This window comes from Oncorhynchus masou, unplaced genomic scaffold, assembly GCF_036934945.1.
Source record: "Oncorhynchus masou masou isolate Uvic2021 unplaced genomic scaffold, UVic_Omas_1.1 unplaced_scaffold_1682, whole genome shotgun sequence".
Taxonomy (NCBI): Eukaryota; Metazoa; Chordata; class Actinopteri; order Salmoniformes; family Salmonidae; genus Oncorhynchus; species Oncorhynchus masou.
The window spans coordinates 895-72,189 of NW_027006961.1; the positions used below are offsets into that span (position 1 = coordinate 895).

At 44.9% G+C, this 71,295-nt stretch overlaps 1 protein-coding gene and 1 pseudogene across 2 annotated transcripts; both read left to right on the plus strand.

Moving 5' to 3' along the window:
- Positions 1-2,869: 2,869 nt before the first annotated feature.
- LOC135531959 (uncharacterized) lies at positions 2,870-4,867 on the plus strand (annotated as a pseudogene).
- Positions 4,868-5,146: 279 nt separating this feature from the next.
- On the plus strand, positions 5,147-60,239 carry LOC135531962 (ABC transporter G family member 20-like). Of its 2 annotated transcripts, none has more exons than XM_064959649.1 (19): positions 5,147-5,249; positions 8,639-8,790; positions 14,705-14,864; positions 16,474-16,628; positions 24,457-24,564; positions 25,126-25,219; positions 33,961-34,035; positions 40,194-40,374; positions 40,680-40,776; positions 41,055-41,223; positions 42,717-42,817; positions 45,586-45,656; positions 46,788-46,837; positions 49,090-49,146; positions 49,604-49,674; positions 50,138-50,226; positions 51,512-51,615; positions 58,217-58,376; positions 60,051-60,239. In XM_064959649.1, exons 1-19 carry the CDS (start codon positions 5,172-5,174, stop codon positions 60,182-60,184), a joined length of 2,106 nt encoding a protein of 701 aa, XP_064815721.1. In that variant the 5' UTR covers positions 5,147-5,171; the 3' UTR covers positions 60,185-60,239. The 2 variants fall into 2 exon arrangements, with proteins under 2 accessions (XP_064815721.1, XP_064815722.1); XM_064959650.1 differs by lacking the exon at positions 5,147-5,249 and adding an exon at positions 5,601-6,329 and having other exon boundaries at positions 60,051-60,234.
- Positions 60,240-71,295: the final 11,056 nt, after the last annotated feature.

Sequence of the window (71,295 nt, forward strand, 5' to 3'; positions counted from 1 at the left end):
CCTTCTGTAATGACCTACCTTCTGTAATGACCAACATGACCTTCTGTAATGACCAACATTACCTTCTGTGATGACCAACATGACCTTCTGTGATGACCAACATTACCTTCTGTAATTGCCTACCTTCTGTAATGACCAACATTACCTTCTGTGATGATCAACATTACCTTTTGTGATGACCAACATGACCTTCTGTATTGACCGACATTACCAACATGACCTTCTGTAATGACCAACATGACCTTCTGTAATGACCTACCTTCTGTAATGACCAACATGACCTTCTGTAATGACCAACATTACCTTCTGTGATGACCAACATTACCAACTGTAATGACCAACAGGAGACTGCTTCACATTTAGTTTGGTATTGCTCTTATACCAGGAAGCTGTGGCAAGATATCTGGAGATTGTTTTCGATCATAAACATTTTCCCTTCTACTAGAAAATGTGATATTTGGTTTTAAAAGTATAGCAAAATCTTTCTTCTTAAATCAACCTCATTGGTATTTTATCTCAATTCTATATTCATAAATGTAAATGACAAAAACCTCTTTACTATTTTTGGAATGAAATTGAACAATATATAAAGAACATTTCTTCTTCTGATAACACACACAACCAAAAGGTTGAATGTAGTAACAAGGTGTTGACATAATGTATGGGCTGCATTACTCTGACTGTTTGTTATGTTTGGATACTCTGTTGATAACAAACACAAACCAAAAGGTTGAATGTAGTAACAAGGTGTTGACATAATGTATGGGCTGCATTACTCTGACTGTTTGTTATGTTTGGATACTCTGTTGTGTACTCTGTTTGTTTTTATATATTGTTTTTTTTTTACAATAAAATTAAAAAGACAACTAGGCATATCAGACTACAAATAAGCAGTTTGTTGTCATGGCAACTGGGAAGAAGTGGACTGATATAAGAAGCATGGAGAATAACAGTAATGTTATTAGTGATGTTATGTGGTTTAGTGTAGGTTGGAGCCAGAAATATGGACTGGAGCCTGGATTTGGACCTATTTAAAATATTGTTAATTGAGATACGTTAAATACACACAAAAACGTGTATTTTTGGAGGAAGCTAAACACTTACTTTTGGTTGTGTATGTGGACATCTGGTCATCGAACATCTCATTCCACCCAATAGTTACAGGGAAGATGAATGAGCCAATTGGAAGCTGGGGATGATTAGGTGTCCATGATGGTATGAGGGCCAGATGGGGAATTTAGCCAGGACACCAGGGTTATCACCCCTACTCTTACAATAAATGCCATTGAATCTTTATTGACCAATTTGTTAGACCAGAGGAAAGAGTGCCTCCTACTGGCCCTCCGACACCACTTCCAGCAGCATCTGTTCTCCCATCCAGGGACTGACCCTGCAAACAGCAGTGGGATACAGGGTGGCATGCTGCTGGCCTCTGCTGCACGACAGTGAGTAAACAAACAGCAGTGGGCTACAGGGTGGCATGCTGCTGGCCTCTGCTGCACGACAGTGAGTAAACAAACAGCAGTGGGATACAGGGTGGCATGCTGCTGGCCTCTGCTGCACGACAGTGAGTAAACAAACAGCAGTGGGATACAGGGTGGCATGCTGCTGGCCTCTGCTGCACGACAGTGAGTAAACAAACAGCAGTGGGCTACAGGGTGGCATGCTGCTGGCCTCTGCTGCACGACAGTGAGTAAACAAACAGCAGTGGGATACAGGGTGGCATGCTGCTGGCCTCTGCTGCACGACAGTGAGTAAACAAACAGCAGTGGGCTACAGGGTGGCATGCTGCTGGCCTCTGCTGCACGACAGTGAGTAAACAAACAGCAGTGGGCTACAGGGTGGCATGCTGCTGGCCTCTGCTGCACGACAGTGAGTAAACAAACAGCAGTGGGCTACAGGGTGGCATGCTGCTGGCCTCTGCTGCACGACAGTGAGTAAACAAACAGCAGTGGGCTACAGGGTGGCATGCTGCTGGCCTCTGCTGCACGACAGTGAGTAAACAAACAGCAGTGGGCTACAGGGTGACATGCTGCTGGCGTCTGCTGCACGACAGTGAGTAAACAAACAGCAGTGGGCTACAGGGTGGCATGCTGCTGGCCTCTGCTGCACGACAGTGAGTAAACAAACAGCAGTGGGCTACAGGGTGACATGCTGCTGGCGTCTGCTGCACGACAGTGAGTAAACAAACAGCAGTGGGATACAGGGTGGCATGCTGCTGGCCTCTGCTGCACGACAGTGAGTAAACAAACAGCAGTGGGCTACAGGGTGGCATGCTGCTGGCCTCTGCTGAACGACAGTGAGTAAACAAACAGCAGTGGGCTACAGGGTGGCATGCTGCTGGCCTCTGCTGCACAACAGTGAGTAAACAAACAGCAGTGGGCTACAGGGTGACATGCTGCTGGCGTCTGCTGCACGACAGTGAGTAAACAAACAGCAGTGGGACACAGGGTGGCATGCTGCTGGCCTCTGCTGCACGACAGTGAGTAAACAAACAGCAGTGGGATACAGGGTGGCATGCTGCTGGCGTCTGCTGCACAACAGTGAGTAAACAAACAGCATATGACTGGGGACGCCCGGTAAGCTTCATAGTGAAACATTGTGACAGTTGAAGTGAACAACTTGATCTTCTTCATCTCATAATGTATTGCACAAGTTGACCGCAGGTATTTACTTAAAAAGTAGATACAAATATTCAAATGTTTGAAAATAAACTTCAAATAAATAGTTACGATGGTATTAAAAAAACAAACATCCCGTGGCTTTTTCCAAATACCCCGGTATACAACACACCGCCCAAGCCTACTTGGCACCTGGAAGTGCACCTCAATAAGCTAAAGAGGATCCTCTTTCCATTGGCTCGTTGCAGCAAGCTCTTCCCTTGGTTGCCTTGCCTACGTGACCCCTCTGACAGATGCGGGTCAGTCGGCGCGGTACATGGCTGCTCAGAATGGACACCTGGATGTGGTCCAACTCCTTGAAACAGACGCTGACCCCGAACAAGCCAGCTGACGGCCTCTCTGTGTCCTGTCCTCTATACTCAGGTAACACACACACAACAGAAGGACTTCGTCAACCTTCTTAGAAGTTTTACACCAAATGTTATTGGATGGTCTGTGTAGCTGTAGACGCTGGACACACAGATATGGTGGAGTTGCTGGTTCAGGAAGGGGGAGAGTTCAACGGAACATACACAAGACACTGTGGCTCCAAGAGATCCTGCCCTCATCAGGCTGCTCTTAAGGTAAACAGACATATATACACACACACACACACACACACACACACACACACACACACACACACACACACACACACATACATACAGAACAGATATGGTTCTACATTCTGACCTGTTGTGAATCAGAGATGCAGTATATCCTCCAACACAGGGGCATACCCAGACCAGAGCAGCCGAGCAGGAGCCTCTCCAGACCAGAGCAGCCGAGCAGGAGCCTCTCCAGACCAAAGCAGCCGAGCAGGAGCCTCTCCAGACCAGAGCAGCCGAGCAGAGGCCTCTCCAGACCAGAGCAGCCGAGCGGGAGCCTCTCCAGACCAGAGCAGCCGAGCGGGAGCCTCTCCAGACCAGAGCAGCCGAGCGGGAGCCTCTCCAGACCAGAGCAGCCGAGCGGGAGTCTCTCCAGACCAGAGCAGCCGAGCGGCAGCCTCTCCAGACCAGAGCAGCCGAGCGGGAGCCTCTCCAGACCAGAGCAGCCGAGCGGGAGCCTCTCCAGACCAGAGCAGCCGAATGGGAGCATTCTCACTGGAGAGGAGTTATGTGGACTGTTGTGTGAGGGCCTCAGTCAGTTGTTCTACACCTCCTACTGGCTCCCCCTGCTACTGCAGGCAGGACTGGAGCCCTCCCTACTGCTGCATCCAGCATCTAACATGGAAGAAACACATTTACTTGCTTATGGAATCCATCGTGCCTGTTTCCTTTACTTGTGAGACTTTTGGTGGCAATGGAGGCCACTCCTGGATTTACAGCTGCAGACAGGCCCTGTGAAGGTTTGGTTAGAGGGGCAGTAGCCCTGTGAAGGCTTTGTTGGAGGGCATAGGGGTAGCCATGTGAAGACTAATTGGAAGGGCAGCTGTAGCCCTGTAAAGGCTAGGCTGGAGGTGCAGGGGTAGCCCTGTGAAGGCTAGGTCGGAGGGGTAGCCCTGTGAAGGCTAATTGGAAGGGCAGCTGTAGCCCTGTGAAGGCTGGAGGTGCAGGAGTAGGCATTTGAAGTCTAGGTTGGAGGGGCAGGGGTAGCCCTGTGAAGGTTAGGTTGGAGGGGCAGGGGTAGCCCTGTGAAGGCTAGGTTGGAGGGGCATGGGTAGCCCTGTGAAGGCTAGGTTGGAGGGGCAGGGGTAGCCCAGTGAAGGCTAGGTTGGAGGGGCAGGGGTAGCCCTGTGAAGGTTAGGTTGGAGGGGCAGGGGTAGCCCTGTGAAGGCTAGGTAACACACAATAACATTTACACATGACATTTTTGTCATTCAGCAGATGCTATTTAGAGTGACATATTTGAATTCCAAAGTGTAAGTGTGTGTGTGTGTGTCCTCTCTCTCTGTCTCTATCTAGAATGTGTGGCCTCTCTCTCTCTGTCTCTATCTAGAGTGTGTAGCCTCTCTCATCTCTGCAGGCTGTGCGGGTCAGGGAAGAGTTGGGTTCAGTGGTTCTGCTGCAGACCGATGTGGTGCAGCAGCTTCCTCTTCCCTCCCTACTGAAGACACACCTCCGGTTGAGAGACATCCCACCAACCCTCACCGGAAGTCCCCGTCACACAGAGGGGCGGTTTAGACAGGCATGACCAAAAACGATATAGTTGATGCACACCTTTTTATTTTGTTACTCCCATTGGAAAAAGTATTGTCTCATCTGAAATTTTCGGACACATAATCTTAATTAATTTGGCCTAAGGCACTTTTCTGTTGATATTATGTAAATTAATTGGCTCTGTTTTGTGTGGTCAGATGTTACTGAACATGTTTATACATGTTTGTATGATTGCCTGTATTGTTTGCATTTGATGCTTGCTAATAAAACAAAGTATTGGTCTGTTTTCAGACACCTTTCCTATAGTTCCCTTTCCTTCACCGCCAGTAGATGGAGATAGTAGCCTATTGATTTTAGTGAGGCCATCTGCTGGGGAGCTGAGGCTGGATGCATCTCCCGCCAACCGACGACCATGGCCTCTGAGGCAGCAGCCGCGGATGATGCTGCGACGACAGGAGGACCGCCCGAATGCACCGAGATGGAGGAGCAGGTATGCAACGTTTGTAAACCGGCAAAGCTGGATACATGGGGGCATTATTTAGTGAGGTGTTTTATGGAAGATCTGACAATGCAATACGGCTAACGCTGATATGTATATGCTGAAATAACTCCATAGACAATTAGCATTCCAGAAAAAAGCACCATAGGCCCAGTAAACAGGGACATCCTTAGGATGTGGGAAAATATAGTGATGGAATAAAAGGAGACGCGTGTTTGAATTCCGTTCCTGTGGGCATAAAAATGGAATGTCTGGTGCAGAGTGGAAGTGCACTGCGGCGTTTATAAAAGAAGCATTGATTTGAAATGACGTGAAAACCTAGCAGCTGTCTATACCGGCATGGAGCCAACCGATGTATAAAAATAGCCAGGCACCAACACGCATCACAGGTCATGCATGCATGACGCTTTCGCTGCCGAATTCATGGTCAATTGTAGGATAAATGCGCTAGTTGGGCGAACCGACAGAGTCCGACATGCTCCGTTTTGGAGGTGCAGTGAAGCGGAAGTTGTCAGGCTCTCTGTAAGGTAGTTTTTGTCTACAAGATGATTGGAGAGCGAACGCTTGTTCTATATTCTGTATCGGATTGTGATGATAGCAGACGGGCTAAATTAGCTTTGGATAAATGCACTGCTGATTCACGAAAGAGCGAACCGGCACCAGTTGGAATGTTATTGCGCCTATAAATGAATTTGCTGTTCCATTTACAACAGAATATATGGCTGCTCCGTTTCTTACGATGGGAGTCCCGCTGCCGTATATAGGCCACCTAAACTGAAGAAAATCAAAGGAAGGTGTCGTGGTAGGAGTGTCGTGGTTTGTTTTTCTAGTTTATCATTTGTCTCGCTAATTCTCTGTTAATGTAATTTAGTAGTAGAATAACAGGTGCATGTGTTCCAGAGAGAGACTTCTCCCTTCTCGAAACCCAACCTGCTCTACCACGTTGCAATATAACCTACCTACACCGTTGGCTAGGCAGACACACACAGACTACAGTGCAGGTGGCTACATTGTTGCTCTTCATCCCCAGTAGGCTACTAAACGTCTCCTTGAGGAGAAGGACTATTTCAGGTGAGTCTCTGTCACAATGTTGGACAAGCTGTTATTCCTAGTTGGCTAAATTAAGCATTCAGCTTGAGTTTTCGTGTTTTTATATAGTTTGTGATTGTCCCTCTTTCAAAGATTAGGTAGGTTAAACGTATAGTACAGTATCAGTGGGTATCTGATATAATAACGACAAATCGGTGTGACACTCGTCGTTAGCATCAAATGTAGCCTACCTGGCTTCAATTTATTTTCTTAATTTAAAGTAATCAGGTGAACACAGTAGTTTACTTCAACATCTTGTTGGATGGCTCAAATGATACTTTTAAAAAAAAATCTTATTTTTATGGAGCTTTAAACTTGAACTGGAGTCTTTAATCTGTTAATATCAAGTATTTCAGATCATTTGCGGTCTGCAATTTGATTAATAAAAACGTTGAACTTCAAGCAGAAAGAAAAGAACCATGGACAAATTCCCTTACAGTGAATGAATACGTCTGTCTGTGTAGATGTGCTTTATAATGTGTCACTTATCAATATCCTATATTACAACGTTATTACAGCACAACAGTGTCCTGGCTATTACTATTATAACAATAGTACAGGTCTGTACATATGCTGCCATGTGGCATTGTGTCAAAGAAGGTGACCTTGATCGAATGAGTCAGATTACGGAGTGGTTTCCCTCTAATCTCCCAACGGTGGAATGAAAGATGCTGGATTATGTGAGGGAGAACGGGGAAGCCAACACAGAGAAAGGGAGACAAACAAGGGAAGCCAACACAGAGAAAGGGAGAATGAAACAGGGGAAGCCAACACAGAGAAAGGGAGAATGAAACAGGGGAAGCCAGCACAGAGAAAGGGAGAATGAAACAGGGGAAGCCAACACAGAGAAAGGGAGAATGAAACAGGGGAAGCCAACACAGAGAAAGGGAGACAAACAAGGGAAGCCAACACAGAGAAAGGGAGAATGAAACAGGGGAAGCCAACACAGAGAAAGGGAGAATGAAACAGTGGAAGCCAACACAGAGAAAGGGAGACAAACAAGGGAAGCCAACACAGAGAAAGGGAGAATGAAACAGGGGAAGCCAACACAGAGAAAGGGAGAATGAAACAGGGGAAGCCAGCACAGAGAAAGGGAGACAAACAAGGGAAGCCAACACAGAGAAAGGGAGAATGAAACAGGGGAAGCCAACACAGAGAAAGGGAGAATGAAACAGTGGAAGCCAACACAGAGAAAGGGAGACAAACAAGGGAAGCCAACACAGAGAAAGGGAGAATGAAACAGGAGACAGGAGGCAGGGATTAAAGATGATTTTGACCCAGGTGCGTCCCAAATGGTACCCTATTCCCTATATAGACCACTATATCCCTATGGGCCTTGGTGAAAAGTAGTGCACTGCGTAGGGAATAGGGTGCCAGTGTGGGTTGCTCTACGACCTAGATTCAATGCAGGCCAAGTTACAGGCACGCCACCACCAGACCTGGGTTCATATTCTGTTTTGATCTCTCTCAAATACTTTGATCGTTTGCTTTAGCCTACCTGGAGTGCCAGATGGGCAGGGTTTACAGTTGTGGGACTATTATATTGGTCCCATTAAACCAGGCAAGATCAATCAAGCACAGAGAAAGCATTTCAAATGATTTTCAAATAATATTTCAACACAGGTCTGCTACAGGACACAGACAGATTCATGGCAGCGACTTGCTGAGAAGATGTCATTTAGTTCACATTCTGTTGTCCTTAGTTGGTCTGCATCCCAAATGACAACCAATTTTCCATATAGTGCACTACTTTTGACCAGGGTCCTATATGGGCTCTGGCCAAAGATAGTGCACTACTTTTGACCAGGGTCCTATATGGGCTCTGGCCAAAGATAGTGCACTACTTTTGACCAGGGTCCTATATGGGCTCTGGTCAAATGTAGTGCACTACGTCTGGAATATGGTGGTGCCCTTTGTAACGCAGCCTGGTGTGTTTTCCCTGTATGTGCTACTGCGTCTGTTTCTGCAACGAGACCCTTAATGGCATAGGTAATAGTAACACTTGCCCTGTAACCATAGTCGCCGGTTCACGTCCTGCCCCGGCTGTTCTCCCTCAATTGCTACTTGGGCTGCAACATTCGGGTAACTTTCCCCAAATTCCCAGGTTTTCATGAAACCCTGGTTGGAGGATTCCTGGATTTCCTGCCTATTCCTTCCTGATTCCATGAATCTTCTAACTGGGGTTTCTGGAAAACATGGGAATTTTGGGAAAGAAACCCTAATCACAACACTGGGCCATAATGCTGTGAAGGGGGGTGATTGATTTTTTTAACTTGTTTTTCTTCTTCCAGTTGGAGGAGGGAAGGATGAAGGCAGACGAGGAAGCTCCTCCCCCCTCCCCAGGGCTGGGGGGTTCGGCGATCCGGTGTCGGGAAGTGTGTCGGTCGTACGGGGAACTCAAAGTCCTGAGTAATCTCAACTTGACCGTGCCACAGGGACAGATGTGAGTAAACCATATTGACACTACAACTTTACACAGTCCTAACCCTAACCTTACACCATGACACTAACCTCAGTAGTGCGTACTGCCCTGTGGGGTATTCAATCAGAAAAGGTTGTCCTGAGTGTCCAGGATAAGTCAAAACACCACTTCACCCCGCAGTAAGACAGAGCATGTTAATATCGCTAATAAGTAATGGACTTACATGGTATTAATATGTAATGGACTTATGTAATGGACTTACATGTTATTAATATGTAATGTTCTTACATGTTATTAATATGTAATGTTCTTACATGTTATTCATATGTAATGATCTTACATGTTATTAATATGTAATGTTCTTACATGTTATTAATATGTGCTGGTCTTACATGTTATTAATATGTAATGGTCTTTTATGTTATTAATATGTAATGATCTTACATGTTATTAATATGTAATGGTGTTTTTGTCCACACACTGATGATAGCCTAACAGCTGAAATGTTTGTTGCCTCAACAGTAGTGGCTGAATATTGTCCTTTGACAGTTGTAACAGCTGAATACTTTCTCTTCAGCACAATTCTCTTTCTTATAAAGTATTGTTGTTTCAACATCTCTCTCCCTTAGTGGCAGGTGACGTGAGCTCCACTGACACACAGCTCAATTAGATTTGATTTACACAGAGCCTCAGATTCCATTACAAAGGGCCCTGGGTCTGAACCTAATGAAAAGCCAGAGTAGGGCGACAGGGTGGTGAACACTCAGAGAAGGGGGAGTAGGGTGGTAAACACTCAGAGAAGGAGGAGTAGGGTGACAGGGTGGTAAACACTCAGAGAAGGAGGAGTAGGGTGACAGGGTGGTAAACACTCAGAGAAGGAGGAGTAGGGTGGTGAACACTCAGAGGAGAAGGAGTAGGGTGGTAAACACTCAGAGGAGGAGGAGTAGGGAGGTAAACACTCAGAGAAGGAGGAGTAGGGTGGTAAACACTCAGAGAAGGAGGAGTAGGGTGGTAAACAGTCAGAGAAGGAGGAGGAGTAGGGTGGTAAACACTCAGAGGAGGAGGAGTAGGGTGACAGGGTGGTAAACACTCAGAGAAGGAGGAGTAGGGTGACAGGGTGGTAAACACTCAGAGAAGGAGGAGTAGGGTGACAGGGTGGTAAACACTCAGAGAAGGAGGAGTAGGGTGGTGAACACTCAGAGGAGAAGGAGTAGGGTGGTAAACACTCAGAGGAGGAGGAGTAGGGAGGTAAACACTCAGAGAAGGAGGAGTAGGGTGGTAAACACTCAGAGAAGGAGGAGAAGGGTGGTAAACACTCAGAGAAGGAGGAGGAGTAGGGTGGTAAACACTCAGAGGAGGAGGAGTAGGGTGACAGGGTGGTAAACACTCAGAGAAGGAGTAGTAGGGTGACAGGGTGGTAAACACTCAGAGAAGGAGGAGTAGGGAGGTGAACACTCAGAGGAGGAGGAGTAGGGTGGTAAACACTCAGAGAAGGAGGAGGAGTAGGGTGGTAAACACTCAGAGGAGGAGGAGTAGGGTGGTAAACACTCAGAGAAGGAGGAGTAGGGTGGTAAACACTCAGAGAAGGAGGAGTAGGGTGGTAAACACTCAGAGAAGGAGGAGTAGGGTGGTAAACACTCAGAGAAGGAGGAGTAGGGTGGTAAACACTCAGAGAAGGAGGAGGATTAGGGTGGTAAACACTCAGAGAAGGAGGAGTAGGGTGACAGGGTGGTAAACACTCAGAGAAGGAGGAGAAGGGTGGTAAACACTCAGAGGAGGAGGAGTAGGGTGACAAGGTGGTAAACACCCAGAGAAGGAGGAGGAGTAGGGTGGTAAACACTCAGAGAATGAGGAGGAGTAGGGTGGTAAACACTCAGAGAAGGATGAGGAGTAGGGTGACAGGGTGGTAAACACTCAGGGGAGGAGTAGGGTGGTAAACACTCAGAGGAGGAGGAGTAGGGTGACAGGGTGGTAAACACTCAGAGAAGGAGGAGTAGGGTGGTAAACACTCAGAGAAGGAGGAGTAGGGTGACAAGGTGGTAAACACCCAGAGAAGGAGGAGGAGTAGGGTGGTAAACACTCAGAGAATGAGGAGGAGTAGGGTGGTGAACACTCAGAGAAGGAGGAGTAGGGTGGTAAACACTCAGAGAAGGAGGAGGAGTAGGGTGGTGAACACTCAGAGAAGGAGGAGTAGGGTGGTAAACACTCAGAGAAGGAGGAGTAGGGTGACAAGGTGGACTGTAGAAAGAAAATAATATAAGAAATAGATTAAGAAAACCCAGTAAAATAAACATCTACAGTATTTAATGAAGAGCCTCTTGTTGATGTTGAAACTATCTTTCTCTTTCCTCTCTTTCTCTCGCTCTCTTAGTCTTTCTGTCTTTGTCTGTTTTTGTTTCTCTTTCTCCCTTCCTTTTCTTTCTCTCTGTTCCCCCCCCTCTCACACACACACACACACACACACACACACACACACACACACACACACACACACACACACACACACACACACACACACACACACACACACACACACACACACACAGCCAACTGCTTAATCTGCATTATTCTGTGAGTTGAGTGGACTTCAAAAGCACAAGAATTTGAGCAAATGAGTTAAAGTTTGTTTTACTGCACTCTGCTCGAAGTGAGCTGCATTTGAACAAGCTTGTTTCGTAAAATTACTAATTCATGTTTGCTCAAAACCACACACATCATTACAATATTTCCCACCATGCTCTTGCAGGTTGATTTTCAGAATAGTTTGTTTCAATACCTGTTTTGTTAATGTAGCACACACAGTTGTTGGTGGATTAGTTTTATGCTACACAAACATACATTACATAACAGATGTTTCTAAACCAATCCAATCTGTTCGTAGTTGCACCTGTTAATGAGATGGCTGTTCCAGGTAAGATGATTTAGGTGGTCTCAATAATCTTCCCTACCCCTGCAGTCATCCTCAATGCAGGTTGCGCATTAATTCAAAGTTCCAGTTGTTGAATATCCTTACTCTGGCTGGATTCTAATAGGAATTACACATCACTTTTCAAGCCAGCATAATATTACTTACAGGCTTGATGTGGTGTGTAAAACAGGAGTTTCAAACAACTGTGTTAGGGTGTAACTTAACTTGGAAGGCATTATGATTTATGGTCATAAAGAATAGAATTATAAAGATAACATTCACTTGGTGAAGGCTACAGGAATGAAAGCCATTCAACAACCATGTCTCTGTCATTAACAAATACAGTCATGGGTGGTAACTACAATTCACTGGAAAAGGCAAGGCACACTGGGAAATATGCAAATACATGTAAATGTAAAGTTGAGTGAACATACAATTCAACTTGAGAATTTCTGTAGGGTCAGCCTATGTGAGAATGCTGTTCATCGACTACAGCTCGGCATTTAACACCATAGTACCCTCCAAGCTCGTCATCAAGCTCGAGACCCTGGGTCTCGACCCCGCCCTGTGCAACTTGGTACTGGACTTCCTGACGGGCAACAACATTGACGAATACGCTGATTCGGTGTGCGAGTTCATTAGAACGTGCGTTGAAGATGTCGTTCCCGTAGCAATGATTAAAACATTCCCTAACCAGAAACCGTGGATTGATGGCAGCATTCGCGTGAAACTGAAAGCGCAAACCATTGCTTTTAATCAGGGCAAGGTGTCTGGTAACATGACCGAGTACAAACAGTGCAGCTATTCCCTTCGCAAGGCTATCAAACAAGCTAAGCGTCAGTACAGAGACAAAGTAGAATCTCAATTCAACGGCTCAGACACAAGAGGTATGTGGCAGGGTCTACAGTCAATCACGGACTACAGGAAGAAATCCAGCCCAGTCACGGACCAGGATGTCTTGCTCCCATGCAGACTAAATAACTTTTTTGCCCGCTTTGAGGACAATACAGTGCCACTGACACAGCCTGCAACGGAAACATGCGGTCTCTCCTGCACTGCAGCCAAGGTGAGTAAAACATTTAAACGTGTTAACCCTCGCAAGGCTGCAGGCCCAGACGGCATCCCCAGCCGCGCCCTCAGAGCATGCGCAGACCAGCTGGCTGGTGTGTTTACGGACATATTCAATCAATCCCTATACCAGTCTGCTGTTCCCACATGCTTCAAGAGGGCCACCATTGTTCCTGTTCCCAAGAAAGCAAAGGTAACTGAGCTAAACGACTACCGCCCCGTAGCACTCACTTCCGTCATCATGAAGTGCTTTGAGAGACTAGTCAAGAACCATATCACCTCCACCCTACCTGACACCCTAGACCCACTCCAATTTGCTTACCGCCCAAATAGGTCCACAGACGATGCAATCTCAACCGCACTGCACACTGCCCTAACCCATCTGGACAAGAGGAATACCTATGTGAGAATGCTGTTCATCGACTACAGCTCGGCATTCAACACCATAGTACCCTCCAAGCTCGTCATCAAGCTCGAGACCCTGGGTCTCGACCCCGCCCTGTGCAACTGGGTACTGGACTTCCTGACGGGCCGCCCCAGGTGGTGAGGGTAGGTAACAACATCTCCTCCCCGCTGATCCTCAACACTGGGGCCCCACAAGGGTGCGTTCTGAGCCCTCTCCTGTACTCCCTCTTCACCCACGACTGCGTGGCCACGCACGCCTCCAACTCAATCATCAAGTTTGAGGACGACACAACAGTGGTAGGCTTGATTACCAACAACGACGAGACGGCCTACAGGGAGGAGGTGAGGGCCCTCGGAGTGTGGTGTCAGGAAAATAACCTCACACTCAACGTCAACAAAACTAAGGAGATGATTGTGGACTTCAGGAAACAGCAGAGGGAACACCCCCTATCCACATCGATGGAACAGTAGTGGAGAGAGTAGCAAGTTTTAAGTTCCTCGGCATACACATCACAGACAAACTGAATTGGTCCACTCACACAGACAGCATCGTGAAGAAGGCGCAGCAGCGCCTCTTCAACCTCAGGAGGCTGAAGAAATTCGGCTTGTCACCAAAAGCACTCACAAACTTCTACAGATGCACAATCGAGAGCATCCTGGCGGGCTGTATCACTGCCTGGTACGGCAACTGCTCCGCCCTCAACCGTAAGGCTCTCCAGAGGGTAGTGAGGTCTGCACAACGCATCACCGGGGGCAAACTACCTGCCCTCCAGGACACCTACACCACTCGATGTTACAGGAAGGCCGTAAAGATCATCAAGGACATCAACCACCCGAGCCACTGCCTGTTCACCCCGCTATCATCCAGAAGGCGAGGTCAGTACAGGTGCATCAAAGCTGGGACCGAGAGACTGAAAAACAGCTTCTATCTCAAGGCCATCAGACTGTTAAACAGCCACCACTAACATTGAGTGGCTGCTGCCAACACACTGACACTGACTCAACTCCAGCCACTTTAATTATGGGAATTGATGGGAAATGATGTAAATATATCACTAGCCACTTTAAACAATGCTACCTTATATAATGTTACTTACCCTACATTATTCATCTCATATGCATACGTATATACTGTACTCTATATCATCGACTGCATCCTTATGTAATACATGTATCACTAGCCACTTTAACTATGCCACTTTGTTTACATACTCATCTCATATGTATATACTGTACTCGATACCATCTACTGTATCTTGCCTATGCTGCTCTGTACCATCACTCATTCATATATCCTTATGTACATATTCTTTATTCCCTTACACTGTGTATACGACAGTAGTTTAGGAATTGTTAGTTAGATTACTTGTTGGTTATTACTGCATTGTCGGAACTAGAAGCACAAGCATTTCGCTACACTCGCATTAACATCTGCTAACCATGTGTATGTGACAAATAAAATTTGATTTGATTTGATTTATCGTATCATACTATACTTGTATACTGTAGTAATATGTATGATTTAGTGCAAATGTTCTTCCTCTTATCTTACAGCTACGGCCTGCTGGGTCCGAGTGGGTGTGGGAAGACCACACTGTTGAAATGCATTGTGGGAACACTGAAGATCTCCCGAGGGCACATCAGCGTGTTGGGGAAGCCGCCCGCATTTCCTGGTCACCAGGTCCCTGGGAGGATGGTGGGGTACATGCCACAGGTAAACTGTTAACTTATAGGTACACAACAGACCACAGGTAAATAGATTCATAGATGACGCAATCTCTATCGCACTCCACACTGCACTTTCCCACCTGGACAAGAGGAACACCTATGTGAGAATGCTGTTCATTGACTACAGCTCAGTGTTCAACACCATAGAGCCCTCCAAGATCATCACTAAGCTCAGGACCCTGGGACTGAACTCCTCCCTCTGCAACTGGATCCTGGACTTCCTGACGGGCTGCCCCCAGGTGGTGAGGGTAGGTAACAACACATTGATCCTCCACACTGATCCTCAACACGGGGGTCCCTCAGGGGTACGTGCTTAGTCCCCTCCTGTACTTCCAGTTCACCCACACCTGCGTGGCCGCGCACGACTCCAACACCATCATTAAGTTTGCTGACGACACAACGGTGGTTGGCCTGATCACCGACGACGACGTCAACAAGACAAATTAGCTGATAATGGACTACAGGAAATAGAGTGCTGAGCTTCAATTTCCTTGGTGTCCGCGTCACTAAGTAATAATTATGGTCCACACACACCCACACAGTCATGAAAAAGGCACGACAACTCCTCTCTCCCCTCAGGAGGCTAATAATATTTAGCATGGGCCCTCAGATCCTCAAAAGGTTCTACAGCTGCAACATTGAGAGCATCTTGACTTGTTGCATCACTGCTTGGTATGGCAACTGCTTGGCATCCGACCTCAAGGCACTACAGAGGGTAGTGCAGACGGTCCCAGTACTTCACCGGGGCAGAGCTCCCTGCCATCCAGGACCTCTATACCAGGCTGTGTCAGAAGAAGACCCTAAATATTGTAAAAGACTCCAGCCACCCATGCCATAGACTGTTCTCTCTGCTACCGCAAGGCAAGCGGTGCCGATGCACCAAGTCTAGAACCAACAGGACCCTGAACAGCTGCTACCCCAAAGCCATAAGACTGCTAGTTAGTTAAATAGTTTACCAATTGCTACCCGGACAATCTGCATTGACCCTTTTTTCACTAACTATTTTGACTCATCACGTACGCTGCTGCTACTGTTTATCATCTATCCTGTTGCCTAGTCCCTTTACCCCTACCTATATGTACATATCTACCTCAATTACCCATCGACCCGATACTGGTAACCCCATGTTGAATAGCCAAGTTATCTTTACTCATTGTGTATTTATTCCTCGTGTTATAATTGTTCTATTTTTCTCCCTGCATTGTTGGGAAGGGCCCCATAAAGTAAGCATTTCACTGGTAGTCTACACCTGTTGTTTACGAAGCATGTGACAAATAAGATTTGATTTGATTTGACAGATGCACAAACCTCAGTTCCAAATGGACTCCTAACCTTTTAGACACTATGGAAGTGTATTGACATATGACTATAAATACCATGACAACCTGATATGTCAACATAACGTACTGTAGCAAAACACACCATTTTAATTTGTCTCGTCATTTAGTTCTTGTCTATCTTCAATTAAAATTTGTATAGAAAACGTTTAGTGTTTTTACCTTTGTCACCTTTGTAATAAATGTGCTGTATAAATAAAGTTTGATTTGTTATCAACACAACACATACCATGACATAACATTGTGTTTCTCCTTTAGGACCTTGCGTTGTACAATGAGTTTACCATCAGTGACACCCTGACGTTCTTCGGAAGGATCCACGGCCTGTCATCTACGGACACCCAGGCACGCATGGACTTCCTGGTGGACTTCCTGGACCTACCTCAGAAGAGCAAACTAGTCCGAAATCTCAGGTAACACAACCGTGTCAACACAGTGGTGTCAAACATAGGGGCCCATTAAATATGGCCCACGGATGGGTTGGATTTATATCATTGTTCATTTATTTGTTTTAATTAGGGGGAAAACAATCTCAATACACATTCAAATAACAAAACCCAAATGGAAACTATGTGTAAATGATAATGTACCTACATCTATAGTCTCTACACTCTGTCCAGCTTGATAACAGTCATCTATAGTCTCTTCACTCTGTCCAGCTTGATAACAGTCATCTATAGTCTCTACACTCTGTCCAGCTTGATAACAGTCATCTATAGTCTCTACACTCTGTCCAGCTTGATAACAGTCATCTATAGTCTCTACACTCTGTCCAGCTTGATAACAGTCATCTATAGTCTCTTCACTCTGTCCAGCTTGATAACAGTCATATATAGTCTCTACACTCTGTCCAGCTTGATAACAGTCATTTATAGTCTCTACACTCTGTCCAGCTTGATAACAGTCATCTATAGTCTCTACACTCTGTCCAGCTTGATAACAGTCATCTATAGCCTCTTCACTATGTCCAGCTGGATAACAGTCATCTATAGTCTCGAGATAACAGTCATCTATAGTCTCTAGATAACAGTCATCTATAGTCTCTAGATAACAGTCATCTATAGTCTCTACACTCTGTCCAGCTTGATAACAGTCATCTATAGTCTCTACACTCTGTCCAGCTTGATAACAGTCACCTATAGTCTCTTCACTCTGTCCAGCTTGATAACAGTCATCTATAGTCTCTTCACTCTGTCCAGCTTGATAACAGTCATCTATAGTCTCTACACTCTGTCCAGCTTGATAACAGTCATCTATAGTCTCGAGATAACAGTCATCTATAGTCTCTAGATAACAGTCATCTATAGTCTCTAGATAACAGTCATCTATAGCCTCTACACTCTGTCCAGCTTGATAACAGTCATCTATAGTCTCTACACTCTGTCCAGCTTGATAACAGTCATCTATAGCCTCTACACTCTGTCCAGCTTGATAACAGTCATCTATAGTCTCTACACTCTGTCCAGCTTGATAACAGTCATCTATAATCTCTACACTCTGTCCAGCTTGATAACAGTCATCTATAGTCTCTTCACTATGTCCAGCTGGATAACAGTCATCTATAGTCTCTAGATAACAGTCATCTATAGTCTCTAGATAACAGTCATCTATAGTCTCTACACTCTGTCCAGCTTGATAACAGTCATCTATAGTCTTCACTCTGTCCAGCTTGATAACAGTCATCTATAGTCTCTACACTCTGTCCAGCTTGATAACAGTCATCTATAGTCTCTACACTCTGTCCAGCTTGATAACAGTCATCTATAGTCTCTACACTCTGTCCAGCTTGATAACAGTCACCTATAGTCTCTTCACTCTGTCCAGCTTGATAACAGTCATCTATAGTCTCTTCACTCTGTCCAGCTTGATAACAGTCATCTATAGTCTCTACACTCTGTCCAGCTTGATAACAGTCATCTATAGTCTCTACACTCTGTCCAGCTTGATAACAGTCATCTATAGTCTCTAGATAACAGTCATCTATAGCCTCTACACTCTGTCCAGCTTGATAACAGTCATCTATAGTCTCTACACTCTGTCCAGCTTGATAACAGTCATCTATAGTCTCTACACTCTGTCCAGCTTGATAACAGTCATCTATAGTCTCTACACTCTGTCCAGCTTGATAACAGTCATCTATAGCCTCTACACTCTGTCCAGCTTGATAACAGTCATCTATAGTCTCTACACTCTGTCCAGCTTGATAACAGTCATCTATAGTCTCTACACTCTGTCCAGCTTGATAACAGTCATCTATAGTCTCTTCACTCTGTCCAGCTTGATAACAGTCATCTATAGTCTCTACACTCTGTCCAGCTTGATAACAGTCATCTATAGTCTCTTCACTCTGTCCAGCTTGATAACAGTCATCTATAGTCTCTACACTCTGTCCAGCTTGATAACAGTCATCTATAGTCTCTACACTCTGTCCAGCTGGATAACAGTCATCTATAGCCTCGAGATAACAGTCATCTATAGTCTCTAGATAACAGTCATCTATAGTCTCTACACTCTGTCCAGCTTGATAACAGTCATCTATAGTCTCTAGATAACAGTCATCTATAGTCTCTAGATAACAGTCATCTATAGTCTCTTCACTATGTCCAGCTGGATAACAGTCATCTATAGTCTCGAGATAACAGTCATCTATAGTCTCTAGATAACAGTCATCTATAGTCTCTACACTCTGTCCAGCTTGATAACAGTCATCTATAGTCTCTTCACTCTGTCCAGCTTGATAACAGTCATCTATAGTCTCTAGATAACAGTCATCTATAGTCTCTAGATAACAGTCATCTATAGTCTCTACACTCTGTCCAGCTTGATAACAGTCATCTATAGTCTCTTCACTCTGTCCAGCTTGATAACAGTCATCTATAGTCTCTACACTCTGTCCAGCTTGGTAACAGTCATCTATAGTCTCTACACTCTGTCCAGCTTGATAACAGTCATCTATAGTTTCTTCAATCTGTCCAGCTTGATAACAGTCATCTATAGTCTCTACACTCTGTCCAGCTTGATAACAGTCATCTATAGCCTCTACACTCTGTACAGCTTGATAACAGTCATCTATAGCCTCTACACTCTGTACAGCTTGATAACAGTCATCTATAGTCTCTACACTCTGTCCAGCTTGATAACAGTCATCCATAGTCTCTTCACTCTGTCCTAACAGTCATCTATAGTCTCTACACTCTGTCCAGCTTGATAACAGTCATCTATAGTCTCGCGATAACAGTCATCTATAGTCTCTAGATAACAGTCATCTATAGTCTCTACACTCTGTCCAGCTTGATAACAGTCATCTATAGTCTCTACACTCTGTACAGCTTGATAACAGTCATCTATAGTCTCTACACTCTGTCCAGCTTGATAACAGTCATCTATAGTTTCTACACTCTGTCCAGCTTGATAACAGTCATCTATAGTCTCTACACACTGTCCAGCTTGATAACAGTCATCTATAGTCTCTTCACTCTGTCCAGCTGAGTGAATCTAAACAGAAGTTATACAGTCAGGTGCATAAAACACTCCAAAAGCGATGTATAAAGGACTATATATTTTTTAAATGTTGACGTTAAGTAAATATGACACATTTTAAATGCGTCACTCCGGACCTCTGTGAAGAGCGTATGGGACCTGCAAGTTGTTATGGTCCACGTTCATTTGGCGTGGGATAGTTTCCTGTTGCCCATGACATTCATTTGGCGTGGGATAGTTTCCTGTTGCCCATGACGTTCATTTGGCGTGGGATAGTTTCCTGTTGCCCATGACGTTCATTTGGCCTGGGATAGTTTCCTGTTGCCCATGACGTTCATTTGGCGTGGGATAGTTTCCTGTTGCCCATGATGTTCATTTGGCCTGGGATAGTTTCCTGTTGCCCATGACGTTCATTTGGCCTGGGATAGTTTCCTGTTGCCCATGACGTTCATTTGGCCTGGGATAGTTTCCTGTTGCCCATGACGTTCATTTGGCCTGGGATAGTTTCCTGTTGCCCATGACGTTCATTTGGCGTGGGATAGTTTCCTGTTGCCCATGACGTTCATTTGGCCTGGGATAGTTTCCTGTTGCCCATGACGTTCATTTGGCGTGGTATAGTTTCCTGTTGCCCATGACGTTCATTTGGCCTGGGATAGTTTCCTGTTGCCCATGACGTTCATTTGGCCTGGGATAGTTTCCTGTTGCCCATGACGTTCATTTGGCCTGGGATAGTTTCCTGTTGCCCATGATGTTCATTTGGCCTGGGATAGTTTCCTGTTGCCCATGACGTTCATTTGGCCTGGGATAGTTTCCTGTTGCCCATGACGTTCATTTGGAGTGGGATAGTTTCCTGTTGCCCATGATGAGGAGGGGCCAAATACAGAGGCAGTGACCCATGTCCACATTATGGAGATGGAATGGAGTTATCAGTCCCCAGAACACACACCTTTCTGGGTGAAAGGGTTAGTGGATTGAAGGGTTAGTGGGTTGAAGGGTTAGTGGGTTAGTGGGTTGAAGGGTTAGTGGGTTGAAGGGTTAGTGGGTTGAAGGGTTAGTGGGTTGAAGGGTTAGTGGGTTAGTGGGTTGAAGGGTTAGTGGGTTGAAGGGTTAGTGGGTTGAAGGGTTAGTGGGTTGAAGGGTTAGTGGGTTAGTGGGTTGAAGGGTTAGTGGGTTGAAGGGTTAGTGGGTTAGTGGGTTGAAGGGTTAGTGGATTAACTTCTTGAAACTCCCCATCCCGGATCCGGGATCGTGACTAAAGCCTCAGGCTCATTAGCATAACGCAACGTTAACGATTTCTGAAAATCGCAAATAAAATTAAAATAATGCGTTTGCTCTCAAGCTTAGCCTTTTCTTAACAACACTGTCATCTCAGATTTTCAAAATATGCTTTTGAACCATAGAAATTGACTAATTTGTGTAAGAGTATGCAAAGCTAGCATAGCATTTTGTGTAGCATGTAGCACGCAACATTTTCACAAAAGCCAGATAACCAAATAAATAAAATCATTAACTTTGAAGAGCTTCGGATGTTTTCAATGAGGAGACTCTCAGTTACATAGCAAATGTGCAGTTTTTCAAAAAATATTATTTGTGTAGGACAAATCGCTCCGTTTTGTTCACGTTTGGCTATGAAAAACCCTGTATACAGTTATAGCCTGAAGCTCATTAGCATAATGTAACGTTAACGATTTCTGAAAATCGCAAATAAAATGAAAATAATGCATCTGCTCTCAAGCTTAGCCTTTTCTTAACAACACTGTCATCTCAGATTTTTTAAAATATGCTTTTGAACCATAGAAATTGACTAATTTGTGTAAGAGTATGCAAAGCTAGCAATGCATTTTGAATAACATGTAGCACGCAACATTTTCACAAAAACCAGATAACCAAATAAATAAAATCATTTACCTTTGAAGAGCTTCTGATGTTTTCAATGAGGAGACTCTCAGTTACACACCAAATGCGCAGTGTTTCCTGAAAGCGTCTGTGTGTAGGAGAAATCGTTCCGTTTTCTACATTGCGCCTGGCTACTGAAACGAACCGAAAATGCAGTCACCTACAACGTAAAACTTTTTCCGGATTAACTACATAATATCGACCGAAACATGGCAAACGTTGTTTGGAATCAGTCCTCAAGGTGTTTTTTCACATATCTCTTCATTGACATGCAGTTCGTGGAAGCTTGCTTTACTCTCTGTATTGTTTGGAAAAATACTGGCAGATGACTTTTGCGCACCAATTTCGGCGCAGGACACCGGGCGGACACGTGGTAAATGTGGTCTCTTATGGTCAATCTTCCAATGATCTGCCTACAAATACGTCACAATGCTGCAGACACCTTGGGGAAACGACAGAAAGGGCAGACTCATTCCTCTTGCGTTCACAGCCATATAAGGAGATCATGACAAACAGAGCCTCAAAAATCCTTGTCATTTCCTGGATGCCATCTCATCTTGGTTTTGCCTGAAGCTCACGTTAAAGGGCACGCACAGAGAAGATCTTTGTATTTCTGGACACGTCAGAGTGTTTTCTTTCGAACAGTAGCAATTATATGCATAGTCGAGCATCTTTTTGTGACAAAATATCTTGTTTAAAACGGGAACGTTTTTCATCCAAAAATGAAATTGCGCCCCTAGAGTTCAAAGAGGTTAAAGGGTTAGTGGGTTGAAGGGTTAGTGGGTTGAAGGGTTAGTGGGTTGAAGGGTTAGTGGGTTGAAGGGTTAGTGGGTTGAAGGGTTAGTAGGTTAAAGGGTTAGTGGGTTAGTGGGTTGAAGGGTTAGTGGGTTGAAGGGTTAGTGGGTTGAAGGGTTAGTGGGTTGAAGGGTTAGTGGGTTGAAGGGTTAGTGGGTTGAAGGGTTAGTGGATTGAAGGGTTAGTGGGTCTCAATCTCCTCCCTCTCTTCTAACCGGCATAGGTCCATGATTACATCATGTCCACAAAACCATGTGACCTGTGCCTAGAGACTATGGCTGAGTCCCCAATTGCACCCTATTCCCTATACACAGTGCCCTGGTCACTAGTAGTGCACTAGTATATCCCATTTTGATCTGGGGACAAAGTAGGCTACAGCCAAGGCTCAGATGTCTAGAAATAGAAGGAAACCGTTTCCTCCTGAGTGAGTTTCTGTTTGTGTGTCACGGCTTCTGTAAAAATGCTGTGTTTTTGCAACAGACATCTGTCAAGATGTCAATGCCAAAAGAAGGCTCCCTCACTGACTGTACAGAACCAACAGCTCTCAGTCCCAGTATTCTGACTGTACAGAACCAACAGCTCTCAGTCCCAGTATTCTGCCTGTACAGAACCAACAGCTCTCAGTCCCAGTATCCTGACTGTACAGAACCAACAGCTCTCAGTCCCAGTATCCTGACTGTACAGAACCAACAGCTCTCTGTCCCAGTATCCTGACTGTACAGAACCAACAGCTCTCTGTCCCAGTATTCTGACTGTACGGAACCAACAGCTCTCTGTCCCAGTATCCTGACTGTACAGAACCAACAGCTCTCTGTCCCAGTATTCTGAATGTACAGAACCAACAGCTCTCAGTCCCAGTATTCTGACTGTACAGAACCAACAGCTCTCTGTCCCAGTATTCTGACTGTACAGAACCAACAGCTCTCAGTCCCAGTATTCTGACTGTACAGAACCAACAGCTCTCTGTCCCAGTATTCTGACTGTACAGAACCAACAGCTCTCAGTCCCAGTATTCTGACTGTACAGAACCAACAGCTCTCAGTCCCAGTATTCTGACTGTACAGAACCAACAGCTCTCAGTCCCAGTATTCTGACTGTACAGAACCAACAGCTCTCTGTCCCAGTATCCTAACTGTACAGAACCAACAGCTCTCTGTCCCAGTATCCTGACTGTACAGAAGCAACGCCTCCAGATAAATGTATCTTAACTAACTCACCAATTATGTCATAGTAGTGTAATTGGCCCTTGAACCTGTGAAAGTACTGGTGTGGCCCCCAGCTCTCGGCATCCCCCCTACCTCACAAGGACCCAGTGCTGCCCTGTAGTACAATAAACATCCCTCTTATACCTCACAAGGACCCTTTAGTACAATAAACATCCCCCTTATACCTCACAAGGACCCAGTACTGCCCTGTAGTACAATAAACATCCCCCTTATACCTCACAAGGACCTAGTACTGCCCTGTAGTACAATAAACATCCCCCTTATACCTCACAATGACCCAGTACTGCCCTGTAGTACAATAAACATCCCCCTTATACCTCACAAGGACCCAGTACTGCCCTGTAGTACAATAAACATCCCCCTTATACCTCACAAGGACCCTTTAGTACAATAAACATCCCCCTTATACCTCACAAGGACCCAGTACTGCCCTGTAGTACAATAAACATCCCCCTTATACCTCACAAGGACCCTTTAGTACAATAAACATCCCCCTTATACCTCACAAGGACCCAGTACTGCCCTGTAGTACAATAAACATCCCCCTTATACCTCACAAGGACCCAGTACTGCCCTGTAGTACAATAAACATCCCTCTTGTACTTCACAAGGTTAATGTTGCAGGGTTTCTCTGCTGCCATACCAGCCCTGCTAACACACCTACTACACTGAGAAACCTGTGAGTGTGACCCATGTCAAACAAATGCAGCTGGATGGATCCGATATATCAGGTGTTTTATGTAACATTGTGTGTGTGTGTGTGTGTGTGTGTGTGTGTGTGTGTGTGTGTGTGTGTGTGTGTGTGTGTGTGTGTGTGTGTGTGTGTGTGTGTGTGTGTTTACAGCGGAGGGCAGAAACGGAGGGTGTCTCTAGGAGCAGCCTTACTTCAAAACCCCCAGTTATTGATTCTGGATGAACCCACAGTCGGGGTGGACCCTGTGCTGAGAGCCAAGTATGTACTGCACACACACACACGCACACACACACACACACACACACACACACACACACACACACACACACACACACACACACACACACACACACACACACACACACACACAAAACCTTCTACAACAATTCACCTGCTTCACATTTCCCCTTTTACATCCAATATAATGCATGTCACATACAGTCTGAAGATAACAGAGTAGTTTATGAACAACACTCTGTCTCCAACAGTCTGAACCTGTCAAACACACTCTCTGCCCCTCATTACAGAATCCATTTTGTCTCTCATTCAGAATGACTGTTGGAAGTATCTGGGTGTATAATCTGATTGTGTAATGGTACCAGTGCTCTGTTACAAAGCCCAGCCAAATCAGTCCAGTCAGGGTAATCCCAGGCAGGTCATTAGGCTAAGGCTGTGTGTCAAATGGCACCCTATTCCCTTTATAGTGCACTACCAGGGCTCATAGAGCTCTGGTAAGTAGTGCCCTTTATAGAGAATAGGGTGCCATTTGGGACCATAGGATGTTGCCCCTAAACTGAGTTGTGTCATGTGTCCCTGTAGGATCTGGCAGCATCTAGTAGAGATTGTGAAAACTGGAAAAGTATCAGTCGTCATCACCACTCACTACATAGAGGAGGCCAGGCAAGCCAACGTGGTAAGATACAGTCTATATACATGATAACTACCTACTGATAGACACTACATAGAGGAGGCCAGGCAAGCCAATGTGGTAAGATACAGTCTATATACATGATAACTACCTACTGATAGACACTACATAGAGGAGGCCAGGCAAGCCAACGTGGTAAGATACAGTCTATATACATGATAACTACCTACTGATAGACACTACATAGAGGAGGCCAGGCAAGCCAACGTGGTAAGATACAGTCTATATACATGATAACTACCTACTGATAGACACTACATAGAGGAGGCCAGGCAAGCCAACGTGGTAAGATACAGTCTATATACATGATAACTACCTACTGATAGACACTACATAGAGGAGGCCAGGCAAGCCAACGTGGTAAGATACAGTCTATATACATGATAACTACCTACTGATAGACACTACATAGAGGAGGCCAGGCAAGCCAACGTGGTAAGATACAGTCTATATACATGATAACTACCTACACATAGACACTACATAGAGGAGGCCAGGCAAGCCAACGTGGTAAGATACAGTCTATATACATGATAACTACCTACTGATAGACACTACATAGAGGAGGCCAGGCAAGCCAACGTGGTAAGATACAGTCTATATACATGATAACTACCTACTGATAGACACTACATAGAGGAGGCCAGGCAAGCCAACGTGGTAAGATACAGTCTATATACATGATAACTACCTACTGATAGACACTACATAGAGGAGGCCAGGCAAGCCAACGTGGTAAGGTACAGTCTATATACATGATAACTACCTACTGATAGACACTACATAGAGGAGGCCAGGCAAGCCAATGTGGTAAGATACAGTCTATATACATGATAACTACCTACTGATAGACACTACATAGAGGAGGCTAGGCAAGCCAACGTGGTAAGATACAATCTATATACATGATAACTACCTACTGATAGACACTACATAGAGGAGGCCAGGCAAGCCAATGTGGTAAGATACAGTCTATATACATGATAACTACCTACTGATAGACACTACATAGAGGAGGCCAGGCAAGCCAACGTGGTAAGATACAGTCTATATACATGATAACTACCTACTGATAGACACTACATAGAGGAGGCCAGGCAAGCCAATGTGGTAAGATACAGTCTATATACATGATAACTACCTACTGATAGACACTACATAGAGGAGGCCAGGCAAGCCAACGTGGTAAGATACAGTCTATATACATGATAACTACCTACTGATAGACACTACATAGAGGAGGCCAGGCAAGCCAATGTGGTAAGATACAGTCTGTATACATGATAACTACCTACTGATAGACACTACATAGAGGCCAGGCAAGCCAACGTGGTAAGATACAGTCTATATACATGATAACTACCTACTGATAGACACTACATCGAGGAGGCCAGGCAAGCCAATGTGGAAAGACACTCACTCTGTCACACACAGTCTTGTCAAATGCTCCTCTGTGAACGCTGTGCCTTGTTTATCTGTTGTCATAAGAGGAAATGGGAAACAGACACAGCTTAACTGACCGTCCCTCCTCAAATACTTTATGAGCAGGCAATTATCAGGTCCCCTCTGCTGAGAAACAATGGGTCCTTTGGTAGTTCCTGTCGTTCTTCTGTGTTTTACCGTTTTAGAAAGGGGGGAGAGGTGCACTATGGGTCTGCGTGTGTGTCACAGCATCAATGGTCTGGTTGTCTTCAATCAGAACACACTATTCCAGTTGTATACACTATTCCAGTTATATACACTATTCCAGTTTTATTCCAGTTATATACACTGTTCCAGTTATATACACTATTCCAGTTTTATTCCAGTTATATACACTATTCCAGTTGTATACACTATTCCAGTTATATACACTATTCCAGTTTTATTCCAGTTATACACACTATTCCAGTTATATAAACTATTCCAGTTGTATACACCATTCCAGTTATATACACTATTCCAGTTAAATACACTATTCCAGTTGTATACACTATTCCAGTTATATACACTATTCCAGTTATATACACTATTCCAGTTTTATTTCAGTTATATACACTATTCCAGTTGTATACACCATTCCAGTTATATACACTATTCCAGTTGTATACACCATTCCAGTTATATACGCTATTCCAGTTATATACACTATTCCAGTTGTATACACCATTCCAGTTATATACACTATTCCAGTTGTATACACCATTCCAGTTATATATGCTATTCCAGTTATATACACTATTCCAGTTGTATACACTATTCCAGTTGTATACACTATTCCAGCTGTATACACTATTCCAGCTGTATGGCCCTCACCATGCTCTGGATGAAGAGGAAAGACCCCAGCTGGGCCCCGAAGTGAGAGGGCCAGGAGGTATGCGGTCAACAATGCTTGACTCAGGGAGGAGGACGCCCCTGCCATGCATAGTCCCATGGGATGTTGGCTATCAACAACAAGGCAACTCCTATGACTAATTGGGAATGGGACGCAAGCGTAGGATTGATCACCCTGTCGCTGGCCGCCTTTGGGGAGGGTGTATAGTGTGAAAGGCCGAAACACCCTAGGAACCAAAGGTACACTACTGACGATGCGCTCCCCAAATTTCACCACGTTCACTGTTTATTAACTCTTGGAAGTGCTTGCACAACGGATAGTAACATCTCATCCTGTGTTCTTGGAATCACTATTCCAGCTGTATGGCCCTCACCATGTTCTCCATCAGACTAGTAGTGTTCATTCCCTATCCTGACTGGTTCAAAGTCTAATGCCTAGGAGCTACTGCTCTGTAAATCTACAGATTAGGTTACTGTAAAACCTTTTTCCTGGTTTTCCTCTGAGATGATGTTTGTTTCTGAGCAGCCTTTTTCCTCAGTGAGGAAATGAAATGTGATAGAGTGGTGAAGGGGACATGAACTACTGTCCTGAGGGATGTTTTGGTCCTGTACCACATGAACTACAGTACTGAGGGATGTTTTGGTTCTGTACCACATGAACTACAGTACTGAGGGATGTTTTGGTCCTGTACCACATGAACTACAGTACTGAGGGATGTTTTGGTCCTGTACCACATGAACTATGAACTACAGTACTGAGGGATGTTTTGGTTCTGTACCACATGAACTATGAACTACAGTACTGAGGGATGTTTTGGTCCTGTACCACATGGACTACAGTACTGAGGGATGTTTTGGTCCTGTACCCCATGAACTACAGTACTGAGGGATGTTTTGGTCCTGTACCACATGAACTATGAACTACTGTCCTGAGGGATGTTTTGGTCCTGTACCACATGAACTACAGTACTGAGGGATGTTTTGGTCCTGTACCACATGAACTACAGCACTGAGGGATGTTTTGGTCCTTGTACCACATGAACTACAGTACTGAGGGATGTTTTCGTCCTGTACCACATGAACTACAGTACTGAGGGATGTTTTGGTCCTGTACCACATGAACTACTGTCCTGAGGGATGTTTTGGTCCTGTACCACATGAACTCCAGTACTGAGGGATGTTTTGGTCCTGTACCACAAGAACTACAGTACTGAGGGATGTTTTGGTCCTGTACCACATTAACTACAGTACTGAGGGATGTTTTGGTCCTGTACCACATGAACTACAGTACTGAGGGATGTTTTTGTCCTGTACCACATGAACTATGAACTACAGTACTGAGGGATGTTTTGGTTCTGTACCACATGAACTACAGTACTGAGGGATGTTTTCGTCCTGTACCACATGGACTACTGTACTGAGGGGATGTTTTGGTCCTGTACCACATGAACTACTGTACTGAGGGATGTTTTGGTCCTGTACCACATGAACTATGAACTACAGTACTGAATACTACAGTATTTACATGCCTTATTTGTTCATATCTGCTTAGAGCTTCATTTGAGCAAACTGGTTGTTTAAGATCCATATGCTTGCTCATATTGTATTCTTAACAGATTCATGAACAAATTCATGAGCAGATTCATGAACAGATTTCGTGAACACATTTCATGAGCAGATTCATGAGCAGATTCATGAGCAGGTGGAAAAAAACACGAGACAGACATTTAGACAACTTCTACCTACTGTACTACATCCCCTCTGACCTATTACCACGAGACAGACATTTAGACAACTTCTGCCTACTGTATTCCCTCTGACCTATTACCACGAGACAGACATTTAGACAACTTCTGCCTACTGTATTCCCTCTGACCTATTACCACGAGACAGACATTTAGACAACTTCTACCTACTGTATTCCCTCTGACCTATTACCACGAGACAGACATTTAGACAACTTCTGCCTACTGTATTCCCTCTGACCTATTACCACGAGACAGACATTTAGACAACTTCTACCTACTGTACTACATCCCCTCTGACCTATTACCACGAGACAGACATTTAGACAACTTCTACCTACTGTACTACATCCCCTCTGACCTATTACCACGAGACAGACATTTAGACAACTTCTGCCTACTGTACTACATCCCCTCTGACCTATTACCACGAGACAGACATTTAGACAACTTCTGCCTACTGTATTCCCTCTGACCTATTACCACGAGACAGACATTTAGACAACTTCTGCCTACTGTACTACATCCCCTCTGACCTATTACCACGAGACAGACATTTAGACAACTTCTGCCTACTGTATTCCCTCTGACCTATTACCACGAGACAGACATTTAGACAACTTCTACCTACTGTATTCCCTCTGACCTATTACCACGAGACAGACATTTAGACAACTTCTGCCTACTGTATTCCCTCTGACCTATTACCACGAGACAGACATTTAGACAACTTCTACCTACTGTATTCCCTCTGACCTATTACCACGAGACAGACATTTAGACAACTTCTACCTACTGTACTACATCCCCTCTGACCTATTACCACGAGACAGACATTTAGACAACTTCTACCTACTGTATTCCCTCTGACCTATTACCACGAGACAGACATTTAGACAACTTCTGCCTACTGTACTACATCCCCTCTGACCTATTACCACGAGACAGACATTTAGACAACTTCTGCCTACTGTATTCCCTCTGACCTATTACCACGAGACAGACATTTAGACAACTTCTACCTACTGTACTCCCTCTGACCTATTACCACGAGACAGACATTTAGACAACTTCTACCTACTGTATTCCCTCTGACCTATTACCACGAGACAGACATTTAGACAACTTCTGCCTACTGTATTCCCTCTGACCTATTACCACGAGACAGACATTTAGACAACTTCTACCTACTGTATTCCCTCTGACCTATTACCACGAGACAGACATTTAGACAACTTCTGCCTACTGAACTCCATCCCCTCTGTCCTATTACCACGAGACAGACATTTAGACAACTTCTGCCTGCTGTATTCCCTCTGACCTATTACCACGAGACAAGACATTTAGACAACTTCTGCCTACTACATCCCCTCTGACCTATTACCACGAGACAGACATTTAGACAACTTCTGCCTACTGTATTCCATCCCCTCTGACCTATTACCACGAGACAGACATTTAGACAACTTCTACCTACTGTACTACATCCCCTCTGACCTATTACCACGAGACAGACATTTAGACAACTTCTACCTACTGTACTACATCCCCTCTGACCTATTACCACGAGGCAGACATTTAGACAACTTCTGCCTACTGTACTACATCCCCTCTGACCTATTACCACGAGACAGACATTTAGACAACTTCTGCCTACTGTATTCCCTCTGACCTATTACCACGAGACAGACATTTAGACAACTTCTACCTACTGTATTCCCTCTGACCTATTACCACGAGGCAGACATTTAGACAACTTCTGCCTACTGTACTACATCCCCTCTGACCTATTACCACGAGACAGACATTTAGACAACTTCTGCCTACTGTATTCCCTCTGACCTATTACCACGAGACAGACATTTAGACAACTTCTACCTACTGTATTCCCTCTGACCTATTACCACGAGACAGACATTTAGACAACTTCTGCCTACTGTACTACATCCCCTCTGACCTATTATCACGAGACAGACATTTAGACAACTTCTGCCTACTGTATTCCCTCTGACCTATTACCACGAGACAGACATTTAGACAACTTCTGCCTACTGTATTCCCTCTGACCTATTACCACGAGACAGACATTTAGACAACTTCTGCCTACTGTATTCCCTCTGACCTATTACTACGAGAAAGACATTTAGACAACTTCTGCCTACTGTACTCCCTCTTACCTATTACCACGAGACAGACATTTAGACAACTTCTGCCTACTGTATTCCCTCTGACCTATTACCACGAGACAGACATTTAGACAACTTCTACCTACTGTATTCCCTCTGACCTATTACCACGAGACAGACATTTAGACAACTTCTGCCTACTGTATTCCCTCTGACCTATTACCACGAGACAGACATTTAGACAACTTCTGCCTACTGTATTCCCTCTGACCTATTACTACGAGAAAGACATTTAGACAACTTCTGCCTACTGTACTCCCTCTTACCTATTACCACGAGACAGACATTTAGACAACTTCTGCCTACTGTATTCCCTCTGACCTATTACCACGAGACAGACATTTAGACAACTTCTACCTACTGTATTCCCTCTGACCTATTACCACGAGACAGACATTTAGACAACTTCTGCCTACTGTACTCCCTCTGACCTATTACCACGAGACAGACATTTAGACAACTTCTGCCTACTGTATTCCCTCTGACCTATTACCACGAGACAGACATTTAGACAACTTCTGCCTACTGTATTCCCTCTGACCTATTACTACGAGAAAGACATTTAGACAACTTCTGCCTACTGTACTCCCTCTTACCTATTACCACGAGACAGACATTTAGACAACTTCTGCCTACTGTATTCCCTCTGACCTATTACCACGAGACAGACATTTACATCTGAGTAATTTAGCAGATGTTGTTATCCAGAGATGGAACAGTTCTCACTTCTCTATTGTAGCCAGTTCCATTGTCCTGCTGAACCACTAAGGCAGAAGTGAAAGTAGTGTGAAGTGCATAGTACTGTATTCTGCATTTAGCTTCTCACACTCAACACAGATCTGATGGAAACACACTGATAAGACTCTCTATGTTCCAAATGGCACCATATTATTATTATTATTATAGTGCACTTCTTTCTACTAGGACCCATAGGGCTCAGGTTAAAAGTAGTGCACGAAATAGGGAATAGGGTTTCATTTGGAACACAGGGGGTTCCTTGTACCACCCGTGTAATGAATTCAGACTGTATTTAGGGCACATTCTATCACCACAAAGTGTGTTCTAGTCTACAGGTCTACCTCTGTGTTCTAGTCTACAGTTATACCTCTGTGTTCTAGTCTACAGTTCTACCTCTGTGTTCTAGTCCACAGTTCTACCTATGTGTTCTAGTCTACAGTTCTACCTCTGTGTTCTACTCTACAGTTCTACCTCTGTGTTCTACTCTACAGTTCTACCTCTGTGTTCTACTCTACAGTTCTACCTCTGTGTTCTAGTCTACAGTTCTACCTCTGTGTTCTAGTCTACAGTTCTACCTCTGTGTTCTAGTCTACAGTTCTACCTCTGTGTTCTACTCTACAGTTCTACCTCTGTGTTCTAGTCTACAGTTCTACCTCTGTGTTCTAGTCTACAGTACTACCTCTGTGTTCTACTCTACAGTTCTACCTCTGTGTTCTACTCTACAGTTCTACCTCTGTGTTCTAGTCTACAGTACTACCTCTGTGTTCTAGTCTACAGTTCTACCTCTGTGTTATATTCATCCATAAGAACTCATGGCTTCATTATAAACACCTTGTTGGTCATCAGTTTGTCAATGGCCCAATGCAGATAACAACATCAACAAATACCTAATTCGACCTAATACTTTCTACTAACCCGGAGAGAATAATCTAACTATTGATAACTGAGATCAGATCGTAATTTAACTGTAATTGCAAGAACGCTTACAAAACAGAGTTTCAATTTAAATACTTGTGAGGTAACAACAACGCTCACTAACTTAAAATGAAAACTATAAGAAGACAATAACATGTGAGAGAAATAACCTACCTTGGTTAAATGACAGCCTGTGGTAAAATCAGGGTCTAATAGAAAGGAAGAAATCACTAAAAACATGTGGACAGAAATCTGTTCAGAGAGCTGAGAAACAAGGTCATCTCCAGCTACAAGGTCATCTCCAGCTAAGACAATCAACAGACAACTTCTTCATAAATGAGGTGAAAGGTGATTTGGAAAAACGGACAGTTTCACAGGAAAGACACATTTAAGGGAGATATACAACTGGAAGGTGATGGAAGATTGATAGAGGATAGCTACTCTCTAGCCACTATTTTAATCATGTCTTTATTCAGTTTACAGTGAGCAAGTTATGTATCACCCAATGTGGTGAATTTTTCACAATGTTTGATATGATTCCAACTACTGAATCAGGCCCCTTTCTCAGTAAATACAAGGCTCCAGTGTTCACAGAGAGAGAAAACCAACAAGGACATAGGTGACATGATGACTGGGCCTGAGCCTTCACCACCTGACGTTAGTGATATAATTATACCATGAGCAGATATCTCTCCTGTCACACTAAGACCTGTCCTACAGGAACATTCATGACTAAGGCTCTTTCTTAATCTTTCCTTGATTCCTCACATCCTCTCTCCTCCTTCCTCAACTCCATTGTAAATAACCCTGCTGTTTTCTATCTCTCCAGGTGGGTCTGATGAGGAATGGCCGACTGTTGGCCGAGGGACATCCAGAAACCATGATGAAACAGCACAATGCACCAGTGAGTACCGTACAACAGAGTGGACTGCTGACGGAGTAGACTGCTGACGGAGTGGACTGCTGACGGAGTGGACTGCTGACGGGGTGGACTGCTGACGGAGTGGACTGCTGACAGAGTGGACTGCTGACGGAGTGGACTGCTGACGGAGTGGACTGCTGACGGAGTGGACTGATGACGGAGTAGACTGTTGACGGAGTAGACTGCTGACGGAGTGGACTGCTGACGGAGTGGACTGCTGACGGAGTGGACTGCTGACGGAGTGGACTGCTGACGGAGTAGACTGCTGACGGAGTAGACTGCTGACGGAGTGGACTGCTGACGGAGTGGACTGCTGACGGAGTGGACTGCTGACGGAGTGGACTGTTGACGGAGTAGACTGCTGACGGAGTGGACTGCTGACGGAGTAGACTGCTGACGGAGTGGACTGTTGACAGAGTAGACTGTTGACGGAGTGGACTGCTGACGGAGTAGACTGTTGACGGAGTAGCCTGCTGACAGACTGGACTGCTGACAGAGTAGACTGCTGACAGAGTAGACTGCAGACGGAGTGGACTGCAGACGGAGTGGACTGCTGACGGAGTGGACTGTTGACAGAGTAGACTGTTGACGGAGTGGACTGCTGACGGAGTAGACTGTTGACGGAGTAGCCTGCTGACAGACTGGACTGCTGACAGAGTAGACTGCTGACAGAGTAGACTGTTGACGGAGTGGACTGCTGACGGAGTAGACTGTTGACGGAGTAGCCTGCTGACAGACTGGACTGCTGACAGAGTAGACTGCTGACAGAGTAGACTGCAGACGGAGTGGACTGCAGACGGAGTGGACTGCTAATAGAATTTACATCTATCAGTGTTGAGGTCTAGCATTTTTGTTGGCTAATAGTGTTGTTAGCTTTGTGAAATGTTAACGACTAACAGTGTTGACCCCAAACAGTGTTGTCGACTTACCATTTTAACCCTTGACTTTTGTCTTTGTGTCCAGTTATTTTTTTCTGTCTGCTAACAGTAACCCTTTATCACCACTAGACAACAGTCCTGCTGACATTAACCCTTTATCACCACTAGACAACAGTCCTGCTAACAGTAACCCTTTATCACCACTAGACAACAGTAACCCTTTATCACCACTAGACAACAGTCCTGCTAACAGTAACCCTTTATCACCACTAGACAACAGTCCTGTTAACAGTAACCCTTTATCACCACTAGACAACAGTCCTGCTGACAGTAACCCTTTATCACCACTAGACAACAGTCCTGCTAACAGTAACCCTTTATCACCACTAGACAACAGTAACCCTTTATCACCACTAGACAACAGTCCTGCTAACAGTAACCCTTTATCACCACTAGACAACAGTAACCCTTTATCACCACTAGACAACAGTCCTGCTGACAGTAACCCTTTATCACCACTAGACAACAGTAACCCTTTATCACCACTAGACAACAGTCCTGCTGACAGTAACCATTTATTACCACTAGACAACAGTCCTGCTAACAGTAACCCTTTATCACCACTAGACAACAGTCCTGCTGACAGTAACCATTTATCACCACTAGACAACAGTCCTGCTAACAGTAACCCTTTATCACCACTAGACAACAGTCCTGCCAACAGTAACCCTTTATCACCACTAGACAACAGTAACCCTTTATCACCACTAGACAACAGTAACCCTTTATCACCACTAGACAACAGTCCTGCTAACAGTAACCCTTTATCACCACTAGACAACAGTCCTGCTAACAGTAACCCTTTATCACCACTAGACAACAGTCCTGCTAACAGTAACCCTTTATCACCACTAGACAACAGTCCTGCTGACAGTAACCCTTTATCACCACTAGACAACAGTAACCCTTTATCACCACTAGACAACAGTAACCCTTTATCACCACTAGACAACAGTCCTGCTAACAGTAACCCTTTATCACCACTAGACAACAGTAACCCTTTATCACCACTAGACAACAGTAACCCTTTATCACCACTAGACAACAGTAACCCTTTATCACCACTAGACAACAGTAACCCTTTATCACCACTAGACAACAGTAACCCTTTATCACCACTAGACAACAGTAACCCTTTATCACCACTAGACAACAGTAACCCTTTATCACCACTAGACAACAGTAACCCTTTATCACCACTAGACAACAGTAACCCTTTATCACCACTAAACAACAGTCCTGCTAACAGTAACCCTTTATCACCACTAGACAACAGTCCTGCTAACAGTAACCCTTTATCACCACTAGACAACAGTCCTGCTAACAGTAACCCTTTATCACCACTAGACAACAGTAACCCTTTATCACCACTAGACAACAGTCCTGCTAACAGTAACCCTTTATCACCACTAGACAACAGTAACCCTTTATCACCACTAGACAACAGTCCTGCTAACAGTAACCCTTTATCACCACTAGACAACAGTCCTGCTGACAGTAACCCTTTATCACCACTAGACAACAGTAACCCTTTATCACCACTAGACAACAGTAACCCTTTATCACCACTAGACAACAGTCCTGCTAACAGTAACCCTTTATCACCACTAGACAACAGTAACCCTTTATCACCACTAGACAACAGTCCTGCTAACAGTAACCCTTTATCACCACTAGACAACAGTCCTGCTAACAGTAACCCTTTATCACCACTAGACAACAGTCCTGCCAACAGTAACCCTTTATCACCACTAGACAACAGTAACCCTTTATCACCACTAGACAACAGTAACCCTTTATCACCACGAGACAACAGTAAATCAAATCAAATCAAATCAAATTTATTTATATAGCCCTTCGTACATCAGCTGATATCTCAAAGTGCTGTACAGAAACCCAGCCTAAAACCCCAAACAGCAAGCAATGCAGGTGTAGAAGCACGGTGGTTAGGAAAAACTCCCTAGAAAGGCCAAAACCTAGGAAGAAACCTAGAGAGGAACCAGGCTATGAGGGGTGGCCAGTCCTCTTCTGGCTGTGCCGGGTAGAGATTATAACAGAACATGGCAAAGATGTTCAAATGTTCATAAATGACCAGCATGGTCGAATAATAATAAGGCAGAACAGTTGAAACTGGAGCAGCAGCACGGCCAGGTGGACTGGGGACAGCAAGGAGTCATCATGTCAGGTAGTCCTGGGGCATGGTCCTAGGGCTCAGGTCCTCCGAGAGAGAGAAAGAAAGAGAATTAGAGAGAGCATATGTGGGGTGGCCAGTCCTCTTCTGGCTGTGCCGGGTAGAGATTATAACAGAACATGGCCAAGATGTTCAAATGTTCATAAATGACCAGCATGGTCGAATAATAATAAGGCAGAACAGTTGAAACTGGAGCAGCAGCACGGCCAGGTGGACTGGGGACAGCAAGGAGTCATCATGTCAGGTAGTCCTGGGGCATGGTCCTAGGGCTCAGGTCCTCCGAGAGAGAGAAGGAGAGAATTAGAGAACGCACACTTAGATTCACACAGGACACCGAATTGGACAGGAGAAGTACTCCAGATATAACAAAATGACCACAGTCCCCCGACACATAAACTACTGCAGCATAAATACTGGAGGCTGAGACAGGAGGGGTCAGGAGACACTGTGGCCCCATCCGAGGACACCCCTGGACAGGGCCAAACAGGAAGGATATAACCCCACCCACTTTGCCAAAGCACAGCCCCCACACCACTACACAGTAACCCTTTATCACCACTAGACAAATCAAATCAAAATCAAATTTATTTATATAGCCCTTCGTACATCAGCTGATATCTCAAAGTGCTGTACAGAAACCCAGCCTAAAACCCCAAACAGCAAGCAATGCAGGTGTAGAAGCACGGTGGCTAGGAAAAACTCCCTAGAAAAGCCAAAACCTAGGAAGAAACCTAGAGAGGAACCAGGCTATGTGGGGTGGCCAGTCCTCTTCTGGCTGTGCCGGGTAGAGATTATAACAGAACATGGCCAAGATGTTCAAATGTTCATAAATGACCAGCATGGTCGAATAATAATAAGGCAGAACAGTTGAAACTGGAGCAGCAGCACGGCCAGGTGGACTGGGGACAGCAAGGAGTCATCATGTCAAGTAGTCCTGGGGCATGGTCCTAGGGCCGCGGTTCAGTTGAAACTGGAGCAGCAGCACGGCCAGGTGGACTGGGGACAGCAAGGAGTCATCATGTCAGGTAGTCCTGGGGCATGGTCCTAGGGCTCAGGTCCTCCGAGAGAGAGAAGGAGAGAATTAGAGAACGCACACTTAGATTCACACAGGACACCGAATTGGACAGGAGAAGTACTCCAGATATAACAAACTGACCCCAGCCCCCGACACATAAACTACTGCAGCATAAATACTGAAGGCTGAGACAGGAGGGGTCAGGAGACACTGTGGCCCCACCCGAGGACACCCCGGACAGGGCCAAACAGGAAGGATATAACCCCACCCACTATGCCAAAGCACAGCCCCCACACCACTGGAGGGATATCTTCAACCACCAACTTACCATCCTGAGACAAAGCTGAGTATAGCCCGCAAAGATCTCCGCCACGGCACAACCCAAGGGGGCGCCAACCCAGACAGGATGACCACATCAGTGAATCAACCCACTCAGGTGACGCACCCCCTCAGGGACGGCATGAGAGAGCCCCAGCAAGCCAGTGACTCAGCCCCTGTAATAGGGTTAGAGGCAGAGAATCCCAGTGGAAAGAGGGGAACCGGCCAGGCAGAGACAGCAAGGGTGGTTCGTTGCTCCAGAGCCTTTCCGTTCACCTTCCCACTCCTGGGCCAGACTACACTCAATCATATGACCCACTGAAGAGATGAGTCTTCAGTAAAGACTTAAAGGTTGAGACCGAGTTTGCGTCTCTGACATGGGTAGGCAGACCGTTCCATAAAAATGGAGCTCTATAGGAGAAAGCCCTGCCTCCAGCTGTTTGCTTAGAAATTCTAGGGACAATTAGGAGGCCTGCGTCTTGTGACCGTAGCGTACGTGTAGGTATGTACGGCAGGACCAAATCAGAGAGATAGGTAGGAGCAAGCCCATGCAATGCTTTGTAGGTTAGCAGTAAAACCTTGAAATCAGCCCTTGCTTTGACAGGAAGCCAGTGTAGGGAGGCTAGCACTGGAGTAATATGATCAAATTTTTTGGTTCTAGTCAGGATTCTAGCAGCCGTATTTAGCACTAACTGAAGTTTATTTTGTGCTTTATCCGGGTAGCCGGAAAGTAGAGCATTGCAGTAGTCTAACCTAGAAGTGACAAAAGCATGGATTAATTTTTCTGCATCATTTTTGGACAGAAAGTTTCTGATTTTTGCAATGTTACGTAGATGGAAAAAAGCTGTCCTTGAAATGGTCTTGATATGTTCTTCAAAAGAGAGATCAGGGTCCAGAGTAATGCCGAGGTCCTTCACAGTTTTATTTGAGATGACTGTACAACCATTAAGATTAATTGTCAGATTCAACAGAAGATCTCTTTGTTTCTTGGGACCTAGAACAAGCATCTCTGTTTTATCCGAGTTTAAAAGTAGAAAGTTTGCTGCCATCCACTTCCTTATGTCTGAAACACATGCTTCTAGCGAGGGCAATTTTGGGGCTTCACCATGTTTCATTGAAATGTACAGCTGTGTACATTATCACCACTAGACAACAGTCCTGCTGACAGTAACCCTTTATCACCACTAGACAACAGTAACCCTTTATCACCACTAGACAACAGTCCTGCTGACAGTAACCCTTTATCACCACTAGACAACAGTAACCCTTTATCACCACTAGACAACAGTCCTGCTGACAGTAACCCTTTATCACCACTAGACAACAGTAACCCTTTATCACCACTAGACAACAGTAACCCTTTATCACCACTAGACAACAGTCCTGCTGACAGTAACCCTTTATCACCACTAGACAACAGTAACCCTTTATCACCACTAGACAACAGTAACCCTTTATCACCACTAGACAACAGTCCTGCTAACAGTAACCCTTTATCACCACTAGACAACAGTAACCCTTTATCACCACTAGACTGTGTTATCCACCCACCCACTGTAGACTCCTACAGCTATGTGAGACGTCTGACTGTGTTGACTGCTTTCTGTGTTGACCACTGATCATATAAACCCTTGACTGTGTTGTCTATCTCCTCTACTGCCCCATCCACCCACTGCAGACCCTGGAGAAAGCCTTCCTGCAGCTGTGTGAGACCTCAGACCAGGTGGGCTCCAAACACAGCACCTCCCCTCTGGGCGGAGTCCTAGAGAGCAGCCAATCATTCGAGAGCGGCCGGGACGAGAGTCTACCAATCCTGGGAGCCGGATCGGGACCAGTAGAAGAGCTGCCCAAATACTCAGGTAAATGTAGGGTTGTATGGACACTACACTGTATATACTCAGGTAAATGTAGGGTTGTATGACACTACACTGTATATACTCAGGTAAATGTAGGGTTGTATGGACACTACACTGTATATACTCAGGTAAATGTAGGGTTGTATGACACTACACTGTATATACTCAGGTAAATGTAGGGTTGTATGGACACTATACTGTATATACTCAGGTAAATGTAGGGTTGTATGGACACTACACTGTAGACGAATATTGCTGCTTAAACTGTGTGTGTGTGTGTGTGTGTGCGTGCGTGCGTGCGTGTGTAGCGGACTGGAAGGTACGAGTCAGGCATGTGATGCCAAAGTGGAGGAACATCGCAGCTCTGATTATCAAGACCACGGTGCGGATGAAGAGAATGCCTGGGTGAGGATGATGATGGTGGTGGTAGTGATGGTGATAGGGATTTTGGTGGTGGTGGTGATGATGAAGGGTGGTGTGGGGGGGGTGATGAATGGTGGTAGTGCTAATGGTAGTGGTGATGATGAAGGGTGATGGTGTTTATGAGGATGATAACGATTATAATGATGGTGGTGGTGGTGGTGATGAGGAGGAGGCAGAGGATGATGACGAAGAGGAGTAGTAGTAGAATGAGAATGAAAGATTTCCAATAGTATTTGACCCAGTGTCTGGTATCTGTCCAGGTCCCTGTGTTTCCAGTTCCTTCTGCCAGTCATCCAGATCTCTCTGATGTGTCTGTGTATCGGAGGAGACCCCAAAGGAATACAGGTGGCTGTGGTCAACAATGAGACCTCCTCCAGCTCCTATAGCCAATCCCTGCTCTCCTTCCTGGACAACTCCAGCGTGCAACAGGTACTGGACCAATCAACTGGGTGGCATTCATTATTGCATACCGTAGCAAAGCGTAGCAAAGCACAGAAAAGGAAAAACAAGCGTTTCTTATTGGACAAGTTCAGGTAGTCCCTCCCTGTTTCAGTCTGGAGGCAAACTAAATGTCCGTTTGTTCGGTATTGAGGGGTCAGGCAGAGTTTGTTGTGGAGGAGGGGCACGACCTAAAAGAGGAAGTAAGAAGAGTTACACTCTACTCTCAGTCCTTGTTTACCTCTAGGTAGCTGGTTTCACTTCTGCTCTGCTCTTTATCATTCCAAGAACACGTTCATGTGCTGTGTGTCTGTACGGAAACAAGCTAAGCAAAAGCACTTTCAGAGCGAACTCCATAATTCACCTTTAAAAGGAATTATGTGTTTTGTTATTACAGAACGGCAAAACAGTTTGAGTATCTACCACACTGTCCTCCTGGTCAAAATCCAGTGAGCAAAATTACGTCTAAAAGATGTATAGAGTACCACATTATGAGTCATAATACACATAAAACCTAGCGGTCAAACAGGGAAATGGTTCCAATCATTTTTCCACCATTCATTTTTCCCATAGTGGATTTTAGAAACACTTTAAATAAGGGCTGTGTTTCATGTATTCTTACCCTGGGGTGACGTTTTGATAACCTTGTAAATCTCTTTAGGACAAAAAAAAAAAATAAATGTCACCTTTATTTAAACAAGGTGCATTTTTTCTTGCTTTGACTGTGATATGTGATTGTTTATCTACCTTAGTCAAATGCTCTGACTGAAAGTCTCTCTGGATAAGAGCATCTGCTGAATTACCAAAATGGAAATCTGAAAATAAACATTATTCTAATGAGCTCCGCCCCCAAATAAAGACCACATTTGATTGGTCTGAACCGGACAAAATCTTAACCAATCAGAATGTCTGTTTCACAAGTGTGGACAGTACAGTAGAGTACAGTGCAGTGCTGTACAGTACACTTTTTTGGGACCAAATTGCGGCTGGACTGGATGTGTTTGGACGTTGAAATTAAGGCGTGTACAGAGGTGACCAGAAAACGTTGTCTGTGGTTGTTGAAATCAAAGCCAGGGCAGACGGACCAAATTTCAACGTCATTTCAACATCAATGAACAAAGGCATTGGACCGTGCTCACTGGGAAGTAGTTCACTAGATGGAGGAATAGGGTGTAACACTGTCCTCCTGGTCAGACTTAGTCCACTAGATGGAGGAATAGGGTGTAACACTGTCCTGCTGGTCAGACTTAGTCCACTAGATGGAGGAATAGGGTGTAACACTGTCCTGCTGGTCAGACTTAGTCCACTAGATGGAGGAATAGGGTGTAACACTGTCCTGCTGGTCAGACTTAGTCCACTAGATGGAGGAATAGGGTGTAACACTGTCCTGCTGGTCAGACTTAGTCCACTAGATGGAGGAGTAGGGTATAATTTAAGACCTAGCTATAGTCACTGATGGTGTCCCCTGTCCCTCCCTGCTCTAGGTGAACCTGTCCCATGCTGAGGCTTTTGCAGGGGCCTATAACGGAGAGTACTGGGCCGTCATCGGGTTTGGAAAGAATTTTACCAGCTACCTGACCAAGAGGTGAGACCTCCCTCTGGACCTGTCTCTAGTCTAGTCTCTAGTTCTTCCCTTGTTCTTCTGTTCTCCTCTCTTCTCTTCTGTTCTCTTCTCCCATTCACTCTAAAACACTGTCAATAACCAGGTTTCCTTCCACAGTCAAACCGTATACATTTTTGAATTTTTTTATCATGACAATTGTGATGTAAACAGTTAGCAGACAGATCATTTGTTCATTCGATATGGTGGGACCTTTTTGTGTCTGTAAAATGCACAAATATTGATATAATAACCATCATATCGAAGTCAACTTGAAGTCACGCGATGACATGTTGTGGTGTCCTCCCACTACGACTCAGGAAACCATGCAGTTTATTAGACTACTACTACGAAAATGTATTAAATAAAACAATTCCCTCATCAATCTACACATAATAACCCATAATGTCAAAGCAAAAACAGGTTTTTAGAAATGTTTGAAATGTATAATTAAAAAAAAAAACAGATAGCGTATTTACGGAAGTATTCAGACTCTTTGCTTTGAGACTCGAAATTGAGCTCAGGTGCATCCTGTTACCATTGATCATCCTTGATGTTTCCACAACTTGATTGGAGTCTACCTGTGGTAAATTAAATTGATTGGACATGATTTGGAAAGGCACGCACCTGTCTATATAAGGTCCCACAGTTGACAGTGCATGTCAGAGCAAAAACCAAGCCACGACACAGGATTGTGTCGAGGCACAGATCTGGGGAAGGGTACCAAAACATTTCTGCAGCAACGAAGGTCCCCAAGAACCCAGTGGCCTCCATCATCCTTGAATGGAAGAAGTTTGGAATCACCAAGACTCTTCCTAGAGCTGGCCGCCTGGCCAAACTGAGCAATCGGGGGAGAAGGGCCTTGGTCAGGGAGGTGAGCAAGAACCTGATGGTCACTCTGACAGAGCTCCAGAGTTCCTCTTTGGAGATGGGAGAACTTTCCAGAAGGATAATCATCTCTGCATCACTCCCCCAGTCAGGCCTTTATGGTAGAGTGGCCAGATGGAAGCCATTCCTCAGTAAAAGGCACACGACAGCCCGCTTGGAGTTTGTCAAAAGGCACCTAAAGGACTCTCAGACCATGAGAAACAAGACTCTCTGGTCTGATGAAACCAAGATTGAACTCTTTGGCCTGAATGCCAAGCGTCACGCCTGGAGGAAACCTGGCACCATCCCTACGTTGAAGCATGGTGGTGGCAGCATCATGCCGTGGGGATGTATTTCAGCATCAGGGACTGGGAGACTAGTCAGGATGGAGGGAAAGATGAACAGTGCAAAGTACAGAGAGATCCTGATGAAAACCTGCTCCAGAGTGCTCAGGACCTCAGACTGGGACGACGGTTCACCTTCCAACAGAACAACGACCCTAAGCACACAGCCATTTGCAAACGTGTGTTTTTGCTTTGTCATTATGGGGTATTGTGGGGGGAAAACGATTTAATCCATTTTACAATAAGGCTGTAACGTAACAAAATGTAGAAAAAGAGAAGGGGTCTGAATACTTTCCAAATGCACTGTAATGTTGCCAAGCCATAAAGTACTCATGTCTATTATACAGGATCCTTACTGTATCATGTCTGCTCTGTGGTGTGTTGTATTATACAAGATCCTTACTGTATCATGTCTGTTCTGTGGTGTGTTGTATTATACAGGATCCTCACTGTATCATGTCTGTTCTGTGGTGTGTTGTACTATACAGGATCCTCACTGTATCATGTCTCTGTGGTGTGTGTTGTATTATACAGGATCCTCACTGTATCATGTCTGTTCTGTGGTGTGTGTTGTATTATACAGGATCCTTACTGTATCATGTCTCTGTGGTGTGTGTTGTATTATACAGGATCCTTACTGTATCATGTCTGTTCTGTGGTGTGTGTTGTATTATACAGGATCCTTACTGTATCATGTCTGTTCTGTGGTGTGTGTTGTATTATACAGGATCCTTACTGTATCATGTCTGTTCTGTGGTGTGTGTTGTATTATACAGGATCCTTACTGTATCATGTCTGTTCTGTGGTGTGTGTTGTATTATACAGGATCCTTACTGTATCATGTCTGTTCTGTGGTGTGTGTTGTACTATACAGGATCCTTACTGTATCATGTCTGTTCTGTGGTGTGTGTTGTATTATACAGGATCCTTACTGTATCATGTCTGTTCTGTGGTGTGTGTTGTATTATACAGGATCCTTACTGTATCATGTCTCTGTGGTGTGTGTTGTATTATACAGGATCCTTACTGTATCATGTCTGTTCTGTGGTGTGTGTTGTATTATACAGGATCCTTACTGTATCATGTCTGTTCTGTGGTGTGTTGTATTATACATGATCCTCACTGTATCATGTCTGCTCTGTGGTGTGTTGTATTATACAGGATCCTTACTGTATCATGTCTGCTCTGTGGTGTGTTGTATTATACAGGATCCTTACTGTATCATGTCTGTTCTGTGGTGTGTTGTACTATACAGGATCCTTACTGTATCATGTCTGTTCTGTGGTGTGTGTTGTATTATACAGGATCCTCACTGTATCATGTCTCTGTGGTGTGTGTTGTATTATACAGGATCCTTACTGTATCATGTCTGTTCTGTGGTGTGTGTTGTATTATACAGGATCCTCACTGTATCATGTCTGTTCTGTGGTGTGTTGTATTATACAGGATCCTTACTGTATCATGTCTGTTCTGTGGTGTGTTGTATTATACAGGATCCTTACTGTATCATGTCTGTTCTGTGGTGTGTGTTGTATTATGCAGGATGATCCAGCGGCAGGTCTCTAAGGAGGTGGTGGATGGAGGGTCGGTGCACGTCTGGTTGGACCTGACCAGTAAGCTTTCACTCCGCAGTCTGTTGGCATGTGACAGTGTTCCAGAATGTAGAATACAATACTGCTAGAATAGAATAGATCTGAATAGAATAGAACACTGTTAGAATATAATATAATGCCGATAGAATAGATCTGAATAGAATAGAACACTGTTAGAATAGAATGCCATAGAATAGATCTGAATAGAATAGAACACTGTTAGTAAGCTTTCACTCCGCAGTCTGTTGGCATGTGAGTGTGTGAAAGAATTCACCCTCAAAGAGACTAGAGTAGGATTATAATAGAATACTGGTACAATACAATACAATACAATACAATGGAATACAATACAATACATTTACATTTACATTTAAGTCATTTAGCAGACGCTCTTATCCAGAGCGACTTACATACAATACAATGGAATACAATACAATACAATGGAATACAATACAATACAATACAATGGAATACAATGCAATACAATACAATACAATAGATTACAATAGAATGGAATACAATACAATACAATACAATGGAATAGAATACAATAGAATAGAATACAATACAATACAATACAATACAATGGAATACAATACAATACAATGGAATACAATACAATACAATAGAATACAATACAATACAATACAATGGAATACAATACAATACAATGGAATACAATACAATACAATAAAATAGAATACAATACAATACAATACAATACAATACAATACAATACAATGGAATACAATACAATACAATACAATGGAATACAATACAATACAATACAATACAATACAATACAATACAATGGAATACAATACAATACATTACAATACAATACAATACAATGGAATACAATACAATACAATACAATACAATACAATACAATACAATACAATACAAAACAATGGAATAGATGCGTTGTCTGTGAAAAGGACCACTAGGTGGTAGTGTAACAGTGTGGGTCTTCTGAATGATGGTTTTTCTCCCAAATGATGGAGATTGGAAAAGGCATTTTAATGAGGATTAATCTTGAGACGTTTTTTAAAAATGTTTATTAAATTGATCAATGAAAAGTGTTTTTTCAAGCGATAATAGACTTGATAATGATGCCATTGTTTTCACCTCGTAGTGTGTTTTTGTCACCAGATCAACAGATCGCCATGATGCTTCAGAAGAAACTAGCAGATGCCTTTGAGGTACAACCATAGTTCCCTGTTGTTTCCTCCCTGCAGATCTACCTGCTCTTTCTTCAATGTGAACAGAGTCTTATTGTTTAATGGCGCCGTCTGGCTTTCAAAACCTTATTCATACAGATGATATCTTTATCTAGTGTAATACACACTGACTGCATGGCAGCAGGGTCTTTCTCTCCACGTCTCTTCTCCTCATCTGGACCGATCTAAAAACACCATGTATGAAAGTAACATGGCAAATCAATGCCTACTGGAAACGCTTTCAACCTGTCCAGTTCTTTCTGTCATCAGTGCAGATTAATGAAACGTGACGAGGTGAGGAAGTCACTTGTTCAGCCTGTTGAGGTGCAGCCCAGCTGTTGAAGTAGCTTGTTCAGACTGTTGAGATGCAGCCCAGCTGTTGAAGTAGCTTGTTCTGACTGTTGAGGTGCAGCCCAGCTGTTGAAGTAGCTTGTTCAGACTGTTGAGATGCAGCCCAGCTGTTGAAGTAGCTTGTTCAGACTGTTGAGATGCAGCCCAGCTGTTGAAGTAGCTTGTTCTGACTGTTGAGGTGCAGCCCAGCTGTTGAAGTAGCTTGTTCAGACTGTTGAGGTGCAGCCCAGCTGTTGAAGTAGCTTGTTCAGACTGTTGAGATGCAGCCCAGCTGTTGAAGTAGCTTGTTCAGACTGTTGAGATGCAGCCCAGCTGTTGAAGTAGCTTGTTCAGACTGTTGAGGTGCAGCCCAGCTGTTGAAGTAGCTTGTTCAGACTGTTGAGATGCAGCCCAGCTGTTGAAGTAGCTTGTTCAGACTGTTGAGATGCAGCCCAGCTGTTGAAGTAGCTTGTTCAGACTGTTGAGGTGCAGCCCAGCTGTTGAAGTAGCTTGTTCAGACTGTTGAGATGCAGCCCAGCTGTTGAAGTAGCTTGTTCTGACTGTTGAGGTGCAGCCCAGCTGTTGAAGTAGCTTGTTCAGACTGTTGAGATACAGCCCAGCTGTTGAAGTAGCTTGTTCAGACTGTTGAGATGCAGCCCAGCTGTTGAAGTAGCTTGTTCAGACTGTTGAGATGCAGCCCAGCTGTTGAAGTAGCTTGTTCAGACTGTTGAGGTGCAGCCCAGCTGTTGAAGTAGCTTGTTCAGACTGTTGAGATGCAGCCCAGCTGTTGAAGTAGCTTGTTCAGACTGTTGAGGTGCAGCCCAGCTGTTGAAGTAGCTTGTTCAGACTGTTGAGGTGCAGCCCAGCTGTTGAAGTAGCTTGTTCAGACTGTTGAGGTGCAGCCCAGCTGTTGAAGTAGCTTGTTCAGACTGTTGAGGTGCAGCCCAGCTGTTGAAGTAGCTTGTTCAGACTGTTGAGGTGCAGCCCAGCTGTTGAAGTAGCTTGTTCAGACTGTTGAGGTGCAGCCCAGCTGTTGAAGTAGCTTGTTCAGACTGTTGAGGTGCAGCCCAGCTGTTGAAGTAGCTTGTTCAGACTGTTGAGGTGCAGCCCAGCTGTTGAAGTAGCTTGTTCAGACTGTTGAGGTGCAGCCCAGCTGTTGAAGTAGCTTGTTCAGACTGTTGAGGTGCAGCCCAGCTGTTGAAGTAGCTTGTTCAGACTGTTGAGGTGCAGCCCAGATGTTGAAGTAACTTGTTCAGACTGTTGAGATGCAGCCCAGCTGTTGAAGTAGCTTGTTCAGACTGTTGAGATGCAGCCCAGCTGTTGAAGTAGCTTGTTCAGACTGTTGAGATGCAGCCCAGCTGTTGAAGTAGCTTGTTCAGACTGTTGAGGTGCAGCCCAGCTGTTGAAGTAGCTTGTTCAGACTGTTGAGATGCAGCCCAGCTGTTGAAGTAGCTTGTTCAGACTGTTGAGGTGCAGCCCAGCTGTTGAAGTAGCTTGTTCAGACTGTTGAGATGCAGCCCAGCTGTTGAAGTAGCTTGTTCAGACTGTTGAGATGCAGCCCAGCTGTTGAAGTAGCTTGTTCAGACTGTTGAGGTGCAGCCCAGCTGTTGAAGTAGCTTGTTCAGACTGTTGAGGTGCAGCCCAGCTGTTGAAGTAGCTTGTTCAGACTGTTGAGATGCAGCCCAGCTGTTGAAGTAGCTTGTTCAGACTGTTGAGGTGCAGCCCAGCTGTTGAAGTAGCTTGTTCAGAATGTTGAGATGCAGCCCAGCTGTTGAAGTAGCTTGTTCAGACTGTTGAGATGCAGCCCAGCTGTTGAAGTAGCTTGTTCAGACTGTTGAGATGCAGCCCAGCTGTTGATAAAGATACATCCAGTAGTGAAGTGAAACAGTCTGTTCCCTCCTCAGGACTTCGTCCAGTATAAGATGGGGAGCATGTCTTACCTGGTCTCTCTTCCTGTCAAGGTAGGACAACAATAACCCCTTAAAACACTCACTGCACCTTTAAAGGCACCCTATTCCCATAAGGCTCTGGTCAAAAGTAGTGCACTATGTAGGGAATAGGGTGCTATTTGGGGATCACATTCTGTTGATAGCATTTTGCCATCCCCATCCACTAGCCTTGATGCTAACCTAGCTTCCTTATGCTATATCAACATGTTGTTGTCTTGCCAACACCATTGATTCTGACGAGGGCCATTGATGGTTGAAACGACATGATTTTAACTCAAATTGGATGAAGTGTGAAGTTCTTAAATGTGAGCGAGAGTCGCACCTATTCCTTCTGACGGACTGTGATGTAGCCTGTGTTACTGAATGTATAACCGTGGTCCGTTCCACTGGTCCCTGATCAATACACAGATGCACACTGGGAGGAAAATATTCAACTGACTATTTGTCTTTGTCCCGTTTCTTTTTCCAGTTTGAGGAGCCCATCTATGGCAGCATGAACTCAGACTTCACCACGTTTGTGACGCCAGGAGCCGTTCTGAGGTAGAGATTCAGTCCACGTCTGAACCTCGTCAGCTTTACTGAGACGAAGCTGTAGTTCTCTTTATCCTCTCTTTTCCTCCTTTCCTTGTCTCTCCTATTTCCCCTCCCTTCTCTCTCTCCCCCTCCCTTCTCTCTCTCCCCCTCCCTTTCTCTCTCTCCCCCTCCCTTCGCTCTCTCCCCCTCCCTTCTCTCTCTCCCCCTCCCTTCGCTCTCTCCCCCTCCCTTCTCTCTCCCCCTCACTTCTGCTCTCTCTCCCCTCTTCCCTCTCACACTTCTTTCTCTCTCTCACACTCCCTTCTCTCTCTCACCCTCCCTTCTCTCTCCACCCTCCCTCCTTCTCTCTCCCCCCTCCCTCCTTCTCTCTCCCCTCATTCTCTCCCTTCCCTTCGTCTCTCTTTCCTGCACACCTTCTCTCTCCCCCTCCCTTCTCCCTCATTCTCCCCTCCCTTCTCTCTCTACACAGCATCACTTTCTATCTGGCAGTGGGCTTGACGGCTCTGTCCTTCGTGATAGAGAGGAAGGAGGGACTAATGGACAGGTGCTGGGTTGCAGGTAAGAGGTTCATTAAGTGGATAACCGACTGTGTTCCAAATGGCACCCTATACCCTATTTAGTGCACTACTGTTGACAAGGGCCCAAGTGTCCCCAATGCCACCCTGTTATCTATATAGCGCACCGGACAAAACTAGTGCACATATAGCCCCGGGGTATTCAACTCTTACCCCGGGGTATTCAACTCTTTCAACTCTTACCCTGCTGGTTTTCTGTTCTACCTGATCATTAATATCACCCACCTGGTGTCCCAGGTCTAAACCAGTCCCTGATTAGAGGGGAATCACCCACCTGGTGTCCCAGGTCTAAACCAGTCCCTGATTAGAGGGGAATCACCCACCTGGTGTCCCAGATCTAAACCAGTCCCTGATTAGAGGGGAATCACCCACCTGGTGTCCCAGGTCTAAATCAGTCCCTGATTAGAGGGGAATCACACACCTGGTGTCCCAGGTCTAAATCAGTCGCTGATTAGAGGGGAATCACCCACCTGGTGTCCCAGGTCTAAACCAGTCCCTGATTAGAGGGGAATCACACACCTGGTGTCCCAGGTCTAAATCAGTCCCTGATTAGAGGGGAATCACACACCTGGTGTCCCAGATCTAAACCAGTCCCTGATTAGAGGGGAATCACCCACCTGGTGTCCCAGGTCTAAATCAGTCCCTGATTAGAGGGGAACAATGACAGAACACAGTGGAACTGACTTGGATATAGGGAATATGGTTCCATTTTTAGATGCATTGACAGTTTGTGGTCATTATCTATGTAGTGACCAGTACAGCCCACTAGGGGGAGGTGGATTATCCTGACCAATAACCAGAAGATCTGGTTAAATCACCATGGGCCAGTTTGTCAGAACATTAAATTATCTTCTCCCCACCTTCTTCTTCCTTTTCTCCTGTCCCACTATTATCCCCCTCTCTCTCTCTCTCCCTCCCTTTCTCCTCTATCCTCTATTTCACTCTCTCCTTTGTTCTTTCTCTCTCGCTGTCTCCTCTCTCTCTCTCTCTCTCTCTCCCTCCCTTTCTCATCTCTCCCCTATTTCACTCTCTCCTTCGTTCTCTCTCTCTCGCTGTCTCCTCTCTCTCTCTCTCTCTCTCTCTCTCTCTTTCCCTCTATTTCACCCTCTCCATCGTTCTCCCTCTCTCCCGGTCTCCTCTCTCTCTCTCCCTCCCTTTCTCCTCTCCTCTATTTCACTCTCTCCTTCGTTCTGCTTCTCTCTATGTCTCCTCTCTCTATGTCTCCTCTCTCTCTGTCTCCTCTCTCTCTGTCTCCTCTCTCTCTCTAGGTGTTAGTTCGTTGGAGACTGTGCTGGCCCATCTCATCTCCCAGCTGTTTGTCATCAGCATCCAGGTCATTCTACTACTGCTCTTAATGCTGCTCGTCTTCAAGGTAACACACACACACACACACACACACGTAGGAGCACACCCATACACACATACAAACACACAGACACACAAGCACACAGACACACACACACATACACAGCAGCCTCCATCCGTCTTCATCAGCAAGGCTTATCATGACTCCTGAATGATTGAACATCCCTGTCTCATGTTCACATCCTTGTGCAACTGGTGTTGTACACACACTGAGCAGCACGGTGTGACTGGAGATGTATGTATTGTGTTGTACACACACTGAGCAGCACGGTGTGACTGGAGATGTATGTATTGTGTTGTACACACACTGAGCAGCACGGTGTGACTGGAGATGTATGTATTGTGTTGTACACACTGAGCAGCACGGTGTGACTGGAGATGTATGTATGGTGTTGTACACACACTGAGCAGCACAGTGTGACTGGAGATGTATGTATGGTGTTGTACACACACTGAGCAGCACGGTGTGACTGGAGATGTGTATATGGTGTTGTACACACACTGAGCAGCACGGTGTGACTGGAGATGTATGTATTGTGTTGTACACACACTGAGCAGCACGGTGTGACTGTGGAGATGTGTATATGGTGTTGTACACACACTGAGCAGCACAGTGTGACTGGAGATGTATGTATTGTGTTGTACACACACTGAGCAGCACGGTGTGACTGTGGAGATGTGTATATGGTGTTGTACACACACTGAGCAGCACGGTGTGACTGTGGAGATGTGTATATTGTGTTGTACACACACTGAGCAGCACGGTGTGACTGTGGAGATGTGTATATTGTGTTGTACACACACTGAGCAGCACGGTGTGACTGTGGAGATGTGTATATTGTGTTGTACACACACTGAGCAGCACGGTGTGACTGTGGAGATGTGTATATGGTGTTGTACACACACTGAGCAGCACGGTGTGACTGTGGAGATGTGTATATTGTGTTGTACACACACTGAGCAGCACAGTGTGACTGGAGATGTATGTATGGTGTTGTACACACACTGAGCAGCACAGTGTGACTGGAGATGTATGTATGGTGTTGTACACACACTGAGCAGCACAGTGTGACTGGAGATGTATGTATTGTGTTGTACACACACTGAGCAGCACGGTGTGACTGGAGATGTGTATATTGTGTTGTACACACACTGAGCAGCACAGTGTGACTGGAGATGTGTATATGGTGTTGTACACACACTGAGCAGCACAGTGTGACTGGAGATGTGTATATGGTGTTGTACACACACTGAGCAGCACGGTGTGATGGTGGAGATGTGTATATGGTGTTGTACACACACTGAGCAGCACGGTGTGACTGGAGATGTGTATATGGTGTTGTACACACTGAGCAGCACGGTGTGACTGGAGATGTGTATATGGTGTTGTACACACACTGAGCAGCACGGTGTGACTGTGGAGATGTATGTATTGTGTTGTACACACACTGAGCAGCACGGTGTGACTGGAGATGTGTATATGGTGTTGTACACACACTGAGCAGCACAGTGTGACTGGAGATGTATGTATTGTGTTGTACACACACTGAGCAGCACGGTGTGACTGTGGAGATGTATGTATGGTGTTGTACACACACTGAGCAGCACGGTGTGACTGGAGATGTATGTATTGTGTTGTACACACACTGAGCAGCACAGTGTGACTGTGGAGATGTATGTATTGTGTTGTACACACACTGAGCAGCACAGTGTGACTGTGGAGATGTATGTATTGTGTTGTACACACACTGAGCAGCACGGTGTGACTGTGGAGATGTATGTATTGTGTTGTACACACACTGAGCAGCACGGTGTGACTGGAGATGTATGTATTGTGTTGTACACACACTGAGCAGCACAGTGTGACTGGAGATGTATGTATTGTGTTGTACACACACTGAGCAGCACGGTGTGACTGTGGAGATGTATGTATTGTGTTGTACACACACTGAGCAGCACGGTGTGACTGGAGATGCATGTATTGTGTTGTACACACACTGAGCAGCACGGTGTGACTGGAGATGTATGTATTGTGTTGTACACACACTGAGCAGCACGGTGTGACTGGAGATGTATGTATGGTGTTGTACACACACTGAGCAGCACAGTGTGACTGGAGATGTGTATATTGTGTTGTACACACACTGAGCAGCACAGTGTGACTGGAGATGTATGTATTGTGTTGTACACACACTGAGCAGCACGGTGTGACTGGAGATGTATGTATTGTGTTGTACACACACTGAGCAGCACGGTGTGACTGTGGAGATGTGTATATTGTGTTGTACACACACTGAGCAGCACGGTGTGACTGTGGAGATGTGTATATTGTGTTGTACACACACTGAGCAGCACGGTGTGACTGGAGATGTATGTATTGTGTTGTACACACACTGAGCAGCACAGTGTGACTGGAGATGTATGTATTGTGTTGTACACACACTGAGCAGCACGGTGTGACTGTGGAGATGTGTATATTGTGTTGTACACACACTGAGCAGCACGGTGTGACTGTGGAGATGTGTATATTGTGTTGTACACACACTGAGCAGCACGGTGTGACTGTGGAGATGTGTATATTGTGTTGTACACACACTGAGCAGCACGGTGTGACTGTGGAGATGTGTATATTGTGTTGTACACACACTGAGCAGCACGGTGTGACTGGAGATGTATGTATTGTGTTGTACACACACTGAGCAGCACGGTGTGACTGGAGATGTATGTATTGTGTTGTACACACACTGAGCAGCACGGTGTGACTGTGGAGATGTGTATATTGTGTTGTACACACACTGAGCAGCACGGTGTGACTGTGGAGATGTGTATATTGTGTTGTACACACACTGAGCAGCACGGTGTGACTGTGGAGATGTGTATATTGTGTTGTACACACACTGAGCAGCACGGTGTGACGGTGGAGATGTGTATATTGTGTTGTACACACACTGAGCAGCACAGTGTGACTGTGGAGATGTGTATATGGTGTTGTACACACACTGAGCTGGACGGTGTGACTGTGGAGATGTATGTATTGTGTTGTACACACACTGAGCAGCACAGTGTGACTGTGGAGATGTGTATATTGTGTTGTACACACACTGAGCAGCACGGTGTGACTGGAGATGTATGTATTGTGTTGTACACACACTGAGCAGCACGGTGTGACTGTGGAGATGTGTATATGGTGTTGTACACACACTGAGCAGCACGGTGTGACTGGAGATGTATGTATTGTGTTGTACACACACTGAGCAGCACGGTGTGACTGTGGAGATGTGTATATTGTGTTGTACACACACTGAGCAGCACGGTGTGACTGGAGATGTGTATATTGTGTTGTACACACACTGAGCAGCACGGTGTGACTGGAGATGTGTATATTGTGTTGTACACACACTGAGCAGCACGGTGTGACTGTGGAGATGTGTATATGGTGTTGTATACACACTGAGCAGCACGGTGTGACTGTGGAGATGTGTATATTGTGTTGTACACACACTGAGCAGCACGGTGTGACTGTGGAGATGTGTATATTGTGTTGTATACACACTGAGCAGCACGGTGTGACTGTGGAGATGTGTATATTGTGTTGTACACACACTGAGCAGCACGGTGTGACTGGAGATGTGTATATTGTGTTGTACACACACTGAGCAGCACGGTGTGACTGGAGATGTGTATATTGTGTTGTATACACACTGAGCAGCACGGTGTGACTGGAGATGTGTATATTGTGTTGTATACACACTGAGCAGCACGGTGTGACTGTGGAGATGTGTATATTGTGGAGTGTTAGGGAATATGGGGGATAGTCAGGCAGAGATGTTGACTTGTAATGCAGAGTTGACTTCAAAAGCTCCTCTGTGGCTGCAGAACCCGAGTTCTGGCTTGACTACTTCAATACTACATGGTACGGTACCCTGCATTACCTTATGTAGTGGTCCTACACCTCCATCTAGTGGCTGCTTGGTGGTATTACTGCACTGATACTGTAGATTGAGAAATGGTTCAGAAAAAGGGGAAGCAGGTCAAGTTTAATTAGTAAAATGTTGAAGGGACATTCTTTTCCACATCCATGTGTTTTATTTAAAAATGAATGATACACCATTTCTTTTTGAAGAATATAACTGACTTGCCTAGTTAAAAAAAGAAATGTCTCACACACCAAACAATTAATGCTAAATGTCACCCACAACAACAGTTCCATCAACGTGCCTATCGACAATCAATGGAGTCTGAAGTTTCTATTCATCCGTTGACCTCAGGTTGACCTATCCAGACCTGGGTTCAAATCTTTCACATACTTTTACTTTCATTTTTCTAACACACTGTTGAAGAAACGTTTTTAAATGTAATTACGCTGCCAGATTATATTGAGGTTTATGATAAAATAAAGAAAATCCAAGGTAGAGTAGAAAAGAATGTGCCTATTTTAAAGCTATAAATTATTGCAACGTTATATAAAATAAATAAAGTATCTCTCATGTTATAAAGGAGAAGCGTGACATTGATCCTTAAGAGGATATTATTAAGAGCAAATTGTTATTTTCAATGACGGCCTAGTGGGTTAACTGCCTGTTCAGGGGCAGAACGACAGATTTGTACTTTGTCAACTCGGAGATTTGAACTTGCAACCTTGCGGTTACTAGTCCAACACTCTAAAGCCTCTTGGGGCTAGGGGGCAGAATTTTCACTTTTGGATAAATAGCGTGCCCAATTTCAACTTCCTGCTACTCATGCCAAGAATATAAGATATGCATATTATTCATAGATTTGGATAGAAAACACTCTGAAGTTTCTAAAACTGTTTGAATCATGTCTGTGAGTATAACAGAACTTATGTAGCAGGCAAAACCCCGAGGACTAACTGTTCAGATTGTTTTTTTCCTCTCTCTGTTCCCTGGGTTGTCATTGCCCAGGGATATTTCTTAGGAACCTGTTTTCAGTTCCTATCGCTTCCACTGGATGTCACCAGTCTTTGGAATTTGGTTGAGGTTATTCCTTTGTGCAATGAAGAAGTAGGCCAACTAGGAACTGGGTCCACTGTTGAAAGTTGTGCAAGACGTGAAAAGTGGCGCTGGTTTGTTTTCATTCCTGTATTGAACACAGATTCGCCCCGTCTACAATTTGATCGATTATTAACGTTTATAAAATACCTAAAGTTGTATTACAAAAGTAGTTTGAAATATTTTGGCAAAGTTTATAGGCAACTTTTGAAATATTTTGTAGTGACGTTGCGTTTTTTGTAAGCTGTTTTTTTCTGGATCAAACGCGCTTTATAAATGGACATTTAGATATATATGGACGGAATTAATCGAACAAAAGGACCAATTGTGATGTTTATGGGACATATTGGAGTGCCAACAAAAGAAGCTCGTCAAAGCTAATGCATGTTTTATATTTTATTTCAGCGTTTTGTGTAGCGCCTGCAGGGTTGTAATATGCTAACCTCTTTGTTTACTGCTGGTGCAGATGATGCAGGTTATCAGATAATAGCTTCTTATGCTTTTGCCGAAAAGCATTTTAAAAATCTGACAAGTTGGCTGGATTCACAATGAGTGTAGCTTTAATTGAGTAATTGAGTATCTTACATGTGAGATTTAATGAAAGTTTGAATTTTATAGTGTTTTATTTGAATCTGGCGCTCTGCATTTCCCCTGGCAATTGGCCAGTTGAGACATTTGCGTCCCGCCTCTCCCTAACTAGGCTACCCTGCCGCCACATAGTCCAAAGAGGTGTCTGGAGTATATATTTCTATTCTTACCAGTACCTGAGTCCATCATATCTAAGGAATCACCACGACAACAGCCTTTGATTGCTGTGGAAACCGAGCAGCCATGTGCTTTCTCCCTCAGTCTATTTTTACACCTTGTCAGTGGAGACAGATAGACACACACGCACACACACATACATACGCACACACACACACACACACACACACACACACACACACACACACACACACACACACACACACACACATAGAGGTCTCTGTATTGTGACAATGTAACAGACACTATATCATTGAATAACATGACATGCTCTTTCACCTTCCTCTCTCTTGTTACCATCCCTCCTTTTCTGTCTCTTACTTTTTACTGTCTCCTCCCATCCAACATATTCTCTCTCTCACTCTAATTTTCTCTCTCTCTCTCTCTCTCTCCCCTTCCACCTCTCCCCACCCCACCCATCTTTTCCCCTACACCTCCACCTCTCCACTCTCCCTCCCCCTCATCTGCCTCTCCCCCCCCCTCCCTCCCCCTCCTCTGTCTCTCCCTCCTCTGCCTCTCACCCCCCCCTCCTCTGCCTCTCCCCCTCCTCTGCCTCTCCCCCTCCTCTGCCTCTCCCCCTCCTCTGCCTCTCCCCCTCCTCTGCCTCTTCCCCTCCCTCCTCTCTCCTTTGCCTCTCCCCCTCCTCTGCCTCTCCCCCTCCTCTGCCTCTCCCCCTCCTCTGCCTCTCCCCCTCCTCTGCCTCTTCCCCTCCCTCCTCTCTCCTTTGCCTCTCCACCTCCCCTCCCTCCCCCTCCTCTGCCTCTTCCCCTCCCCCTGCCTCGTCCCCCTCCCCCTCCCCTGCCTGGTCCCCTCTGCCTCTCTCCCTCCCTCCAGATTCCTAATGAGGGGAGCCTGGTGTTGGTTATAGCTCTGATCGGGCTGCAGGGTGTGACTGGCATCTCCTTTGGTCTGGTCATCTCATCTGCCATCGATGATGAACAGAACGCCAACCAAGCTGCCCTTGGTGTCTTCTACCCCAACCTCATCGTCAGTGGTACGTTACACACTCACACACGGACCCAAACCTGGGTTCAAATACATGTGTATTTGTTATTTAAATACTTATGTTCTGTGTATTTAATCATCTTGCCTGAATCCATTTCTGTTGAAAGTATTTGAAAGTGTTTTCAAATTATTTCCTATAAATAGCCTACTATTTGCAAGTTTTTTCTAAAGCTATTTTCAAATGCCTCGGTTAAATGCATGGGAGTGTTTGAGTATTTTCAGCTAATTGTCTTATCAAATACAAAATATCTCAATTATTCTAAATATCTTTGAAAGTAATTCACATACCCTTAATATTATTTGAACCCAGGTCTTACACACACACACACACACACACACACACACACACACACACACACACACACACACACACACACACACACACACACACACACAGACACAGACACAGACACACACAGACACACACACACAGGGACACACACACACACACACACAATTCAGTTAAATTCTAGTTCAGTTCTTTCAACTCTTTCTCTAAGTCTCTCTGTTTCTCCAAGTCTCTCTCTTTCTCTAAGTCTCTCTGTTTCTCTAAGTCTCTCTCTGTTTCTCTAAGACTCTGTTTCTCTGTCTCTCTGTTTCTCTAAGTCTCTGTTTCTCTAAGTCTCTCTGTTTCTCTAAGTCTCTCTGTTTCTCTAAGTCTCTGTTTCTCTAAGTCTCTCTGTTTCTCTAAGACTCTGTTTCTCTGTCTCTCTGTTTCTCTAAGACTCTGTTTCTCTAAGTCTCTCTCTGTTTCTCTAAGTCTCTCTCTGTTTCTCTAAGTCTCTCTCTGTTTCTCTAAGTCTCTCTCTGTTTCTCTAAGTCTCTCTCTGTTTCTCTAAGTCTCTCTGTTTCTCTAAGTCTCTCTCTGTTTCTCTAAGTCTCTCTGTTTCTCTAAGTCTCTCTGTTTCTCTAAGTCTCTCTGTTTCTCTGTCTCTCTAAGTCTCTGTTTCTCTAAGTCTCTCTCTGTTTCTCTAAGTCTCTCTCTGTTTCTCTAAGTCTATCTCTGTTTCTCTAAGTCCCTCTGTTTCTCTAAGTCTCTCTCTGTTTCTCTAAGTCTCTCTCTGTTTCTCTAAGTCTCTCTGTTTCTCTAAGTCTCTCTCTGTTTCTCTAAGTCTCTCTCTGTTTCTCTAAGTCTCTCTCTGTTTCTCTAAGTCTCTCTGTTTCTCTAAGTCTCTCTCTGTTTCTCTAAGTCTATCTCTGTTTCTCTAAGTCCCTCTGTTTCTCTAAGTCTCTCTCTGTTTCTCTAAGTCTCTCTCTGTTTCTCTAAGTCTCTCTCTGTTTCTCTAAGTCTCTCTCTGTTTCTCTAAGTCTCTCTCTGTTTCTCTAAGTCTCTCTCTGTTTCTCTAAGTCCCTCTGTTTCTCTAAGTCTCTCTCTGTTTCTCTAAGTCTCTCTCTTTCTCTAAGTCTCTCTCTGTTTCTCTAAGTCTCTCTCTGTTTCTCTAAGTCTCTCTCTGTTTCTCTAAGTCTCTCTCTGTTTCTCTAAGTCTCTCTCTGTTTCTCTAAGTCTCTCTCTGTTTCTCTAAGTCTCTCTCTGTTTCTCTAAGTCTATCTCTGTTTCTCTAAGTCCCTCTGTTTCTCTAAGTCTCTCTGTTTCTCTAAGTCTCTCTGTTTCTCTAAGTCTCTCTCTTTCTCTAAGACAGTCTCTTTCCTCCTCTCCCTACAGGTATAATCTGGCCTGTGGAGTGCATCCCCTATCCACTACGTTACATCAGTCTGGCCCTGCCCCAGACCTACGCTTCTGAAGCCCTACGATGCATCATGTACAGAGGTAACACACATACACACGTTATCCACTAGCAATTAGCTACACAACACAGTACATTGAAGCTTATATCCTGTCTGCACAGAGTCAGCCCTAAACACACACACACACACACACACACACACACACACACACACACACGTGTTATCTGAGACTTTAGACACCTGATTCGTCCGGAATCAGCAGTGAAATGTTCTAAATGATTCACAATGCCAGTAGTCACACAGTGTTCTAAATGATTCACAATGCCAGTAGTCACACAGTGTTCTAAATGATTCACAATGCCAGTAGTCACACAGTGTTCTAAATGATTCACAATGCCAGTAGTCACACGGCGTTCTAAATGATTCACAATGCCAGTAGTCACACAGTGTTCTAAATGATTCACAATGCAGTAGTCACACAGTGTTCTAAATTATTCACAATGCCAGTAGTCACACAGTGTTCTAAATGATTCACAATGCCAGTAGTCACACGGCGTTCTAAATGTTTCACAATGCCAGTAGTCACACAGTGTTCTAAATGATTCACAATGCAGTAGTCACACAGTGTTCTAAATGATTCACAATGCCAGTAGTAACACAGTGTTCTAAATGATTCACAATGCCAGTAGTAACACAGTGTTCTAAATGATTCACAATGCAGTAGTCACACAGTGTTCTAAATGATTCACAATGCCAGTAGTAACACAGTGTTCTAAATGATTCACAATGCCAGTAGTCACACAGTGTTCTAAATGATTCACAATGCCAGTAGTCACACGGCGTTCTAAATGATTCACAATGCCAGTAGTCACACAGTGTTCTAAATGATTCACAATGCAGTAGTCACACAGTGTTCTAAATGATTCACAATGCCAGTAGTCACACAGTGTTCTAAATGATTCACAATGCCAGTCGTCACACAGTGTTCTAAATGATTCACAATGCAGTAGTCACACAGTGTTCTAAATGATTCACAATGCCAGTAGTCACACAGTGTTCTAAATGATTCACAATGCCAGTCGTCACACGGCGTTCTAAACGATTCACAATGCCAGTCGTCACACAGTGTTCTAAATGATTCACAATGCAGTAGTCACACAGTGTTCTAAATTATTCACAATGCCAGTAGTCACACAGTGTTCTAAATGATTCACAATGCCAGTAGTCACACAGTGTTCTAAATTATTCACAATGCCAGTCGTCACACGGCGTTCTACATGGTTCACAACGCCAGTAGTCACACGGCATTCTAAATGATTCACAATGCCAGTAGTCACACAGTGTTCTAAATGATTCACAGTGCCAGTAGTCAGACAGACACACGTGACTTAGTCATGGGCTTCTAGTGGAGGACAGATATCCTGCTCTGTCTGTCTGTCTGTCTGTCTGTCTGTCTGTCTGTCTGTCTGTCTGTCTGTCTGTCTGTCTGTCTGTCTGTCTGTCTGTCTGTCTCATCTTCACGTCACAGTAGGACCTGAGCTTCCATGTCAAACTGACACAACACACACACATCATGTGATGGCGTCTCTCCCTCAGGCTGGGGTCTCTCCAGGATGATGGTGTGGCGAGGCTTCGCTGTCACCCTGGGCTGGAACACTTTCTTCGTCATCCTGGCCATCGTCATCCTCAAGCTGAGGACCTGAGACGTCTACCCAGGGGGGGGCTTCCTAGTCTCAGGATGTCTGTGTCGGGGGACACTGTGCTTTAAGGGATCAAGTGCTGGTATTCCAGAGTTCATCTTGCAGACAGACCCTCACCCACACCGACACGCACAATCACACCCCCTCCTCCCTCCTCCTGCTTGCCAACTAGCTGACCCTGAGAACCAGAGTCTATGGGTGAAGGACTACTAGGTGGGGCGATTCATTCCAAATCTTGCAGGTAGAAATCTACTTCATAGAAAGGATAGCGTTCGCTATTCCATTAGAGAGTTGTGGCTGCTCTTTTATGTTGTCGTCTTTCATGCTGCAATGCTTTGAATGTTTCAACCGCCTGCATCTGTTTCTCAACCCGGTTGTTTTACAGCCTACTTTATTACATACAGCCCAGCTAGCACATTTGGTTCTTTTGAAGTTGTAGGAACGTATGTTTTTGGTTTCACATTGGTTGTTGTGGGAAGGAAGCCATAGTTTCCTGACCGGTAAAACTGAAACGTTCTTCAAACATTCTGAGAAGAGAAGTTCCAGGAACAAGATAAATTGTCACGTCGTACTTCTCTGAACTATCTGAGAACATTCCCAATGTCAAACCAGTTGGAGAACATTACCAACATTGAAATTAAATGTAGCTGTATTTGAACTGATATGAAACGTTGAAATACATAACATAATGAAATACCAAAATACGTTTTTTTTGTTGTCAAGTTCATTAAATGTGCTGAGAATGTTCCAAAGCCAATTAACTATCCTGCACCATTCCCAGGAAGTTGTGGGAAGGTTGTATGGTAAATAACCATAGGCCAACCACTCTCTCACCAAGTTCTAAGTAACATATGGTTCTCAGAACGTTATGTGCTTGCTGGGAGTATTGTCTGATTCACACTGCAGGGCCAGGCCAAGCTGTACTGGACTGGCCTGGTTACGCGTCCACCAGAGCTGCTGAAACCATGTTGGAAAGGATCATGTGAAGATGAAATATCAGAGCCAGAACGGTTCAGGTCGTTGCTATAGTGTGAATCAGACATCAGTCAAACGGCTGGTGGACCCAGAGAACTGAGGTTGAGAAACACTGTAGAGTAGAAGTGCTGATCTAGGGTCAGGTCCTCCCTGTCCATCATAATGATTTATTATGATGCAAACGGCTAAACTGATCCTAGATCAACACCCTTACTCTGAGACGCTTGATAATAGGGTTCCTTATCACTGTCATGTATGATCTGCTCCAGAACACACTGTACACAGTGCAGGTTATTATAGGCCTTAGGCATGTTTAACTTGTACCACCTGTTCTCAACATAACAATGCATTGATTGGAGGTTTATATTTAGAGTTGCTGTTGTGGTTTTATGAATAACCTCTTCTACAGTATATGTTGACTGTATTTACACAAATGATAGAGAGATATATTATACTATATGTTTCATATTTTTTGAGGGAACTGTGTGTAAAAAACTGTTTTTGGTATTGTGGTGTTACTGGATAGAGGTCTTCCTAGCTGCTGGTGGGTAAAGAATGGCCACGACAAGATGGACTCCTGTTTCACAGACGTTTTACTGAAGGATGTTCTCTGGTGACGGGAATTCCTGCTCAGTAGATGTTCTTCTACAAGTTCTACTACGGTGGAGACACCGGCTCTGTCCAGGCGCTCGGTCCGGCTCTGTCCAGGGGCTCGGTCCGGCTCTGTCCAGGGGCTCGGCCCGGCTCTGTCCAGGGGCTCGGCCCGGCTCTGTCCAGGGGCTCGGCCCGGCTCTGTCCAGGGGCTCGGTCCGGCTCTGTCCAGGGGCTCGGTCCGGCTCTGTCCAGGGCTCGGCCCGGCTCTGTCCAGGGGCTCGGCCCGGCTCTGTCCAGGGGCTCGGTCCGGCTCTGTCCAGGGGTTCGGTCCGGCTCTGTCCAGGGGCCCGGCCCGGCTCTGTCCAGGGGCTCGGCCCGGCTCTGTCCAGGGGCTCGGTCCGGCTCTGTCCAGGGGCTCGGCCCGGCTCTGTCCAGGGGCTCGGCCTGGCTCTGTCCAGGGGCTCAGCCCGGCTCTGTCCAGGGGCTCGGCCACAGAACGATGTCCACGTCCGTGCGATTAGCATGCGAGCAAACCTCCCAACTAACTGTGGGAAAGCCAGACAACTGGCTAACCTCATCATGGCATGCCCACCAACCAATGAGCGACGAGCAGAAGGTGGACAGTAGAACCTACGGGGGAGGAGCTATGCCATCTGCACTACAGTATGGATAGAAGTGTATTTTGATGAACTGAAATGCTAAACTCAATGTCGGACAAAAAAAAACGAAACTTATTTTTGTCCTCCGCTATTTCCAGGGGCCTCTGAGTCTGAATTCATAAAGCAGAGTGGAAGTGCTGATCTAGGACCAGTTTTGCCATTTAAATCATAATGAATAAGATTACATGGACAGGAGGGGACCTGATCCTAGACCAGCCTACCAATTCTGAGGTTATTTGTGGATATGAGCTCTGGTCTCTATCTGTATTTTGTTCTGTTTTGCTTCCTGTTGCCTGTTTTGACAGGAAGTGGTGACCCTATCTCTTGGTTACCAGGTGATCTAACCTCACAGTATTGGCTTGCTGCTGAAGTAGCCTTGGCTTCTGGTTATTGGTGGAATGCTGTATTTCTGGAGTCTGTTGTGTGCCTGTGCTTGCAGCATACCTCTTACAAAAAGGGCAGTTTGATTGATTGTCCTGATGGTGATTGCATGGGGCTTGTCCCGTCGTGGTTGACTGTTCTGTCAGTGATCGTGTTTGTTTATTGGGATCCCTGTTATCTTTTGCAGAAGCAGCAGCTCCTCTTCCTGGGGTCCACCAAAAACACAAAACATGACAAGTAACAAAACACTGGTACACTGATAGACAAGGACAGTCACACACATCTAAAATACATGAATATACAACAATAAAGTGTGTGTGTGTGTGTGTGTTACCTGAGAAGGTCATCAGCTTTTAATTACTTTTGTCTTCCCATCACCCCCCTGCTGCTGAACAGTGGTGGCTGCTGGGTAAAGCCCTTGGACATGTACCACAGCAAAGAGTATCCAGTCAGTTCTGTTTTAATGACATCTCTCCAGCATGTCCATTCATTGTGTTTTATTACTGCTGGTATTATAATGTATTATTCCATATGTGAAATCAAAGTGTCCAACAACAGATATTGAGGTCTCTTAACTTCCCTGAGCCGGGATCAATCCACTTCTCTGATCCAATGGGAGCTCTCTATATATTTCAGAGTTTCTATTGGGTTTGGGGATGATTGACAGCAGCCCGTGGTATTCCGGGGGTTCTGAGATTTCATATCTTGTATTTCTAGTGTCCATCCTTCAAAGTCGTGCCATTGACCACTATTACTGACTGAGAAATATGTTTACACGCATCGAACCGACAAAGTGCTGATGACTTGAACCGACAACAGGCTGTAAATAGCTCACGGTCACTCGGTTTGTGGTTTATAAATATGATAATAGAGAAGGTACCATGTTAAGTTATGTAGCTAAAGCATCTACACCAGCATGTGTGTTACTGTATGAATCACAATTGATTGATGTTTTCTGCAGAATTGTGAATTTTAGACCGTAAGGCAACTTTTCAAGGTGACTGCAGAAGTTACATTTACTGTGCTTCCCAAATGGCACCCTATTCCCTACATAGTGCACTATTTTTGACCCAGACCCCTATGGGCCCTGGTCAAAAGTAGTGCACTATATATATATACATATAAGGAAAAGGGTTGTCATTTGGGGTGCATTCTTAAACGTCCTTGTTTAACGTGGCATATTTTAGAAAAGTCAAGTTTGTATTATAGAGAGAGAGAGTGTTATACAAATCAAGTTTAAATTGAGGAAAGTGACATAAATATTTATATGTACCGCATTGGGGTCAAGAGGTCAAGGACCATCACGGCTGAACCTTTGAGTTCATTAGGTGTTAATTCATGTGGAACTCCATATTTATTGTGTTTCCTGTATTGCTCACGTTCTGTTGCCTTTTATGTGTTTGCTCGTGCTGCTATTTCCCACATCTTCAGGGACACATCCACATTCATCTGGAATGTATGTGTCTTACAAATGACATAACAGGTGTTATAAACACGTGTGACTGCAAATGACTTGTGACTTATCTTATGACGACTGACTTAACACTGTCATAACACAAACTGGAATTGGGGTTGGAAATCCATCAAATCCTTCATTAGATTGTAGCCCTGTTATAACAGACATAATATATATATATAACCTGTTATGTCAGCTTATGACAACTGACTTAACACTGTCATGACACCAAACTTATCTAGGTCAGCTAGTTACCACTAGCCAACTAGCTTATAGATCATTTTAAGACTATTCATGTCATTTGTTTTGTCAATGATATGTAGGCCTTATGCCAGGGCATAGGGTTCAGGTAACGTGTTAGCTGCCATAATGTATAGGGTGCGTCCCAAATGGCACTCTATTCTCTACATAGTGCACTCGTTTTTACCAGAGGCCTATGGGTACTGGTCAAAGGTAGTGCACTATAAAGGCAATAGGGTGGCATTTGGAACACAGCCGTAGTGTCAGCTCTGCTGGTGTCTGTGACCCTATACTTCTACCTCCTCCATGTTCCCCCCCCCCCCAAAGGGCCTTTTATATATGTATCCTCACCAGACCTGGGTTCAAATACTATTTGGAATCTTTCAAATCATTTCATCCTTTGCTTTTAGCCTGTCTGGAATGCGAGATGGGCGGGGTTTGCAGTTTTGCAACTATTCTATTGGTTCCATTGTGCCAGGCAAACATGATCGAGCCCAGCTAAAGGATTTTAAGTTACTGTATTTTGAATATACTGAACAAAAATAAGTGCAAGAAGTGTTGGTCCTCTGTTTTATGAGCTGAAATAAAAGTTCCCAGAAATGTTCCATATGCACAAAAAGCTTATTTCTCTCAAATTCTGTTCACAATTTTTTTCCCATCCCAGTTAGTGAGCATTTCTCTTTTGTCAAGATAATCCATCCACCTGACAGGTGTGGCATATCAAGAAGCTGATTAAACAGCATGATCATTACACAGGTACACCTTGTGCTGGGGACAATAAAAGGCCTCTCTAAAATGTTCAGTTTTGCCACAGATGTCTCAAGTTTTGAGGGAGCGTGCAATTGGCATGCTGACTGCAGGAATCTCCACCAGAGCTGTTGTCAGAGAATTTTATTTTAATTTCTCTACCATAAGCCGCCTCCAACATCATTTTAGAGTATTTGGCATTCCGTTCAACCAGCCTCACAACCACAGACCACGTGTAACCACGTTAGCCCAGGACCTCCACATCCGGCTTCTTCACCTGTGGGATCTTCTGAGACCAGCCAACTGGACAGCTGATGAAACTGGGTTTGCACAAACAAACAAAAAATTGTGCACAAACTGTCAGAAACCGCCTCAGGGTAGATCATCAGTATGCTCGTCTCCTCACCAGGGTCCTGACCTGACTGCAGTTTGGCGTCGTAACCCACTTCAGTGGGCAAATGCTCACCTCCGATGGCCACTGGCACAATGGAGGAAGTGTGCTCTTCACAGATGTATCCTGGTTTCAACTATACCGGGCAGATAGCAGACAGTGTGTATGGCTTTGTGTGGGTGAGCAGTTTGCTGTCAATGTTGTGAACAGAGTGCCACATGGTGCTGGTGGTGTTGTGGTATGGGGAGGCCTAAGCTACGGACAACAAACACAATTTGAATGCACAGAGATACCGTGACGAGATCCTAAGGCCCATTGTCGTGCCATTCATCCGCCGCCATCACCTCATGTTTCAGCATGATAATGCTGAATCCATGTCACAAGGATCTGTACACAATTCCTAGAAGCTGAAAATGTTCTAGTTCTTCCATGACCTACATGCTCACCAGACATCTCACCACCCATTCAGCATCTTTGGGATGGCGTGTTCCAGTTCCCACCAATATTCATCAACTTCCCCCAGCCATGGAAGAGGAGCGGGACAACATTCCTCTGGCCACAATCAACAACCTGATCAACTCTATTTTTTTTATTTTTTTTTATTTCACCTTTATTTAACCAGGTAGGCTAGTTGAGAACAAGTTCTCATTTACAACTGCGACCTGGCCAAGATAAAGCATAGCAGTGTGAACAGACAACACAGAGTTACACATGGAGTAAACAATTAACAAGTCAATAACACAGTAGAAAAAAAGGGGAGTCTATATACAATGTGTGCAAAAGGCATGAGGAGGTAGGCGAATAATTACAATATTGCAGATTAACACTGGATTGATAAATGATCATGTACAGGTAGAGATATTGGTGTGCAAAAGAGCAGAAAAGTAAATAAATAAAAACTGTGGGGATGAGGTAGGTGAAAATGGGTGGGCTATTTACCAATAGATTATGTACAGCTGCAGCGATCGGTTAGCTGCTCAGATAGCTGATGTTTGAAGTTGGTGAGGGAGATAAAGGTCTCCAACTTCAGCGATTTTTGCAATTCGTTCCAGTCACAGGCAGCAGAGTACTGGAACGAAAGGCGGCCGAATGAGGTGTTGGCTTTAGGGATGATCAATGAGATACACCTGCTGGAGCGCGTGCTACGGATGGGTGTTGCCATCGTGACCAGTGAACTGAGATAAGGCGGAGCTTTACCTAGCATGGCCTTGTAGACGACCTGGACCCAGTGGGTCTTGCGACGAATATGTAGCGAGGGCCAGCCGACTAGAGCATACAAGTCGCAGTGGTGGGTAGTATAAGGTGCTTTAGTGACAAAACGGATGGCACTGTGATAAACTGCATCCAGTTTGCTGAGAAGAGTGTTGGAAGCAATTTTGTAGATGACATCGCCGAAGTCGAGGATCGGTAGGATAGTCAGTTTTACTAGGGTAAGCTTGGCAGTGTGAGTGAAGGAGGCTTTGTTACGGAATAGAAAGCCGACTCTTGATTTGATTTTCGATTGGAGATGTTTGATATGGGTCTGGAAGGAGAGTTTGCAGTCTAGCCAGACACCTAGGTACTTATAGGTGTCCACATATTCAAGGTCGGAACCATCCAGTGTGGTGATGCTAGTCGGGCATGCGGGTGCAGGCAGCGATCGGTTGAAAAGCATGCATTTGGTTTTACTAGCGTTTAAGAGCAGTTGGAGGCCACGGAAGGAGTGTTGTATGGCATTGAAGCTCGTTTGGAGGTTAGATAGCACAGTGTCCAATGACGGGCTGAAAGTATATAGAATGGTGTCGTCTGCGTAGAGGTGGATCAGGGAATCGCCCGCAGCAAGAGCAACATCATTGATATATACAGAGAAAAGAGTCGGCCCGAGAATTGAACCCTGTGGCACCCCCATAGAGACTGCCAGAGGACCGGACAGCATGCCCTCCGATTTGACACACTGAACTCTGTCTGCAAAGTAATTGGTGAACCAGGCAAGGCAGTCATCCGAAAAACCGAGGCTACTGAGTCTGCCGATAAGAATATGGTGATTGACAGAGTCGAAAGCCTTGGCAAGGTCGATGAAGACGGCTGCACAGTACTGTCTTTTATCGATGGCGGTTATGATGTCGTTTAGTACCTTGAGTGTGGCTGAGGTGCACCAGTGACCGGCTCGGAAACCAGATTGCATAGCGGAGAAGGTACGGTGGGATTCGAGATGGTCAGTGACCTGTTTGTTGACTTGGCTTTCGAAGACCTTAGATAGGCAAGGCAGAATGGATATAGGTCTGTAACAGTTTGGGTCCAGGGTGTCTCCCCTTTGAAGAGGGGGATGACTGCGGCAGCTTTCCAATCCTTGGGGATCTCAGACGATATGAAAGAGAGGTTGAACAGGCTGGTAATAGGGGTTGCGACAATGGCGGCGGATAGTTTCAGAAATAGAGGGTCCAGATTGTCAAGCCCAGCTGATTTATACGGGTCCAGGTTTTGCAGCTCTTTCAGAACATCTGCTATCTGGATTTGGGTAAAGGAGAACCTGGAGAGGCTTGGGCGAGGAGCTGCGGGGGGGCCGGAGTTGTTGGTCGAGGTTGGAGTAGCCAGGCGGAAGGCATGGCCAGCCGTTGAGAAATGCTTGTTTAAGTTTTCAATAATCATGGATTTGTCAATGGTGACCGTGTTCCCTAGCCTCAGTGCAGTGGGCAGCTGGGAGGAGGTGCTCTTGTTCTCCATGGACTTCACAGTGTCCCAGAACTTTTTGGAGTTGGAGCTACAGGATGCAAACTTCTGCCTGAAGAAGCTGGCCTTAGCTTTCCTGACTGACTGCGTGTATTGGTTCCTGACTTCCCTGAACAGTTGCATATCGCGGGGACTGTTCGATGCTATTGCAGTCCGCCACAGGATGTTTTTGTGCTGGTCGAGGGCAGTCAGGTCTGGAGTGAACCAAGGGCTGTATCTGTTCTTAGTTCTGCATTTTTTGAACAGATCTATGTGAAGGAGATGTGTAGCGCTGCATGAGGCAAACGATGGTCACACCAGATACTGACTGGTTTTATGATCTACGCCTTACCTTTGTTTTTAAAGGTATCTGCGACCAACAGATGCATATCTGTACTCCCAGTCATGTGAAATCCATAGATTAGGGCCTAACTAATATATTTCAATTGACTGATTTCCTTATATAAACTGTGACTCAGTAAAATCTTTGAAATTGTTGCATGTTGCATTTATATTCTGGTTCAGTGTAGTATTTGAACCCAGGTCTGATCCATACTCCTCTGTGACGTCATGTATATGCTGTGACAGCAAACGTGCTCTGAAATACTCTTCATGTCTCTGAAACAATAAAACCTTCATGAGTAACGTGTCTTTGGTTGGGTTGTTTTTCCTGCTGATGGTGGTCTACTGACTCATGTTGCATGGTTTATACCTGGAGGTGTTTCTCAGTCAGGGTGTAGTCACCTGCATGGTTTATACCTGGGGGCGTTTCTCTGTCAGGGTTTAGTCACCTGCATGGTTTATACCTGGGGCGTTTCTCTGTCAGGGTGTAGTCACCTGCATGGTTTATACCTGGGGGCGTTTCTCAGTCAGGGTTTAGTCACCTGCATGGTTTATACCTGGGGGCGTTTCTCTGTCAGGGTGTAGTCACCTGCATGGTTTATACCTGGGGGCGTTTCTCAGTCAGGGTTTAGTCACCTGCATGGTTTATACCTGGAGGTGTTTCTCTGTCAGGGTGTAGTCACCTGCATGGTTTATACCTGGGGGCGTTTCTCTGTCAGGGTTTAGTCACCTGCATGGTTTATACCTGGGGGCGTTTCTCTGTCAGGGTTTAGTCACCTGCATGGTTTATACCTGGGGGCGTTTCTCTGTCAGGGTTTAGTCACCTGCATGGTTTATACCTGGGGCGTTTCTCTGTCAGGGTTTAGTCACCTGCATGGTTTATACCTGGGGGCGTTTCTCTGTCAGGGTTTAGTCACCTGCATGGTTTATACCTGGGGGCGTTTCTCAGTCAGGCGTGGTCACATGCATGGTTTGTACTTGGGGGCATTTCTCTGTCAGGGTGTAGTCACCTGCATGGTTTATACCTGGGGGCGTTTCTCATTCAGGGT

What these genes read in the sequence shown, in the direction of transcription:
- LOC135531962 (XM_064959649.1), top strand. Translation starts at nt 5,172, where the DNA reads ATGGCCTCTGAGGCAGCAGCCGCGGATGATGCTGCGACGACAGGAGGA. An exon ending in AACTAGCAGATGCCTTTGAG is followed by an intron (nt 46,838 to 49,089) that starts GTACAACCATAG and finishes TTCCCTCCTCAG; the next exon opens with GACTTCGTCCAGTATAAGAT. An exon ending in CCCCAACCTCATCGTCAGTG is followed by an intron (nt 58,377 to 60,050) that starts GTACGTTACACA and finishes CTCTCCCTACAG; the next exon opens with GTATAATCTGGCCTGTGGAG.